This window comes from Nomascus leucogenys, chromosome 13, assembly GCF_006542625.1.
Source record: "Nomascus leucogenys isolate Asia chromosome 13, Asia_NLE_v1, whole genome shotgun sequence".
Lineage (NCBI taxonomy): Eukaryota > Metazoa > Chordata > Mammalia > Primates > Hylobatidae > Nomascus > Nomascus leucogenys.
The window spans coordinates 63,830,274-63,902,362 of NC_044393.1; positions in this window are offsets into that span (position 1 = coordinate 63,830,274).

Below are 72,089 nucleotides of genomic sequence, written 5' to 3' on the forward strand. Positions count from 1 at the left end.
TATCAGCTAGATAACATTATTCCAGTTGTTACAGATGAGAAAAGTAAAGAAGCTTGCTCAAAGTCACAGAGCTGGCAATTGGCCTGGTCCTAAACACTTGCAAACTGCTGCTAGGTCTCTCAGTTATATCATGTGATCACCTCCATAATAACCCTGTGGGGCAAGCAACATCAGCTAAAGGGATTGTAGCTCAGAGAGGCTAAGTGCTGTGCCCAAGGCCACACAGCTTGTTTTCTGTGAAGCAGGAGTCTAAATCCAGATTAGTTGGCTTCCAAGCTCATTACATTATACCAATGAAAATAAAAAAAAATAGTTTAAACTTAGTTCTTATGCAGGGTTTCACAGTTATAACAATAATTTTACAGATGTTAATAAAATGTTTCTAAAAGGGTAGAAACAAATCGAGGGCGTGTTTTTGTTGTTGTTGTTTCAGGTAAGAAAATGGGATGTCGTGGGACTCTGATATTAATCTTCTTGGCCTGCATTTACTCGGTGATGCTCCCAGCAGCTGGAAGACCCTCCCAGTGAGAAGCCCAGAAGATGTAGTGCCTTCAAGGCTTCAGAACAGTTAGGAGGGAAAACTTGTTCCTTTTTAGGTGGTTTCTTTCCTTCGAGCGGCCTTAGAATTTGCCACTCTCCTCTCCCTCTCCCTACAGTCTTTACCTGCTGCTTTCAGTCAGTGAAGAACAGTTCAGCCTTGGAATTGCCCAGGATTTTGGAACTCCCTGGGGGGACAGGACAGAAAACTGCGACTGTGACGTATACATTCATTCAACAAATATTTGTTGAGCCCCTACTATGTGATAGGGATGGGATGGTGAAAAAATAAAGACATGGTCCTTGTTTTACTTTGAGTCTGGGGTTAAATCTCCGCCTCACCAATTGTCTGTGTGAGCTTGGTAAGATACTTCATTTCCAGGGTTTCCCTTTCATCCTCTGTATAAGGTTGTTGAGGAAATTAAATAAGATAATCTACTTGAATGGCTTTTTGCATACTAAATGCTTAATCAGCCCAACACACACACACACACACACACACACACACACACACACACACACGTACTCATCAGCCAGAACCATGGGTGCATAAACAATACATGGTGTAGCACGCTGAAAGGAGGGAGAGGAACTCAGAGAGAACATGTAAATGCAAATGTGTTTCTAAGTGGTCAAATAGACTTGTTATGTTGAGTATGGACTTCCACAAAGGTATGCCTGGTTAACACAGAGGCATGCATCATATTAAACAGGTTCATCAAACTAGTGATTAGTGAAGTTTGAAAATATGAAGTTGCTGAGGCTTCCTTCAAGAATACTCCTCCTGCATTTGACATTTCCACCTCCTATTTATCATCACTATGCAAAGCTGCTAGTGGTTGACCACCTATTTAACCGCAAGGCTTGTCATCTCTACTTACATTGAGTTCAGCTAAATAAAAGATATCTAAGAAGACTGTGCCCCCCTCAGGGATGAAAGGATATTATTAATGCTACCAGGCAAGAACTCCTCAGTGTTTATTGATCCATAAATTGGATTATTAACATGATACTTGCTTATTAAAGTTGGCTCTCGGAAGTATTTTTTTTTTTGCTCTCCAGACCAAAAATGAAGTGGAAAGTTTACAGCATAAATCTCTTTATGTTATTTTTTTTCTCTCCTTTTCTAAACTTCTTGCATCCTGCAGCATCTCCCCAGTGCGTGCTGAATCTTTTATGTTCCAGTATAGCATTAACAAAAGGAGTTCACAAGGATTTTATAGAGAAGTTTCTCTTCTATAAAAAGTGTATTTCTTAGATATTTATTCTCACTCTTCACTTACCAGAGGCAACCACACTGCAAGAAATTATGATTTAAATTTTTATGTATTTTTTCTTACTTAATAGCTGGCTACCTAGGGCAAGTTCTTTAACTTTTCCTAGACCTCACTTGTTAGGATCTTCGGACTTTGAAACCAGCCAAATCAAAGACTGGTAAAGATGCTGAATATACAGCCCCTGTGGGTAGGCTTAATTTATTTAACAATCCAGTACTGCAAAGACAGTATTTTCTAATTCATTCACTTACTCATTAGTTTATTTATTCATTTAAGAAAGAGGCAATCAGCTTGAACTCTGTACCTGACCACTGGTTTGTTTCTGAGTTTATATAGATGCATAATTCACTTTAAATCTTGACATCAAGAAGCTTGACTCTGGGAAGGTGGAAGGAGCCAGACTGGTTAAAAAAAAAAAAAAAAGAACCATAATACAATGTGATAGATGTCAAAACAGAAATGCATATAAACCATTGTGTGGGCATGAGGGATGGAATGTTAACTCTATCTAAGGGAAGGCTGAAATTCAATTCATGAGAAAAGGAATATAGGAACAGAGAGAAAGAATAGCACAGTCAAGGCCACTGAGAAGAAAAAGTATGAGAATATCCAGGGCAATGTTTAGTAGTAGGTTTGCAACAAGAGAGGAGATTGGATATGGAGCTTGGGACCAAATTGTGTCATTTAAGGTTTTTAAGAAATGGAGTGGATTAATTAGATCTTTGCTCTAGGAGGGTAACTCTGGAGGCTGTGTGATGAGGGAAGAGAAAGGGGTTGGAGGGGATAAGATTAATTTAAAGATACTAATGAATGATTTCGATAAATCAGGAGAAAGACTATGAAGACAGAATTAAAGCAGGAACAATGGAAATGGAAAAGTAGAGACCTATAGACAGAAATTTTTAAGGAATAAGAGACAAAATTTGTTTCTTGGGTGTGAAGGGTAAGGGCATGGGGAGTGGAAGATGACTCTCAAACTGTATTTCTGGCCCAGAATCCCAGCCTGAACACTCTGAGTTGCTGTTTTTAGAACCTATGGGGCCTGTGGAGTGAACGCACAGAGTGTGTTGATTAACGAAGAGTTAGAAGGATACTTGAAGAACATCAAAAACTTAATAGACAAAAGAGCAGAGTCAGTTACAGAGGCTGAAAAGGCATTATCAGACAACACAGAAAATGAAGTATGTGAGCATTCATGCCTTGTATGTGTGAGTGTGAGAAAGGGAGAGAAAGAGAGAGAGGGAGGAAGAGGAGGGAGGGAGGGGAAGTATCCTAAGGCTGCCTTCCCATTTAGAGAAAGGAAATTAGGGTCATAGAGATGCGTATTGCTCTAACACTAAAAATGGGAGAGAACAGGGTCCTAGAAGCCTCTTCCTACCATGCTTATTGGCACCTCTTAAGTTCCATCATTTTATTTTCATTTGTTTGTTTTGCTTTGTTTTTGACAAGGATCCTTTTTATTTTGAAAAAAAAAAGTACATTAATTCAGGTTCAAAACTAACATTCCAGCTTTCTGGGGTTGAAAGAGTGGAGCAGCAATGGGAGTGCTGCAGATATTGCTACATGAGTAAAGCATTTGAAAAGGGGTCTTTATTCATGGCAATGGGATGCTGTGATGGTCAGTTTCCTGGGTCAATTTGGCTTGGCTACCTTCCTCAGTCTTTCCATTAAACACTAATATAGGCATTGTTGTGAAGGTATTTTGTAGATGTGATTAAAGTATAATCAGTTGATTTTAAGTAAGGGAGATTATCCTTGATAATCCTGGTGGCCCTGATTCCATCAGCTGAAAGGCTGTAAGAACATTGCTGAGGCTTCCCTCAGCAATGGGATTGTGGCATCAACTTTTGCCGAAGACTTTCAGCCTGCCCTTCCCAATAGCTTGTCCCACAGATTTCATACTTGCCCTGAATCAATTTACCATTTAATTACAATCTCATAAGCCAATTCCTTGCAGTAAATCCTCTAATATTTACCTCTTACTAGCTCTGTTTCTCTGGTTAGACCTTGATTGATGCAGTTGCCATTGCTGACCTTATTCAGGAGAGTTTCAGTGGAGTTATAGGGCAAGTCTGAATTACAGGAGGCATGGGCCTCTCTACTTCACTTTCTTCCAAGTTCTTCTTGCACGAGGATAAGGCACAGGGAGTGGTTTCTTGAGCTGTTATTAGTTTGGGTCCTGGCAGCATCTCTAGTCAACAGGTAAAATTGAGCAAGGCCTACTAGCTAGAGTCTGGAGACAGAGGCCACCTAAGTCAGTTTAGGAAGTTTTCTAAAAGTAAAATACATTTAGAAATCGTCTTTGAAAAAAAAAGTATGTGTTGAGGAATGGGTGTGCTGCATACAAAAACAAGGCAGTGTCATCAACTAAGTCCTCTTAAAGGAAGAGGGAGGAGTAAATTACTGGCTAATGGTTCTGTAAGAAGACACAGTGATTTCTGTCATTCAGTCAATTAAGTCATATTGAGCTACTATCATATGCTAGGCACACAGCCATGCCAGGTGTGGAGCCAAGGCCTGGGGACAGAAAGATGAATGAAATACTTTACAGTCTCAGAGGAGTTTTTGGCCTAATGTGAGAAAGTACACAATTAAAAGCAAAAGTGAATACCAATGCTAGATTTGAAGTACTCTAAGGCCTTTGCCACTCAGAGTGTGGTCTGGGGAACAGCAGCATTGGCATCCCTGGAAGGATATTATGCTAAGAGAAATAAGCCAGGCATAGAAAGATAAATACTGCATGATCTTACATACATGTAAAATCTAAAAAAAAACGTTGAATTCATAGAAGCAGAGAGTAGAATGGTGATTAACAGGGTTAGGGGAGAGCAGGGGAAAAAGGGAGTTGTATATTAAGGAGATGTTGGTCAAAGGATACAAAATTTCAGTTAGGAGATCTATTGTACAACCTAGTAACTATAGTTAATAACAATGTATCATATATAGCCTGCCCTCTGTATCCATGATTGGATACATATAGCCTGCCCTCTGGATCATAGATTGAAAATATTCAGAAAAAAATTGCATTTGTACTGAGCATGTATGGACTTTTTCCTTGTCACTATTCCCTAAACAATACAGTAGAACAATTATTTACATAGCATTGACATTTTATTAGTAATTAAATATTATAAGCAATCTAGAGGTGTTTTAAAGTATAGTGGAGAATCCACATAGGCTACATGCAAACACTACACCATTTTATATCAGACACTTGAACATCCATGATTCTGGCATCTAAGAGAGGTCCTGTAACCAATAACCCATGGGTACCGGAGGACAATTTTACCTGAAAATTGTGCAAGTAGTAGATTTTCAATGTTCTCACAACAAAAAAAGTGATAAATATGTGAGGTAATAGACATGCTAATTGGCCTGATTTAGCCATTCCATAATGCATACAGATATTAAAACATCATGTCATATACCATGAATATATGCAAGTTTTGTCAATTAAAAAAAACCCCACAACAACATCAATAACAAACTCCACAGTACATAAAGCTGCACTCAGATATACAAACCAGAACCTGCTTTTATTTATTTATTTATCTGCATAAATACACTTTATTTTTTAGAACATTTCACAGTAAAATTGAGCAGAATGTGCAGATTTCCCATCTACTCCCATCCCCACACATGCACAACCTCTTACATTATCAAACTTCCCACCAGATTGGTCCATTTGTTGCAAACTATGAACCTAAACAGACACATCTTAATCACCCGAAGTCATAGATTACATTAGGGTGAGTGTTGTACCTTCTATGGGTTTGGACAAATGTATAATGACATGTTTCTAAAATTATAGTATCACACAGCACAGTTTTACTGCCCTAAAAATCTTCTATTTTCCACCTATTTATTCCTCCCTTCCCCCAACTCCTGGCAGCCACTTATTTTACTGTTTCTAGAGCTTTGCCTTTTCCAGAATGTCATTTACTGCATCATACTGTATGCAGCCTTTTCAGATTGGCTTATTTTACTTAATAATATGGTTTTAAGTTTCCTCACGTATCCTTTTATGGCTTAAGAGCTCATTTCTCTTAGTACTGAATATTCCATTGTCCACTGGTGCCATAATGTATTTATCCATTCACCTACTGAAGAACATCTTGGCAGATGCATTTTAATATGATTTCCAGATTATTCATGTGCATATTGAATTTGAGAAGTGTTACCCAGCTTTGGGCTGGGTTGTAGGAAAAGGCCTAGGCTAATCCTCGTGTGTTTATTTTTTTAAGAACCTCTGCTTTTTGTAAAAGTACCTTTGGTATTTCCTGAATGACTATCTATGTGACTTTATTAAATGTTGTCTTCTACTGCAGGAGGCAGTGACCACTTATTGGCAATGTAAGGTTTTCTGATCACCGAGTGATGACTTTGATATGAAGTGGGTCGTTTAACCACAAGCTGATCTCAAACCCTGAGGTTTGAGCCCTATTTTCCAAATATGAACTGAACACTTGGCCAGATGCTGGAGAGGCAAAAATATGATGGCCCCTGTTCTCAAAAGGTAGTTTCCTCACAAGGATTTGTGTTTAGTCTCCCTTTGGTATAAGCAAGAATGTGTGGTCTCTTTCATGATGAATAAATAATTACAAATCCTTCACCACACCTGTAGTATATAGTTAGGGTGAACATACATCCTGGTGTGCCCAGGACAGTCTCAGTTCATTCTTATTGTCCCCAAGTAATTATTAATTGTACTCACTATCATTCTCAAAAGCATCCCATTTGAAAAATACATTTTATGGTCACCCTACCTATAACCAAATGGTGATCACTGATGAACACAACAGTTTCTATTAGAGGATATTTTGAAGCTGACCAAGAGAAGGTAAAGGAGCAAGGTTATTCAACAATGTGGTTGTCACTAGAACAACTGGGGTCAGAGAATAGAAACAAAATAATGCCCTAATTCTAACAGAAAAAAGAAATAGAAATAAAGTAATCTATAATGAAACATGTATTTCAATATGTATATTATCATGTATGATCTCACCAGTCAAAGGCTGCTGACCTTTGTAGAATCTGTGTAAATGGAATAGCTACAAACACAGAATGATAGATGTATGCTATTGGTGACTTAAAACCCATGAATTATATTTTTTCTTGATGTTGTGAATTTCTGAAATTATGACTAATTCTTGGTGAAAATTGGAACAAACCTAAATCAATTTTTCTTTGAATTACAGAGTACTTGTATTCCTAGAAAATCTCTGTATATTAAAACCACACAGAGCTGCTCTGCACTTATGTGTACAACAGATTTTCATCAAAAACAGATTATTCACTTACAGGAGTGTCCGTTAGGACATTTGATAGCTGCACAGGACATGGTATAATTCTTCATGAAGTCTCATGAAATGCGATGTTTTTAGCTTCCTTGGCCCCACTTACTCATCGCCAGTTGGGCTTCTGATCATTTTGACAGGCAAAACCCTCGCCTCTCTTGTTTCTTTGGGGCACTTACCCCATCAGTCTTTTTTTTTCAGATAATTTCAACCTGTCCATTTTTTGACTCTGCCTTGGCATCTAGCTATCATCTCTCTCTCCTTTTCTTATCATTTAACCATCAAGTTCATAAATAGACTGAGTTATATTCTAATTGTAGCTTCATATTTACCTCTCACTGTATGCCCTTCAGACTTTTTGCCACCACATCAACACAACTGCTTTGTCAAAGGCTTCAATGCACTGTCTCCTCCAGCCCCTAACTCCTCACTTGGAAGCATTACTTGACTTCTCTGTGGCATTTGATACTGGGAACTGGCTCTTCAAGTAGTTAGTTACTCCACTGCAGTCTCCTTTACCTATCTCATCCTCTGGGTGTGCTTCAAATCTTTGGTTTAATTGTCTGTTTTTGTCCACATGCTGATGATTCCTGGAACTCTATTTCCAGCTCCGATGTTTCTCCTGAGTTCCTGACTTGCATTCAATTGCTTACAAGTTATTGCCATCTGGATCTCCCAATAATAATTAAAAATCAGCATGTCCACATTTTTGCTCACTACCAGTCTTCTATTTCTCTCATATTCATTATCTTGCTTGTAACTAACACACCACCTACCCCGTCATTCACGGCAGAAACTAAGGCCATCTAGACTTTCCCCTTTGCCACCCACTCTCCACCCTCCCCTGTCTCTCAATATTAAACATGCATTCTTGTTTTTCTTCACCAGCCATTTCCACTGTTACTGATTTTCTTCAGCCATTTTTATTTCTCACTGGAACTGTTGCAATACACTCCTGAAAAAGAGGAGTAGTCTAGAATCAAGAAAACAAATTTGAGAAGAGAAATAATTTAAGGCAGAATATAAATTATAAGTTGAATCTGAATTTTTTATTGTTAATCTCACTCTCTCTAAAACTGGCAAGTTTTGATTTAAAATATTTGCTTTGTTCTTTCCATTCATATACTCTTGCCTACTTTATGAAACTTCTGGGCCTCTTCAGTTTAACCTGTGGTTCAACACACTCAAGACTTCTCCTATAGTTAAGGGTCTAGGTCTGCTCCTTGCATTGTAAAAAGGTCTTAGATTGTCTTTTCTGGATCTCTGATTAGCTTTTGGGTTTTTGTAAAATTTGATTATTTATTTATTTTTGGTGATCGCAAATAGATATTAAAAGAGAAAGATTATGGGTGACTATACTTTTCTAATGGGGTTCTCTAATGACTGTCTTTCCTCTAATTAGGAATTTCTTTTCTGACTCCTTTGTGGCTCAGCTTTTTGTTCTTTGCACATTTTCCCCAGTGAATGCAATGCAAAGTTTTCTCATTTAACAAAAAATTCTGAAGTACTTCAGTAACTTAAAAATATAATATCTAAGATGGATTGTTCTCCTGTCAGAGAATAGTATCTATTTTCAAGGAATGGTATGACATGATAGATAAAAAGACAGATTTTATCAAGTTGACTGCATTTAAATCTTGGTCCTGATACTTGTATATATTTACTTGAGCAATTACTTTTCTCCCTCTGAGCCTCCATTTTCTTATTTGTAAGGTAGCATAATGGTAGGTTCTATCTTGTAGGGTGCTTATTGGGATTAAATTAGTTAATTTGGTGAAGAATAGTGCTTGCAACAAAATAAGTTGCACTAAAAAACTGCATATGTAATGAAACGGTAGAAACAAAGTTTTCTTTCTTTCTTTCTTTTTTTTTTTTCTTTTTTGACACAGGCTCTTGCTCTGTCACCCAGGCTGGAGTGCAGTGATATGATCATGGCTCACTGAAACCTTGACCTCCTGGGATCAAGCCATTTTCTCACCTCAGCTTCCTGAGTAGCTGGGAATACAGGCACACGCTACCATGCCAGGCTAAAATTTTTTAATTTTTTAGAGGTGGGGTTTCACCATGTTGCCCTGGCTGATCTCGAATTCCTAGGCTCAAACGATCTTCCTGCCTCAGCCTCTCAAAATGTTGGGATTACAGGCATGAGTCACCATGCCCGGCCTAGAAACAAAGTTTTCAAATATGGATATAAAATAATTTATATGCTAATATGGAATAAATTCATAATTCTACCAAGAAGTCCACATATTTTAATTTTCCTACTTAGTAATGTTGGCTTACATTTCAATTTACCACCTGCTCACTGATTGTTGTCAGATGAAAGGTAATGCTACAACACTTGTTATTTACAGACTCTTCTCCCAAGTGTCCCCATGACTCCTTGTCCCTTACTTCCTTCAGGTCTCAGCTCCAGTGGCATCTTAGCACAGAGACTTTTCCTCCATCTCTCCTGTACACATTCCTGGTTTATTTTTCTTATCACTGTAACATCCCCTCTCACAACATATACATTTAATGTCTGGCACCCACAACTAAAACATTTATTCCACTAGACAGTGTCTCTTATGTTCACTGCTGTATCCCCGGGCCCTAAAACAGTGCCTGGCACATAGAAATGATCCAGTAAATATTTGTTGAATTAACTTTATCTAATTTGATCCTAGCAAAGCTCAGTGAGTTCTGGAGGGCAGATGTCATTTCCCTGTTTTTACATAAATGAGTAAAAAACCAATCCGACAGGGGCTAATATCCAGAATCTACAAATAACTTACAGAAATTTACAAGAAAAAAACAAACAACCCCATCAAAAAGTGGGAGAAGGATATGAACAGACACTTCTCAAAAGAAGACATTTATGCATCCAACACACTTTTGAAAAAATGCTCACCATCACTGGTCATTAGAGAAATGCAAATCAAAACCACAATGAGATACCATCTCACACCATTTAGAATGGCAATCATTAAAAAGTCAGGAAACAACAGATGCTGGAGAGGATGTGGAGAAATAGGAACGCTTTTACACTATTGGTGGGAGTGTAAATTAGTTCAACCATTGTGGAAGACAGTGTGCCAATTCCTCAAGGATCTAGAACTAGAAATACCACTTGACCCAGCAATCCCATTACTGGGTATATACCCAAAGGATTACAAATCATGCTGCTATAAAGACACGTGTACACGTATGTTTATTGCGGCACTGTTCACAATAGCAAAGTCTTGGAACCAACCCAAATGCCCATCAACGATAGACTGGGTAAAGAAAATGTGGCACATTTGCACCATGGAATACTATATAGCCATAAAAAAAGGTGAGTTCATGTCCTTTTCGGGACATGGATGAAACTGGAAACCATCATTCTCAGCAAAGTAGCACAGGAAGAGAAAACCAAACACCGCATGTTCTCACTTGTAAGTGGAGTTGAACAATGAGAACACATGGACACAGGGAGGGGGAACATCACACATCGGGGCCTGTTGGGAGCTGGGGGCTTGGGGAGGGATAGCACTGGGAGAAATACCTAATGTAAATGATGAGTTTATGGGTGCAGCTAACCAACGTGGCACATGTACACCTACGTAACAAACCTGCACGTTGTGCACATGTACCCCAGAACTTAAAGTATAAAGAAAAAAGCAATTTTGTTTGTTTGTTTGTTTTTTGAGACTGAGTTTCACTCTTGTTGCCCAGGCTGTAGTGCAGTGGTGGGATCTTGGCTCACCGCAACCTCTGCCTCCCAGGTTCAAGCGATTCTCCTGCCTCAGCCTCCCGAGTAGCTGACATTACAGGCATGTGCCACCACGTGTGGCTAATTTTGTATTTTGTTTTTAGTAGAGGTTGGGTTTCTCCATGTTTGTCAGGCTGGTCTCGAACTGCTGACCTCAGGGGATCCGCCCGCCTCGGCCTCCCAAATTGCTGGGATTACAGGCATGAGCCACCGCACCTGGCCGAGGAATGGTTTTTAACTTGTGGTTCACAGATAAAATAAAAGTAGTCCTTGAACTTACATCAGGAAAAAATTACCCCTCAGTTTTGCTAACCCCCAACTGAAATTTAGCATTTACTTATTTAATGAATGTAAGCAATAAATATCAATAATATTATAGGTATCTATAATTTTGTCAATAGATATGATATATTTTTATATCACATTACAGTTGCAGATGTCTCAAAATATTGTTTACCTTCATTATAGTTCAAAATTATGGTATTTATGGGACTCATCCATATCTTGATAATGGTATTTAATATAATAATATAATAATAAATAATGGTATTTAATATAATAATATAATAATAAAGAAACACATTTATTACTACATTAGAAAAAATAATAATTGGATTCTTCAACATTCTGTATTATTTTATGCAATTAAAAACCTCATTCTGAGGAAGCATCTATAACTTTCATCAGATTGGCAAAGAGCTCCACAGCACACAGAATAAATTAAGAAACCTTAGAGTTCTTAGAGTTCAGGAAGGTGAGATGATTTGTTCCAGTTCATATAACTGGTAAGTGGCAGTGGTAGAACCAGAATCCAAGTCAGTCCTCCTTATATAGCCTTGTTGCTCTTCATGGCCAAATTTAAGGAAGAAGGAGATACACACACACACACACACACACACACACAATAGTAGAAATAGTGTTTCCCATAGTTGTGTAGCATGATGGTCTTGACCAATACCCATGTTTATCTTTTTTTTCTACATACCTGCTGCATAAATCTCCAAATACCCATCCACACAGAAAGAATAGTAATTACTCCACAACTACCCCCATCACACTAGTATGTGAGTCAGTAAGCATTGCTCACTCTAGCCACATGGGTTGAGTCATGACAGAATATGAGGATTAAAAAATTATCACACTTGGTGAAAGCATCTCTCTCTCTGGATGAAAGTTATAGCTCTTGGTTGCAATTTCTTAACTGTTTGGGTCACTGAAGATTTCATGGTCCATGCTCTTGTTGATGTCCTGTCCAAATTTCCCGTGTGTAATTAATTTCTGTTGATCTCTGTTCCTGCAGTTGTTTCACTTAGATACAACTTTCTTAATTTAGGCTTCTAAATTATTTTATGACATTTATTTGCATAGTTAAACAGTTGGCATGCTTCAGTGTAGATTTCTATTTTAGCATGTAGCCAGTTTTGAAAATATGAACTCTTATTTGCTACAACTCTTGTAGGAAACTACAACAGTTGAGTCTATAATAATGTATATACATTATTATATACTCAACCAATATAAATATTATATATAACAGTATATAATAATATACTCAACTGTTGTAGGAAATGCACATGAGTTCATATTTTCTAAAAATACTATACATGTAGAAAAGCAAATTAATAACTAGGGGACAGTTACAAAATATTGAGTAAACATATGTATGTTTACATATGTGCATATATTTATTTCTGAATAGTAAATGATAAAACTGAGGCTTGGACCTGAACTATTCAATTCCAAGATATAATACCTGCATCACCCTCCAACACACATATATGATGGCATAAGCACTAAGCCATATCCAAATAGATGTGTGTGTGAGAAGGTGGGAAAGAACAAGCTTGCACATCAGAAAATAATTTAAAAGATTATCTTAATTATAACTGTGAATGCATATTTTCCCCTAATAGTAATGCATTCACTTATTCCTTGAAGAACGTTTCAGCATAGAAGGGCTAGACCCTTTGGTAGACAAATGACTAGCAAATCTGCCAGCGGCCTCTGTCTATAATCACAACAGTCTGATTTTAAAAGGGAAAACTCTTTCACTATATAGCTAACAAGAAATAGAAAAGCTAAAGAAGCCAGTTGGACATCTGGCCAGGCAAGGACAGATACTATTCCTGGCATATAGTATAAAGGGTGTCTTGAGAGGATGAGTCTTCTAATGACTTGGCATAAATGAAGTTCCTTAGCCTATTTCCAGCTTTTTTCTTGCACAACCTCAGTATGTGTTTGTGCATTCCTGGTGTTAAAGTCAGTCTTTCCTTCTAGGGTAGCGCCCTTTTCCTACCTTACAGACTAATATAGCTCACTAAAGGGCACCAAAATGGTTGGTTGGCTGCAACTCTACCTGTTACACAGTAGATATTTCTCCCTTTGTACCTCTTAACTGCTATTCTTTCCACATGCCATTTCTTCAGCCGGGAGTAATTACTGTAGATCATTACATTCTCCCTGTACATACTACAATTACATAGTTCCTCTTCCCTCCTCCTCCAGCCTTCTGTCCTGGGGTTGCTTTTAGCCAAAGAAACCCTAACTAGGATAGGGAATCATTCTCTACATGTTTTGATATCCTTTTCATTCACTCCAGCCATCCCCACTCCTAGGTTAGAGGGCTGACTCAGCCATCCCCAGATATGCTGACAGAGAATATCTGTCAGCACATTCTCACGGAGTGTTCTTCAAGTGTAAGTTATGGTGACACCTCAAATTCCCTCAGGTCTCTGTCCTCAGGGCACTTACAATTTAACTAGGTAGCTAGCACACATGTCCACAAAAAGTTAGCTAGCAACACCACAAGATCATTTCAAATAAATATGAAAAGAGTGGTGGCAGCCTGGCGTGCTGGCTCACGCCTGTAATCCCTGCACTTTGGGAGGCCGAAGCGGGTGGATCACTAAAGGTCAGGAGTTCGAGACCAGCCTGGCCAACGTGGTGAAACCCTGTCTCTACTAAACAAAAATTAGCCAGGCGTGGTGGTGGGCGCCTGTAATCCCAGCTACTAGGGGGGCCGAGGGAGGAGAATCGCTTAAACTCGGGAGGTGGAGGTTGCAGCAAGCCGAGAAGATTGTGCCACTCCGCTCATGCCTGGGCAACAGTGCGACTCCGTCTCAAAAAAAAAAAAAAAAAAGAAAAGTGGTGGCAAAAATAGATGCCACATGAGTTGAAAGGATCACTGTGAGTTGGAGTTAATTGGGAAGTAGTCACGAAAAATTTGAAATTATTTGCAGCTAGAAATTCTAGGTCTACATAGGATAGAATAACCTCACCAGTATTAAAAGACACTAAACATATCTAATACTGACACAAATATGGACACTGTGTTTATAAGGTATTAAAAAGATGTCACTAAACATTATAAAAAAAGAATATCATCAGCTATTGAAGAACCATTTTATTTGGGAAGAGGAAAGTTATGTTTGTTTAGAACTGGACTAACTTTGTCTCAGAAGCCTTTCCTTGGCTGGAACCTGCCACTTTGGGATACACTCTGTGTGTTGTTCTGTACTCAGGAACTTTTACCCTATACATACAGTCAGCTTCAAAGATGAGGAAGATGTAAACTAAGAGAATGTTAAAAATAGTCTTCATAAGAATGTCTTCTCTGTCTAATGCCTTAGGTTTGCTGAGTTTGCCTTTTTTTCTTATAAGGAAAGGAGAAGCAAAGAAGTAGAGAAAAGGAGAAGAAATGAACTTTTAAGTAGGTGGTGAGAAAAACCACACCGATAAAAATTATAAACAATACTGCATGGCCTCTTATGGAATGGGCTCTTTGAATACCCAGTGAGGCATGTTTACCAGAAGAAGAAAGATCGAGTTGGCTGGCGCCTCTTAAATGTGCATACTCAAGAGTTCAGGACACACATATGCTTTTGTGTGTGTTTTCTCACAGAACACTTTCAGCCGCCAGTCTTTTTCTAATCTCACTTGTCTTTTCAAACTGAGGAAGGTATGGGATTTCTGTAGAGGACATAGATATGTAAAGGTCCATTAGGAAGTTATCTGATATTTAAATGCAAAAAAATGCAATTAAAGTCCTACTACCCTTTTTATAGTTTGTTTTCTTTATTTGAAGCAGTCAGGAATTAAAAACAACTGAAACCATTTTTTAAAACCTTTCAAGAAGTTCATTTTTGGACTAAGCCCAAACATACAGTCAGTAAGCCAAAAATGGACTATTTTCACAAAGAGTTGAGTGATGGAAAGCAGAAGCTGTCATGGAAAGTGTTATGTGAATATTCTCATTAAATTAAAAAAAAAGCTGGCTCTGGGCTGGAAGTAGTCATTTCTTTACCTTTTAAAAACTGTAGCAAATTATTTCCCTTTGGAGGATGATCATTTGAGCTAATTTGCCTGCATTCCAAATATTATGGGCCTTGTGACAGTACACATTATTATTATTTTTTTTTGACAAGTTCCTCCCTTGGTCTGTGGGCAGATTCTGGGCATGTCTCAACAAAAAGTCAAGGCTGTTCAAATTCTGAATGTAGTGACTGTCTCATTGATTTTGATTGACAGGATTTTGTACTGCATAATTTAGTTAGTAATGTAAATTGTGAATATAGTTCATATATGCTTCCTTTGGCTCCCACTAAAATATTGTAGTAAGATATATTTTAACATGGACTATCCACACATTATTTCAACAATTGTTGAAAACTATAAAGCAGAGGTTCTGAAAGTGTAGATTCTCAGCTAGCAGCTGTAGCCTCAACCTGGGAACTTGTTAGCAATGCAAATTCTCAGTCCCCATCCCAGGTTTACCTAATCAGAAGCTCTGAGAGCGGTGCCCAGCAATTTGTGATTTAACAAGCTATCCGGGTGACTTGGATGAGCTAAACTTTGAACACCAATGCTATAGAGTGTAAGAGTTGCAGGTACAATGGACCAAAGGTAGAAATATTTGCTACTCTAGAAAGAAGCCCAAAAATCTTAATTTTTTTTATTCTTCAAATCTGTTAGAACACAATTTTATAACATGTCATCCTATAACATGATGGACTTAGCCTTTGTTCATGCATGCAACATAATCTAAGTAGTTGCAGATTTCTTAATGCTCCTTATCTGAAATATTTAATATAGGGATGACTCTGATATGCCATATATTAGTAATCTTCCAGATGATAATTTTGGATGCAATGAAATCCAGATAAAAATTTAGTTCTGCCCGTAAAGCTCTAAGAAGATCCCTGTTAACTTTAGCATTTGATAAATATTCCAAAAGTGAATATTAGTAGTAATATCACAATGATTGAAAATTACGGGATTATTTAACACTTGAAAATAGTCTTCATTCTGTCATTCACAATTCTCTCCACATAACTTAGAAAAAAAGTATTTGAGAAATACTATCAGATAATATTTATTTTCTGACTACAATGAATATATATAAAGCCCTTACAATCATTATTGACACATGTCATTTATTATACTGAAACTCCAATTTTCTTGGCAAACTTCCTTTGATCTCTGTTACGAAAAGGAAGACAAAGACAAGTTGTATTGCACAATATAAAGTTTTGGCTAAAGAGATGGGTAATATAATCTCCAAACCTGTTTCTGCCATTGACAACGTGTAAATGTGAACAAGGTACTTAGCTGCTCTGGGCCTCTGTTGTCTTAGTTATAAAATGAACAGGTTGGATTAGATCTCCAAATCCTGCTTCAATTAGCTATTATAGTATAACAAACAATTATAAACGTAATGGCTTAAAGCAGTAATAATTTATTATTTCTCAATTTATTACTTCTACAAGTAATGTGGGTGGTTCTGCACCTTGGGTCAGGCTTGGGCAATGTCAGCAGGACTAACTGTAGTAAGATAGCCGGGTGGCTGGAAGCTGACCAGTCTTGGATAGGCTCCATGTGGTCTCCCATCCTCCATAGCCTGGGCTTGTTTTCATGCTCATGGCAGGGTTCCAAGAGAACAAGTAGAAGCATGCAGTCTCTGAAAGCAGAACAGGCATAACAATATGGCTGCCACATTCCGTTGGCCAAAACAAGTCACAAGCCAGATTAAAAAGGTGGGGAAGCAAGACTCCACCTTTGATGGGAGGCACTGCAAAGTCACATTGCAAGAGGTATAGCTACAGGAAGAATTGGGCTGCTTTGGCAATCAATCAACCCTTCTAGCTTAAAATACTGCGAAATAGCAGGAAATACGTTCAATATAATTTTACCGAACGATCACTATGGAGTGTTCCAGGAATACAGGGATATTTAGGAAAATTGAAGAAGCAGAAAGGATATAACGTATTTGTGAAAATAGAATGCTCACTATGGTGTGTTTCAGGTATACAGAGATATTTAGGAAAATGGAAGATGCAGAAAGGATATAACGTATTTGTGAAAACTGAAGTAAGCATATTTTAAGCAAGGCTTCTCTTTAATTATTGTCTGAGTTTCACATAAAGTCTGCTTCATCAACTGGATAAATATTTGACTGCTGTTCAGTAAATTGCATTAGTTTACTTTAACTGTGTGCTCAGCCTTATTCAGGCATCCTACATTAGGCAATGTAGTGTGTAATGCATCTCTGCAGGTGACCAGAGCTATTCTCCGTATGAGGTAAATTAAAACTCATATTTTAAAAATTAAACATTCTTGCACTTCATGATTTCAATATTTAATTATAACCTGTGTCAAGGCCTAATCTCTGACTGAGTCAGGCATGAAATTAATCAAAAAAAGAGGCAAAAGCTTAGCAATTCTTCTACACTGTAAAAATAATGTGGTTTCTTTAGTCACACAGTGATGTTCATGATGTTCCTATCTATTTTATGAGGAAGACTCTGATATGCAGTAAGTTAGTAGGTATATGATGACAGTGACCTGTTCAGAAAAAATCAGTAAGATGAAAGAATATTTATTAATTTTAGTAGGAAACAAACCTCTTTTTTTAAAAAAAGATTAAATGATCAATTACTGACCTTATTGAAAGAGCTAATAGGATATAAAGTTAATGTATTAATATCTTGTGTGGAACAAAAATAAAATATATCCAATAGTGTATTTGTTATAACTGTCATGTTTGTTCCCATTTATACTTTATATCAGTTTTTCAAAAACTGCTTGTATGAAAGAATTAACACATTTTTCCTAGGAAGATGTGCTTATAAAAATAATAAAATATTGTTGCAAGTTTTATTCCTACAAGAATTTGCATAGATTATAGGATTATATTGATCAAAAGAGGAAAGTATCACATTAGAGAAAGGAAATAAATGTATCAAGGTTAGTTAGTAGAATTAGATAGCTTTAAGCCAGTGATTTCACAGCAACATGTACAGGTTACCAAGTCATTGTGATGAAATAGGGAAGTTAAGGGAGATGATCACATTATTTTCCTCATCACAAGAGCAAGGTAAACTGAAATACTATTAAAGTTTTACAACATGGAGCAGAAAACATAATTGATCCTTGTTGGTTTAATTCTTCCCATGGTTAAATGAGTTGATTACTTATGCAGTGAAAATGAAGAAGTCACAGGTAAATTAAATAAATAGTAAGCAGACCTGGAGGAATACGTATCTTCATTTGGTCTACCTTGAGGAAGTCTGGGATCAGTTGACGGAGTAGGCAGAGAAAATGAACATGAAGGGATGAACTTATATCTAAACAGGTTGTTCTGACCCTGTGAGCTCTGGAGCACCTTGGATTTTGCAGTTCTAGTGCTTGTCCCACTAGTTTTTGTTGTAGTGTTCTGAAGCATTGGCTCTACTTGTAACACAGATAAATAAAAAAAAATAATAAAGCTGTATCAGTCCATTCTCACACTGCTAAAAAATACTACCTGAGACTGGGTAATTTATAAAGGAAAGAGGTTTAATTGACTCACAGTTACGCATGACTAGGGAGGTGTCAGGAAACTTACAATCATGGTGAAAGGCAAAGGAGAAGCAAGCACCTCCTTCACTAGGTGGCAGGAGAGAGAGAGCACAGGGGAAACTGTCACTTTTAAACCATCAGATCTCGTGAGAACTCCCTCACTATCACGAGAACAGCATGGTGAAAACCACCCCCATGATCCAATCACCTCCCACCACATCCTTCCTTTGACATGTGGGGATTACAATTCAAGATGAGATTTGGGTGGAGACACAGAGCCAAACCACATCAAAAGCCTAACATACAGAACTAGACTAAAAATGAAATAAAGTTCTTCAAGGTTTGGAAAGAGATTAGAAGCACTAAGCAGTGAATAAAGCTGACACCACAGTCCTGCTGAGTTAGAAGTGGGCAGTGGCAGCCTGGAAGTACACGGATTGGCAGTCCATATGAGATGAGGTCTTAAGCCAGGCTTTCTGTTGCCAAGGTGAGGCTCTTCTGCATTTGAAAGGAGCTCAAGAAAACTGTTGCCATTATCTTCCTGGGGCTTCACCTTACCGAATGTCACACATGCAGGGTTGAAAGAGGAGGGGCCATAGGGTGAAACATTCCTATAGGCTCATGTTTAGAAAATAAACTCAGTTGTTTCATAGCTTGGTGGCTGGACCTGTTATAGTTACTGCTTCTTAACAAGGAAATAGTCACAAATTTCCACTGTAAACCCAATTGTGAACTGAGGATGAGGTGAAGAAAGACTAGGGGAAATTGCAAAATTCCTACGCTGGATAGGGTGAAGAAAGATGGAGAGAGAAAGAGAAAGAGAGAGAGAGAGAGAGAGAGAAAATCAAACTAAATCCAACCAATTTTTTTCCATTCAAATCAACCAAAATAAAATTCCAAAACAGACAAAGAAAGCTACACTAAAAAAGAGTAAAACAAACACGGCTGGGTGTGGTGGTTCACACCTGTAATCCCAGCACTTTGGGAGGCCGAGGTGGGTGGATCACCTGAGGTCAGGAGTTCAAGACCAGCCTGGCCAACATGGTGAAACCTTGTCTCTACTAAAAATACAAAAAATTAGCTGGGGGTGGTGGCAGGCACCCGTAATCCCAGCTACTGGGGAGACTGAAACAGGAGAATCACTTGAACCTGGGAGGCAGAGGTTGCAGTGAGCTGAGATCATGTCATTGCACTCCAGCCTGGGCAACAAGAGTGAAACTCCATCAAAAAAAAAAAAAATTGAAGGACAAATTCACTTCATATGAAGAGAATATAATGAAAAATCTCACAAAGTCTTTTAAGTTGATTATATAGGCAGTGGACAAAGAAACAAAAGAAGCTTTAATACTATATAAACAGTAGTAGAAATTAAGAAAGGGAAAGAAATAGAAATGAAACAGAAACAGATACTTATGAGAAAAACAAATCTTGGAAATAAAAAATACAACTATTGAAATAAAAAGTAAATGAATAAGGTAAACTGTAGGCTGGATACAATCAAGGGGGAATTGATAAATTGAAATGCATTAATAATAAATTCATGACCAAACAAGACAGAGAGGAAAATAACATGAAATCTCACTTCAGGGCCATGGAGAATAGAAAAAAAAGGTATGACAGGCAATTCAGAGGAAAAGAATGAAAAGACCAATAGTTAAGTCATATTTGAAGATAAATAGATAAAAAATTTCAGATATGAAAAAAACTGAAACCTGAGATCAAAATTTCACCTCACATGTTAATCAGAAGAAGAAACAAAAAAAACCCAAAACACATCTATACCTAGACATGTTGTGGTTAAACAACATAATATCAAAAATAAAGAGAAAAACTTTAAGATGATAAGAAAAAAAAACAGATGATTTACAAAATATAACAATTAAACTGACAGCAACAATGGCAAAAATAGGACCAGAAATAGTAAAATAGTATTTTCAAGATAGCTGTTAATTAGAATTTTATACCCAACTCAACTATTATTTAAAACTGAGGGATAAATAAAATTCTTTTGTGTCTTTAAATAGTTTACCTCCACAAACATTCTCCAAATCAGCTGCTAAAAATATACTTATAGGAAAAACATTACATACAAAAAACAACAATGAAGTGGATCGTAGACCTGATGTAAAGTGCAAAACTGTAACAGTCCAGAAATAACACAGGAGAAAATCCAGGCTACCTTGAGCTTTGTGATAACTCTTTAGATACAACACCAAAGGCATGGTCCATAAAAGAAATAATTGAGAAGTTGGACATCATTACAATGAGAAACTTCTCCTTGGAAAAAGACTCTGTCAAGGGAATGAGAAGGCAAGCCACAAACTAAGAGAAAATCTTAGCAAAAGACATATCTAATAAAGGATTGTTATGCAAAATGTGAAAAGAATTCTTAAAGTTCAACGTTAAGAAAATGAACAAACCAATAAAAGATGAGCAAAAGGTCTGAAAAGAAACCTCACCGAGCAGATATATAGATGACAAATAAGTATATGAAAAGATGCTCCATGTCATATGTCACTAGGGAGATGCAAATTAAGCACACATATTAGAATGGCCAAAATCCGAAATGCTGTGAACACTCAATGCTAGAATATGGAGCAACAGGAGCTCCCCTTCATTGCTGGTGGGAATGCAAAATGGTACAGCCAATTTGTAGTACATTTTGATAGTTTGTTATGAAACTACACATACTCTTACCCTAGGATCTAGCAATCATACTTCTTTGGAATTTACCCAAATAAATTGAAAATTTATGTCTGTATGGGAACTTGGACACAGATGTTTCAAGAAGCCTTATCATAATTGCCAAAACTCACAAGCAACCAAGATGTCCTCCCAATGGTGAATGAATAAAGTGTTACATCCAGAAAATAGGGTATTATTCAGCACTAAAAAGAAATGAGTTATCAAGCCGTGGAAAAAAAAGAAGGAAACTTCAATGCATATTACGAAAGGATTGAAGCCAATCTGAATGGTTACATACAGTATGGTTCCAGTTATATGACATTCCACTAAAGGCAAAACTATGGAGACAGTAAAAAGGATTAGTGGTTTTCAGGGTTTAGAGTAAGGAAAGGATAAATAGAGCATGGTGAATTTTTGGAGCAGTGAAACTGTTGTGTATGATACTATAATGTCATACATTTGTCAAAACTATAGCATGTGTAACACCAAGGGTAAATCCTAGTGTAAACTGTGAATTTGGGGTGATAATGATGTGTCAATTTAGGTTCATAGATTGTAACAAATGTACCATTTTGCTGTGGAAAGTTGATAATGGGGGAGGCTGCATGTGTGGGGGCAGAACGTACACATGAAATCTACTTTCTGCTCAAATTTACTATGCACATAAAATTGCTCTAAAAAATAAAGTCTATTAAAAAAGTATAAACATTGCAAAAATAGGTAACAAAATTTAATTAACTTGTGGCTATTAAATAATCATCAATTTTTGCATTAAAAATGATAAAAATAAATACAAATGTACACTGCAAAAACAAACAGAAAGTGTTTATTGCACTGTTAATGCAAGCTAAATTTCTTGTTATGTTCAGGAAGAGGACTGAAATTCTGAAGAACATTAAGAAGTTTTAGGAAAATTCAGAGTTAAGCATGTTTTAGTACTTAAGCATTTTTGTTTAAATTTTATAGATACTACCTAAATGTGATACATTTCTTCTAAATCTGTACAGGGAAAAAGTGAAAAACTCTATCAATACAACAGCAAAGAAGAAAAGCAAAAGCAAAGAAAAATAATGATTGCTAGAAAACACAAAATAAATTGATAAAAAAGTGTCAAATATATGTTATCATACTATACATAAATATATTGAACTTATGTAATATAATACAGAGAATATCATATTAAATATAGAGACTATAGAGACTTGTTTAGAATAAAGTGAGAGAAAAGGGAGAGGGAAGAAAAAAGATATATTAGTCAAATACAAACTAAAAGAAAGCAAATATAACAATATTAACATTTGACAAAATGGAATTTAAGACAAAAAGCATTAGTAGGGACACTACATCATAATAAAGAATCCATCCATCAAAAATATAATATTCATAAGCCTCTATGCTTTCAACTACATAGTGTTACAAAAGTTGTAAATAAAAACTATTAAAATCACGAAGATAAAATTAACATACCCATAATCATAAAAGAAATGTTTTTTTTTTAAGTAAGCATGTGTCAAAGACATAGAATGTAGAACACTAAGAGTAAATCCTAACATAAACTGTGAATTTTAGGTGATAATGATGGGTCAATGTAGGTTAATAGATTGTAACAAATGTACCACTTTTCTGTGGAAAGTTAATAATGGGGAAGCCTGCATGTGTGGGGGCAGGAAGTACACAGGAACTCTCTACTCCCTTTCTATATATAGAATGTAGAAGATATAGCTAACAAAATTACAAGCTTTAACTAATATATCTAATTAGAAGTCTGTACTAAACAAACAAATATGTTTTTCATAAAGGAGATGTCAACATATTTCAAAGGATTGATAATAGACTATATTCTTAAATTAGAAAATCAGAGTGAAAGATAATAAAAATTTTAAAAGATTCCCATATGTTGGAGAACTTAAAAAAACTCCCTAATAATTTATACTGTAACTAACTTGAGTAGTTGAGAAAACATCATCAAAAACATCAAAATAAAATATAAAATTATAAAAATCATGCTCACAAAAATATCACTGTATTGCCATATTCCTCAAATTAATCTGTTATCTGTAATAAAATCCAATTAGCATTTTTAATGGAACTTGAAAAGCTGATCCTAAAATTCACATGGAAGAAAAAAGGTACAAAGTAATTTTGAAGAAAACAAGAAGGGCAATTACCTTTTGAGGCATCATGAGGCATCATTATCTACAATAATTAAAAGAGGATAGTATTGGCTCATGGATATTAAAACAGACCAGTGTCTATAGAGAGTTCAGAAATAGACCCAGAATATATATCACATATGAAGGAAGTGACATTATATATAATTGTTGGTAAATGAGTTATTCAATAAAAGATGATCAGATTCACACTGGAAAAAAAGAGATTTCCTACCTTGTACCGCAAAGTAAGTTTCCTCTATTGAAAAATTTACTGTGAAATTCTCAAGAGAAAATAAACTATATTATTGAAATCGGAGTAAGTAAAACATTTCTTGTACCAGGCACACAGAATCATAAACCATACAGAAAATTATTGATAAAATCTATTCATTGATAAGTAAAATTTCTATATAACAAAAGACATGAAAACAAAGTTAAAATTCAAAACTGGAAAAAAGATATTTGAAGATAAAACTGGGAGATATGTATGTGTGTATGTGTGTGTGTGTGTGTTTATGTTGTGTGTATCTGAAAACATGAATATCTACAATATTTAAAATATTTACATAATATAAAGCAAAAGACAACTGAAAAAAAAATAAACAGAACTTAACCATTCTAAAGGTCATTACAGAAACACAAATTTAAAACAACTGTGAAATATAATTTCATACCCAACAGGTAGAAAACAATAGAAAATCTGACAATATTGAATGTTGTTCAAGATGAGGACTGAACTCTGACCTTTTTCTTCTGGTCCAAATTCCTGTCTAAGGGTCCTAGGGAGTCACTTCCTACAAACCATAAAATTTCATCAGATAAGTTTTATTTAACCCTATATTACATGGCTTACTTTCCAACCTGACTCTGGTGTCATATCACATGACAGATAAAGAAGGTAATCAAAATATTTCACCACCAAATATGTTTTTTTGTCTTCTTTTAAAGTGTCCTGCAAAACTGTTCTTGTCTGGAAAAATTGCTTCTGTGAAGAATCCCTACTAGCATAACTAAATCTCTCCTCCTTTTAGGCCCTCCAAATTCTGAAGAGATTAACTGGGAGTCTAGCCCCTTTTAGAGGTAGAATAGGAAATATTTGCCATCTGTTGCCTCTAATGGCTGCCACTGATAAGGCTTCATGTACATAGTAAGAACCCTGGTCTCCACAACCCCTTATCTTGACCCAGACACTCATTTCTATTGATTCCAGGCCTTTAGATAATAACTTTCAAATAACTGCCAATTGGAAAATCTTTGAATCCACGTATGAACCTATGACCTGTAAACTCCCTATCCCTTTCTAGTTGTCCACCTTTCTGAACCAATGCATACCCCACATATATTATTTGATGTCTTATGACTCTCTTAAATGTATAAAACCAGGCTGTAGCCTGAACACCTTGGGCACATGTTCCCAGGACCTCCTGGGTGCTGTGTTACAGGTCATAGTCCTCACATTTGGCTCAGAATAAATCCCTTCAAATATTTTACATAGTTCAACTCTTTTCATCAACAAAGATATGGAGAAATAAAAATTCTCAAACCATTTTGGAGAGTAATTTGGCAATAGCTAGTAAAGGTGAAGCTACACATATCCTCTGATCCTGCATTTCTGTATCTTGTTCTAGTTGTTTGTCATTACATTTATTTTAATAGTGAAAATTTGGCAATAACCTAAATATGTTTAACAGCATTAATATGTGAACCCCAAAGTATCTGAGGTCTCAATCGATTTAGAAAGTTTATTTCACCAAAGTTAAGGATGCACCCGAGACCCAGCCTCAGGAGGTCCTGATGACATCTGCCCAAGATGGTTGGGATACAGCTTGCTTTTGTACATTTTAGGGAGACATAATACATTAATCAATACATGTACAATGTACATTGGTTCAACCTGGAAGGGTGGGACAACTAGAATTGAGATGGGCTTCCAGGTCATAGGTAGATTTAAAATGTTTCTGATTGGTAATTGGTTGAAAGAGTTATCATCAAGATAGGAATGTCTGGGTTATAATAAAGAGTTGTAGAGACCAAGGTTTTATCATGCATATGAAGCCTACAAGTAGAAGGCTTTAGAGATAATACATTGTACATGTTTCTTATCAAATTTAAGGTCTATGTTGATATTAATGCTGGAGGTTATAATGAGGCATGTCTGATCCCTCTTCCATCGTAGCCTGAATTATTTTATCAGGTTAACTCTAGAATGCCCTTGGACGAGAGGAGGGGTCCATTCAGATGGCTGAAGGAGAGGGGATGGCTTAGAATTTTATTTTTGGTTTACAATATATTGTGGCAATTCATATGTGAAATAATATATAATGGTTAAATTTGTAAGTTAGAGCTACATATATGAAGTTGTTGATAAAATATTGAAAAATGTTCAGCAAACATGAAAATATATTGTAGAATGATGCGTGTAGTAAGGTATCATTAATAAAGCTTTAAAACATGCAATATTGTAGACTTCATGGATTCATCCTTGAATAAAATTACAATGTTCACATAATTGCAAAAACAAAGGCAAATGGGATTGAATTGAGACACATAGAAGGATTCACGTGCAGCTGTAATGTTTTTAAAAAATATCTGAAGCAAATATGGCTAAATGTTAAGTTTTGGTAAACATAGGTGTGAATAGAGTTTATTATCTTATTTGCCATATATTTCACATTTGAATAAAGAAAAGAGATCATCTCTACTTTTTCAGATGTGACTATTAGCCCATGTTGATGACTCTTCTTTAATGCTTGTAGGTTTTCCCCTCTTTCATTTCCAGATCAGGAATCTGACTTATATCTAAACCCAGTGTAAGACCCGAAGAAGCACATGTGGTAAACCTGTTTCAATGCAGAAAGCATGTAGGGCAAATGATAGCATTACTACTTATCACATAATGTTGGAAATTTATAGTGCCAAATCCTAGGACAAACAGTTTATGAAAGGAAAGGAAAAAAGTGCATGAGAGAAAATAATAAAACAAAGGAGCCAACTCTTTATCAATGTAATAATAAAGGCACAACCTTTCCACACCTTTGCCATTTCCCCTCAAAGGACACATTGCTCAGATCATAATTTCATAAGTTGTTTCAGACATTCACGTTCACTTTCAAGAAGGCCTGCATACACAGACGAGTTTTTGCAGTTGTTTTATTTCTAATTAACAGTAAATTTCAAAGTTGTAAGTAGCCATAACATAGCTTCCTACATAGAGTTTCAGGTTTTGCCTATGTAAGTCAGACATCCCCAGATGAGAACACTAAGTTCTGTTATACTCCAACTTACTGATTCATCTCTTTTCTTTGGTGATTCGCAAACTGGGATGATGAAACTTTCTTTCTTTCTTTCTTTCTTTCTCTCTCTCTCTCTCTTTCTTTCTTTCTTTCTTTCTTTTCTTTCTTTCTTTCTTTCCTTTCTTTCTCTCTCTCTCTCTTTCTTTCTCTTTCTTTCTTTCTTTCTTTCTCTCTCTCTCTCTTCTTTCTTTCTTTCTTTCTTTCCTTTCTTTCTCTCTCTCTCTCTTTCTTTCTCTTTCTTTCTTTCTTTCTTTCTTTCTTTCTTTCTTTCTTTGCTTTCTCTCACTTTCTTTCTCTATCTTTCTTTCTTTCTCTCTCTTTCTTTACCTCTTTCTTTCTTTCTCTCTTTCTCTCTTTCTTTCTTTCTTTCTTTCTTTTCTTTCTCTCTCTCTTTCTCTCTTTATTTTTCTTTTGACAAGATGTCACTCTGGACTGCAGTGGCAGGAGCACAGCTCATTGCAGCTTTGGCTTTCCAGGCTCAAGTAATCATTCTGCCTCAGTATCCTGAGTAGCTGGGGCCACAGGCATGCACCAACATACCCAGCTAATTTTTAGTTTTAGTATAGATGAGGTCTCACTATGTTGCTCAGGCTGGTCTTGAACTCTTGGGCTCAAGCCATCCTCCTGCCTCAACCTCCCAAAGTGTTAGGATTACAGGTGTGAGCCACATTGCCTGGACTCTCTGGTTTATTTTTAATCCAAACCAGTCATTTTGAGATTCACAATTTGTGAGAAGGTGAAAATACTAACTTCTGATGCATATGTTAGGTCAGTGCTTCTCAAATTTTAGGCTGCAACCCATTAGTGGTTTGGGACAAATTAGTAGTTGTGAAAGAAATTAGTGGATTGCAACCAGAATTTCTAAAAATAAAAAAAAGAAAAGAAAATAGAAAATATCCAAATGCATAATACATTATAAGGATACATAATGGTATTATTCCAGATACATATGTAGCTGAAATACAATGTAAAATGTATTCCTTAGTGTGGTCACAGTCAAATTTTAAAAGTCAATATAGTGGGTGGATTAACTGGATCTAGTTGGGACACCAGACTCTCTTTCAAACTGATAAAATCAAGAGCACACCCTCAGATCAAAGAATTGTTATTCTTTGAAAATACTAAAATTGTCATTGACTCATGAGAAATCTCAATAGGGAACTGGCGGAGATTTTTTATCTGTTAGAATTTCTACCTCCTCTCCTATCGCCAAATAGAAACTGTCCTCAAATGGCTGTCCTAATTGCTGACAGTGTAATAATCTTTTTCGGAAGCTTAAATTGTTATTATTTTTCCCTCTCAATTTTAGTCTATTGAATGGAGAAAAATTGGTCAAGTCAGTTGTTTGTAGAATATGATGAAAAGAACACTCGAATGGGTTTTTATTTTTTTATTAACTATTTTGATTTCCTGGAGACCTCGTTTAAATGTTTACCATAACCACAAAAATAAAAATCCAAAATATTCATAATAAATAACACTTTTGACTACTTATGTACCAAGAGCTGTATTATTTCCCATTCTAGCTAGATCGCTAATTATCATTCCAGGAAGGCATTCAAAATATGATTCCCAGCCCTCTCCCTGGACCCTATTATCCAGATCCATGTCTGGTATGGGGCCCAGAAACTTATTATTTGGAAAGCATGCTAGGTGATTGTCATTCTCAGACAAGTTTGTGGGAAAACTACCTTGTATCTTTTTACCCTCACAAAAAAGCTCTCGGAAGTAGATTTTATTATCCTCATTTCACAGGTGAGGAAAACGGAACTTTGCATAGATTAGGCAACCTGCCTCAAGTTACCCGGATAGAAAGTGTTGAAGCAGGAATTTACATTCAGGAATCTCATAGAGACTCCAACTCTCACCACAGACTGCAACCAGGTAAGTAGTTTGACCACGTTTGGGCAATTTGCACTGTTCAATGATTATGCAAGTCCCTTTTCCCAGTCTAACTTTCCTAAAACCCCAACCCCTGCCCCCTGGACAAGAATGCTGTGTCCCCATCAGTCTCTCTTCCTTCTCTTTTCCTCAGCTCTTCTTGTGATGTAAGAGCTTGTTTTGAAGCAGAGGATTCCACCTACTCCTTAAAAAGTAGGATGACTCCTTTAAAGTCCTCAAAATGGTGCTGCTGCAGGTAATCTTTTTGCAATCTAAAGGGATGCCTGTAACTATGGCTCCAGAAATACATCATCTTTCAGAGAAAGCAACCTCCCTACAGTGTGGCTTTACAGCTGTAAACAGCAGCTATGCTTTGACTGTTAAAGTTTCTTAGATATTATTGACAGCCGGTGCTTCTCAAGGCATTAAAACCTGGAGATAAGAAGGAAACACTGAAGGTAAGTGACCATCTTTGTTATCATTATTGAAGAATTGTTGCCATAAAACATACAACATGTGAAATGCAAGGTTTCAAACCTGTATAGTGTTTAGGATATTCACAATGTTATGCAAACTTAACCTCTATCTAGTTCTAAAACATTTTCATCAACTCCACAGGAAACTCTCTGCTTATTAAGCGGTTGTTCCCTCTCCTCCCAGTACCTGACAATTCTAATGGGTTTGCCTATTCTGAATATTTCATATGAATGGAATCATATAATATATGACCTTCTATGTCTGGCTTCTTCACTTAGCATAATGTTTTCAAGTTTCATACACATCATAGTATGTATCAGAACTTCATTCCTTCTAATGGCTGAATACTCTTTCATTGTGTGGTTATGCTACAATTTGTTTATCCATGTCCATTCATCTGTTGATGGAAATTTGGATTGTTTCCAACTTTTGGCTATTGTGAATAGTGCTACTGTGAACGTTTGTGTACAAATATTTGTTTGAATACCTGTTTTTAATTCTTTTGGATATATACTTAACAGTGGAATTGCTGGGTCAAATGGAAATTCTATAATTAACTTCTTAAGGAATCACCAAACTGTTTTCTATAGCCACTGCTCCATTTTACATTCATACCAGCAGCGTATGAGGGGTTCCAATTTCTCCACATTTTTGCTAACATAATATTTTTCTTCCCTTCTTTTTTATGTTCTCTTTTTCCCTCCCTCTCTCTTTCCTTCTTTTCTTTCTCCTTCCCTCTCTCCCTCCTGATTCTAGCTTTTCTAGTGGATATGAAAGGGTATCTCATTGTGCTTTGGTTCACATTTCCCTAATGGCTAATAACGTACATTTTTTCATGTTATTGTTGGCCATTTGTATATATTTTCTTTGAAGAAATGTTACTTCGGGTCTTCAGTGTAACTCTTGGATCCTCTTTTCGCACTGAGGCCTCTCTTTCCCTGTCTTCCCCATATGCAGTAAAGATGGTGATGATGATAGCTGCCAAAAGCCAGGCACAAGGCTAAATACTTTCAATATGTTATCTCATTTAATTCTATCATGCTTATCTCCATTTTAAAGATAAGGAAACTGAGGCACAGAGAGGTTAAGTTGAACATGGGTCATTAAAAATAAGAGGTGGAGACTGATTTCAAAGCCTGCTCTTTCTGATTTGAAAGTTCTGTGCTCTTAACCTCTGCCTGAGGGGTCTGTAGACTAGTTTGTACTGCATACATGGACCAGAAAATTGTGTTTTTACTGTGTACCATCTTATACATTTTTAATAATAAGTTTAAGTGGCTGAGAAGAATGTAATTTTCTACATATTGTAAATATTATAATTTAAAAATGTAACTGTTAGATTATGCTTTTAAATGTTTCCAAGGGAATCTAAATGCCATGGTGATATGTTACCCAGAACCATTAATTTAAAAAAACTCATGAACAATCCCCTCTTTTTTTTGCTCAAAATTGTACTTTTGTTATACTACTACCCTAGAATATTATCATAATATAACATTTTTCATGCTTGAAAGTCTTTTATTGATCATCCTCTCATACTTTCTGTATCAAAAATGTGAATATAAATTAAAATTGAACTTTAAATAATTTCTTTCAAATATAAAGCTCTGAGGGTTAAACATTCCTTTTGATTGAGTTGTTATATTATTAATAGTCAATTGATAAAATAAAAAAATTACAGTTTGATAAATTATCACTAACTGTAACAAGTAGATTTGTATTGGAAATGTACCTTTTTAGTAGAATGGATGGAGTGTTATGCTACCTTGATTAAAGGGGACTCTATACATAACAATTTTTCAACTTGTCCCTTGCTTGACAGCCTAGATCATTATTGCAATAGGGAAATGCAACATAGCAAATTTGTGATAGGTAAAAGGAATGCCTTTCTTTTTTTTTTTTTTTGGATAACTTGGAGGAGTTAATTTTTTTAAAGTTAGTAGGAAAGGAAATTTTGCTAGTGTGCAGCCTTCACCACACACAGAAATGTTCTTAAGACCTGTTTAAACAGGTCAAGTTTAGAATAGATTACATCGAGAAATAATGGATCTGGACATTGATTCTCTTAAGAGGATTCATACCTCTGACTCCTTGGAGGAGCTTTCTGTATTCCCAGGGTTTTGCATATCCCACTGGAAGATCACTACCTTGTACTATTCTAGTAAGTGGGTGGCCAAGACTCTAGCCCCTTCCCACCAGGGTACTCCATTAAAAAAATGGCCACTTAATGCATGACCACAGCCTGCTAAGTATTTTGCGTATGTGATCTTGTTTAATTATTGGAACAACTCTACAAGGTAGGATTATGCTCACTATACAGAAAAAGTAATTTGTTTGGGTCACAGAAATTATAAGTGGTTGAGCAAAATTTTGAATTTATTCTGTTTCTTCTCTTTTCCTCCCTTCTTTATTGGGCTTGTATCAATTAGAAGCAATGCAATTCAGGCCGGGCGCGGTGGCTCACGCCTATAATCCCAGCACTTTGGGAGGCCGAGGCGGGCGGATCACGAGGTCAGGAGATCGAGACCATCCTGGCTAACTCGGTGAAACCCCGTCTCTACTAAAAATACAAAAAAATTAGCCGGGCGTGGTGGCGGGCGCCTCTAGTCCCAGCTACTTGGAGAGGCTGAGGCAGGAGAATGGCGTGAACCTGGGAGGCGGAGCTTGCAGTGAGCCGAGATCGCGCCACTGCACTCCAGTCTGGGCGACAGAGCGAGACTCCGTCTCAAAAAAAAAAAAAAAAAAAAAAAAAGAAGCAATGCAATTCAATTCAATTAATTCTTGTCTGAATTTGTCTTCCTTTTCCAAACTTTTACAATATTATTACTTTGCATTTTTTTAACTCTAAGGATAACAAAGAGCTCAACTTACACCTATTTGTAATTAGTAGACTATGAAGAGGACAATTTTTTGAGTGGAGAAGATTTCTCACATTCACCTTTTACCTCCTTGAACAACAGCAGAACAAGGGTGGACAAAGTCGCACCCAGTTTTAAGAGTTCAGAACTGGGAACCCTGAGCTCAGATCTTTCTGTTGTAAGGTTGTTACTCAGATTTTACAGAGATAGTTGTCTATGGTTAGGGCTATAGCATAGTTTGATTTCTCACACTATCAAGAAATCAGATTTCAAAAAATATAAGACTATATAATTTATTCATGGGTTATAAGGTAATGTTAGGTTTAGCCATTATTCTATAAATAGAGCAATAAAAGCACAGACCAACACCTTTCAGTTACCCTGCAAGTAACTTCATGGTCAGCTTTATCTGGTGTACTGAGCAGAAAGCCATTTTCTATCACATAATGAAAATATTTGGAAAACCACTAGAGCAATGAGAGTTATAGAACTCCTAAAACTGTAATTGTCTTATTCCATTATTAGAGTGGAAACTATTTGGAAATGTTTTAGTTTCCAAGTAAATGACATAGTATCATTATCATTTTGAGATTACTAATTGATTGTCCTACGCCTTTTCTTTGAAGAGTAGGGCATGATGACAAAAAAAAAAGGTTAAAAAAAAGAGGAAAGTCAGAAACAAAAAGAAGTTTTAAAGGGAAGATTTTGCTTTCAGTATTAGTATTTTTTTTAGGTTACATGATCATAAATGAAACGTGTTTAAATTACATAGAATGACAAAATCTTTATAGTAGAAAGATACTTGAATGTTTCCCTTCAAAAAAAAGTTAGATGAATTTTTTAAAAGAAACAAACAGAGAATGAGCCCCTCAGCCTGGTAAAAACAAAACCCAAATCGAAAAAACTTTAGAGGAAACTTTTGAGTTTTTTAAACTTCATTTTTTCAGACATTTCTGGCATTTCTTCCTCCTCTCTTCTGTTTTTTGCCTCTTAGGTAATTTCACTGCTTGTTAGAGGCTTTATTACAAAGCAGATAGACTTAAAACAATGAGGATATGAAACCAACTGTCCTACTATTTAGCATATTCTAGGAAGAGGATCAAGGGAAAGGTAGAGAATGAGGGCAATGGGTTTGAGTAGATTTTCATATCTGAATTATCTGGATGCTCTTTTTCCAGATAATACAAATTTAATTATGGCTCACTAAGTATTCAACAATAAGTATGGAAAAGCTCAGGAAAAAGATTGAGGCATATTCATGAGCCAAGAAAACTCAGTTGAACACACAAAAAGAGAATAAAATAGCTCAGCATTAGCTTTTATTCAGGAAAAATCCACTTAGTAGATTGAAAGAAGGAAAAACATTGGCAGACAAATTGGTCCATCTTAGGAGCAGTTTTACAAGATAAATGAATGCTTGTTTCTTTGAATCCAAGAACTATGCTGCAACCTGACAAATCCTAGGCACAGTGTATCAAACAGCCACAACAGGTTCCTTGGAGATCTCACAAATGACATTTCTTCACATGCAACTTGATAAGTATAATTCCCAATTTCCAACTTTTCCTGTATTGCTTCATATCTAATCTAATTCTTTTTTCAAGAATTGTTTTATGCCTCTTAATGTATTGTTGGGAATTTGCTTTTAGGCTCTTGGGTAACAGGGGGAAAATGAATTGCAATCTAGTGGAATCTTGACAATATAACCATTACATTGTGAATGCCACAGCCAACAAGGAAAGTAAAGATGAAGAGAGCAGTGTTTGATTCTGGTAAATTGTTCCCTTCACAATTTTGCTTTTGTAAAATAAATACAATACATGAAATAGCAGTCTAAGGATAATCTGCTAGTTGTTTTATTCAATGAAAAACAGAAGTAAATCATTCAATTTTGGAAGAGCTTGACATTGCCGTGAGCATCATTTGCAAGAAGAGGCAATTATTGTTATTTTGCAAACAATTATTTGATACATTTAATAAATTATACTTACCAGACAACACTTATAAAATGTAGCCCTGTCATTAGGCAAAATACACAACTCTTATGGTTAGGAAATGACTGCTTTCTCATTTCTAAATTCGGAACAATTACCAACAAAAAATTAATTTTAGCTTTTGAAATGATGACTTGTTATGGTTGTCAAGCCTTAATTATGTGCATATTACCTAGAAAGATGTGTAGGTACAGTTCAACAAAAAAGGAAGTAATCTTGACATGAACACACAGCCCAGTGAATATTACAAAATAGTTCGCTATTTGTCCTATGAAGCTACAAACTCTGGATAGGCCTCCTGAAGCCCATTTTCTTTCCAATATACCTTCTCCTAGCCTTCTCTGACATTTTACTTCATCTTTTCATGTTGTCTGCCCTTAGCTTTACGTCCTAAGTATCCAGAAAGGCATATAGCAAGGTCTTGCATCATTCTTTCAGCTCCATATTGGAAGTACTGCAGTAGATAGTACTTATTCTTTGCAGGAGAAGGTTTAAGTCTTTCCAATTATTAAAAGGAAACAACTCTGAAACATTTAGAGAGTTTTCTTGCTAAAATTGACCAACTCTCAGAGCACAATCTCTGAGTTCACACATAAGTCTGTCTCTTTACTGATTTAATCACATGTAGTAAGGTCAAAGAAAGAAAACGGGAGAAGGAAGAAAATCTCATCTTGCCACATTACCCATACACAACATAATATTTTGAGTATTTATTTAACAGCACATTTGCAAACTGAACTGCTACCTTAAAATACCTTTTAAAATTTCACACATATGTAAGAAGAGAACCTATAAAGAGTATATAAAGTAATAAGAGTTCAAGATGAACGTGGAGCTAAAAATAGTGTCATTTGAGTTACAGTGTATTGATGAAGCAAAAGTCTGTTCAAAATGTATGGTTAACTCAAAGATCGCCTATCTGTTACAATATGTTCCTGTTCCAGTAATAATACATAGTGTAAGGGTCAACGGGAAAGTTTCCCTTTGGTCTCTGAAGGTTCACTGAAAAATGAACTCATAAAAAGCAGATTCACTAAAGAAAAGGCATACAAATTCATGTAACATGTACACATGAGAGTCATTAGAATGAAGACCCAAAGATAAAGGGAAACTTGTTCATATTTATGCTTAGATTCAACAAAGTATGAGCAGCCCGGTAAAAGTATGATTGGACAAAACAGTTATGATCTAATGCTAGTAGACAGAGTAGGGAAACAAGGCAGAGCCTGTTTGTCTGGATTCTTCTTGGGCTCTCTGAGCATGTATTCCTTCCTTCTGGGTGTGGGGTAGGGTCTTCTCTGGAATGAGTGTCTTATGAACTGCAGTTAAACAAGGTAGATCTTATAATTTTTTTTTTTTTTGAGATGGAGTTTCATTCTGTCACCAGGCTGGAGTGCAGTGGTGCGATCTCTGCTCATTGCAACCTCCACCTCCCGGGTTCAAGCGATTCTCCTGCCTCAGCCTCCCAAGTAGCTGGAACTACAGGGGCACGCCACCACACCCAGCTAATTTTTTTTTTTTTTGTATTTTTAGTAGAGATGGGGCTTCACCATGTTGCCCAGGATGGTCTCGATCTCCTGACCTCGTGATCCGCCCACCTCAGCCTCCAAAGTGCTGGGATTATAGGTGTGAGCCACCGCACCCAGCCTGATCTTGTAATTTCTTTACATCTAGTTTTTGCACAGAAAAGTAGAGGGAAAATTAGAGTAATATTTTTAGATTTTATGGCTGGCTTTGGGGAAAAGGGATTCTAGTTTCTATGGCTATCCCCAAGAGATAATGGGACTGAGAATAAGAGAGCAGGAGATGGTCAGAAAAACTTTTGCTTCTGAGGCCTTCATTTCAGAGTATTGTTTTCTGAGACCCAACAATAGCTTATATTATTGACCAGTTACTATGTGCCAGGTATCATTTTTTATACTTTATAGATATTATTTTAAAATGACAAATTAAGTAAATAACTATCATCCTAAAATACTGGATACAGAAGGCTTTAAAATGATATATCATGTATTTTTCTGCTGGTGGCTCAATTTAGAATCTGATGACTGGAGCCCAAAAGGCAAAAGGTCAGTTCGTGAAACTCCTGGGCTTATCATTCTATCTTTTTAACGAGCTTTTTCAGAATCTGAAGTCTAGACAAAGAAGCCCTGCTGCTAGTCCTCAATTCCTCATATACATCTTTTACATTCTTGAACACATTGTTATGCCAGAGATGAAGCAAAAGGTATTTTTTTTTTTTTGTAAGGTAACCGTGCTAACTGGGTAAGCGTGGCCTGTAGAGGAATGTGGCAGGATTCACCCTGGAATGCATGTTGTCTATGCTAGTTTAACCAGATCTTTCTATCCGTGGTCTGGACTGCATCTCTTTTCCCATACAATCCAATTATCAGGACACATGTGTGTCTTAGGCTGAACACTGGTTCCTGTGATTTGCTACATGATGGCCTTGAAATGATTATACTTGCTGTATTTTCCTGGATGGCTTGCATGGCCAGGAGATTTTTCTGCTATTCCAGAAAAATCACTCTCTACTCTTGCAGACTGAATTCCAAATCTAAGGCTTCTTTTATTAGGTCCACACTAAACCTATTCTTTCATCTACTGCATTGAAAAATTAGGCGAAAGAAAAATCCTGGCCAACAATTTCACCCTACATTTAAACTCTCTTTCCAAGCAGAGTTTGTGTAGGACTCCAGGCTTGCCCTGGGTAAGCCCTTTGTAAGCATTTTGGGGCCCACTTTCTGTTTCAGAAGCAACTGCCTTGCTTTGCATATTAACATTGCTCAGCATAGTTTATCCAATCTCTTTTAGAAGCCACTGGCCTGAGGTTTGATTTGCACCAAGTTCAACTACTTAAGCGTATTTATAGTTTTGAACGACTGATCTTGAATTTTTTGCATTTATTACTCTAATACTTTGAAGTTGGTTTATGTAGTTAAAACTACTGTGAACATTGTTTCTTAATTAATAAGGATTAATTGGGTTTGACTTGCTTACACTTTAATTCTCTTTCATATAGAACAAAAGTGAGGTAGTTTCTCTTTGGGTTCTTAGATACCACCTTCTGGGTTCTGTCTCAGTTTTACCTGTTCCTCGTTGGAGCAAACTTACCTTTGGTGTCCTATTGACTTCCTGATTATGTTGTTTTCTCCCTTCAAAAATAAACTTTCAGGAGAATTTACACAAATGGAAATTATTAAGAATGTTTAGCATTACCATATTACCTCTCTTTTCACATACTCTCTTTTACATGGTTAGAAGATGTGTGTTTTTGCATGTTGAAGAAATTGATGCTATTTTCCAATGCCAATTGATGCTAATATTTATAACATATATAAATTATAAATATTACAAAACTAGTGGAGGAGCTTTTGGGGGCTGGAGGAATATCTCTGGTGCCCGGAAATCACACAATTTAACCTCTACTTTTAACTCTTAAGCATTATACTGGTGAAATAAAATAGTCTCCTACTGAATCATTACAAATATTCTCAAATATAAATAGGAAAAAGTCTGGCTTTAAATGCTTCCAAAGTACTAAAGAAACTAACGCTATTTTGCTTCTCCTTTTGAGTGCTTTATAGGTCACTGAAAATCTCTCCTACCAATTTATTGAGTAACTTTCCTGTAATAAGATCTCACCTTATCTCAATTTTTCCTTCTGTAAAATGAAAATACTACTACCTGTTCCTATTTATAGGATAATCAAGGTAAAGAAGCTTTGGGAAAAAGAAATGTATAATTTTTTAGCTGTAGTTCCCTTCTAGGAGGAGCTTGTAGTTCTTATGTGAAGAAAAGAAAACAGGGCTTTGCTTTTAGCTTGTACCGTAATAACCGATGGTACCTGTGTACTAGGCAGGCTTGATGCATTCTAATTTATTTACAGAAACTGTGGGTTCACTGGCCACTCAGCAGTTGGAACACTTGGTCTTGAAGTCGAGGATTCTGGTTTTGATAACTTCATAGACAACCTGTTTGTGATGTGTCTTCAGGGTTCAATGAATATTGTGATACAGTTACTGGATCACCAACAAACATCAAATGAAATAATCAATTATCAGGTACACAACCTAACTGAGGTCATTACTGGAGGAGCAGCATAGTACGAATGGTTCGGTCACAGGGTTGAGATTCACATCCCATAAACTCCATTTGCTAGCTATGTGACCTTAACGCTAGTCACCCAACCACTCTGTGCTCCAGTTTTACTCACATAAACAGAAAATAAGAGCATGCATCTTACGTAGTTTCCATGAGGAGTAAGTTAGTATATGAAGTATTAATACTTAGTATATAGTGAGCACAATATAAACATTCGTTAAATACTAATAATCGAGAAAAATGACAACTGACCATGGGTAAAAGAAAGAGAAGTTTTAAGTATGAACCAGAGTGCTAAAGAAACATGCTTATAAAATCATATATATTTTTTAAAATCACAACATTATCAACATTTATTGATGCTTGTAATACAACATAATTCCTGCTTTCTTGAAGTTCGTAAAGACAGAAAAAATGTATTAGAGACATTTAATCTATAGTTCTGAATGTAATAAAAAAACATAAAATGTTTTAAATTTGTTGATAATTCTCATATTACTCTCATCTTTTATCTGAATGAGATATAATATTCAATTTTATATACCTATTATTGTGCCACATAGACTACAAATGCCTGGTAAATTCATAGATATTCATGGCCACTCATGCAGAAATGAAATATTTAACTACAAAAATATCTTATATTTGGGAAGTTATTTGCTGACATTTCTTCCTCTGATATTTGGAGAGCATGCAAAGTGATTTATGCACAGAAACTTGAAGGAAATGCTCCCATAGTGACTTTTGGAATATTGCTAATACATATTTTAAAAGTGCTTCCTACTATAAAGTTTTCCAAATATTTGAAAAAAAATTTTATCATGTAAAAGCACATTGGGAAAACTCATCCCCTGGAGGAATTTCTTAGTTCATATCATCAAAAACAATAAGAGAATATGGGTGTCCATTTTTTTATAATAAAGCAGCCAAAATGTGATGTGTATTAATTATGGTTGTTAATTTAACTTTTGTCAAAGTAAAGATTAATTATAATGCTTTTCTTGTAGGACAGCCCTTCATTACTTTTAACTAACAGTAAACATTTGCATAGTAGAAAACTATTTTGGTTTAATAAGAGCAGTTATTACAGAAAGTTAAGCATTTGTGTTGTACATGAAACAAATTAGAGGTATTCCTCTTTGTAAGAAAACCTGATATATAAAAATTCAGGCTGGATGTGGTGGCTCACGCCTGTAATCCCAGCACTTTGGGAGGCTGAGGCAGGTGGATCATGAGGTCAAGAGATCGAGACCGTCCTGGCCAACATGGTGAAACCCCGTTGTCTCTACTAAAAATACAAAAATTAGCTGGGCGTGGTGGCAGGTGCTTGTAATCCCAGCTACTCCGGAGGCTGAAGCAGAAGAATCGCTTGAATCCGGGAGGCAGAGGTTGTAGTGACCCAAGATCACAGCCACTGCACTCCAGCCTGGGTGACAGAGTGAGACTCCGTCTCAAAAAAAAAAAAAAAAAAAAAAAAAAAAAAAAAAAAATCAAACTTGCAGGAGATGAAATGGGGTGACTTCTGGTGTTTCAAGTGATTTTTTTTACTTTCAAAAGGGTTTCTTTAAATAGTGGCTCCCTAATTATATGTCAGCATTAGTTGCAGACCAATCTACTTAACAAAATTTAGTTGTTAAAGAAACCAAAACTTAAAAGTGTGAGATGCCACTGCTAAATAAAGTCTAAAATTGTGATGTAAGTGAATGGGAAATTTTGACTTATAAAAACATAATTTGTGTATTACATGCATGAATTAAAATGAAAAAAATTCACTGCGTGTGCCTTTAAAATAGAATGTTAGGGACAGGAAGAATGTCAGGATATGATTGAAGAATTTACAGTTAATGGAGGAAAAGCTATGTGTTGGCATTTATGCCTTCAGTCACAATTAGTATTACAGTGTAAGAAATTTCCGTAAATTTCAATGTCCAGAGGTGAGTATTTTTATATACTTAGAACATGTATGTGTGTTTTGCATGTTGAAAAATCGATGCCAGCTGTGTGCTGTGGCTCACGCCTGTAATCCCAGCACTTTGGGAGGCCGAGGTGGGTGGATCACGAGGTCAGGAGATCGAGACCATCCTGTGAATGGTCTCTACTAAAAACCCAAAAAATTAGCTGGGCATGGTGGTGGGCGCCTGTAGTCCCAGCTACTCGGCAGGCTGAGGCGGGAGAATGACGTGAACGGGGGAGGCGGAGCTTGCAGTGAGCCGAGATGCCGCCACTGCACTCCAGCTTGGGCAACAGAGCCAGACTCCATCTCAGAAAAAGAAAAAAAAAAAAAAAAAAAGAAAAAGAAAAAGAAAAATTGATGCCAATGTTTTTGTAAAATTGGTCATTTTGACAGATTGCATGATGAAAACAATTTCTTACCTGGCTGATAGAGATATTAGATAGAAAAATAGTATTTGGGTGAAGTACCACATAAAAGCAATTTTTCAAACTAATATATATTAGCTAGCCTGGCTTATGTGGACACTCAATTGTATAAAAGTTAGAATTAGTTTTATGAAAGCTGTGAAAACTAGAACCCAAGAACATGAGTGGAATTAATATTATTAATTAGAGCTGAACCAAACTACATAGCTGAGGGCTTGAACAGTTAAATTTTGTTTTGTCAAGTGATAAGTCACTGCATTCCATATGGTTGTAAAACTTATAATTTTTCTTGTGCTTCATTCCAATGTTAGCACAGAACTCCTCCTACACTCACAAGACCACCCCAACTCTTACAGAAATTTGAATCAGCAAACCTAAACAAGGACGGTAGAGCTATATTATCTGGCAAAAGATACTAGAAATCAGTGTTATTTTGTGTTTAGTGTAAGTCTTATTCTTTTCAGACATATAGGCTTATGATCATCACAGTTCTGCAACTCCATATCAGAATATATGGTCTTAAAATATGATTATCACATTGTTTCCATGCACAATTATAAATATAAAAAATCTAGTTTGGATGCTAAAAATAATATTTCTGGGCATAGTATTAAGCATAATAATTTTGTCATTGTATTATCTCAGAGAATGGACACATTCTACATGTCAGGACTAAAGGTCATTAATTATTATAGTATCAATTAAATTTTTAGTAATGTTGAATTATTAGAAAAATAATAAGTAAAAAATTTTAAGATTTGATTCTAATCTTTTTCCACAATTGATACCTAACAATCTTTCCAGATAGTTTATAAAACATTCTTAGATTGTTCTCAGAGTGTGTTTTTCTATATACTCTTTTTAGAATGTCATTTGAATGCAATTGGATCAGATTTATACTTCATTTATAAAGTAGAATAAATGTAATTTTAAAGTAGAATAAAAAATGAAATCACTGATTTGGTAATCATTATATTATCCAAAGTATTCCACTGAAACATGACTAAAAATGAGAAAGCAATTAAAAGCCTCGAAAAGTAGAAATGATTTGACAGTTTTCTTCTTTTATAGACTGAAGCCAGAATTATAAATGTGGCTATGTGCACCCAGCTGAACTGCCCTTTTTAAATAGAATTTATTATTATATGACTGCTTTGTGCATACTAGATATTTGTGGTAGATTTTATTATTGATCCTAATTATTCATTCTTCTGAAATATGATATATATCCCCATGATTACCATGATACTAGCAGTGCCTGTCTATTAGAGGAATGTATTTTCATACTCCATTGTTATCTGGTTTGGCCGTATGACTTGCTTTGGTCAGTGAAATGTAGGCAGAAGTGATGTATACCATATCTAAGTAAACAATTGAGGGCCATTGTGTGCTATGGTTCTTGCTCTTATTTCCCTCTGTCACCAGAATAGCATATTCCAGATGGAGGTTGCTATTCAAGCCTGGATCCTTGAATGAAGAAGGTGCATGAGACAGGAGCAGAATTGCAACCAACACTAGAAGCACAACTTTGTGGTTATTTTGTAATGATTCATTACTGCAGCAAAACAACTTCTTAAATTTCTCTATCTATATGAAGAATTTTATTTTAAATACAATTTTGTTTTAGATAGACCTTACTGATAATGATTTCTGTTCCCTGGTATTTGTTTTCTCTGTATCCTTTTCTACTTTTAATAAGACTGATCTGTGTAACTAATAGGATATTGCAGAAAGGAAAGAGTGTAATTTCTAAGGCTCAGTCATAGAAGACATGCATACTTCCATTTTTCCTGTTCTTGCTTCCCTATTGTGGGGAAGTCACCTGCCATGTCATGAAAATACTCGTAACAGGCCTGTGTGAAAATGGACAGACTTCCTTACAATAGCCAGCACCTACTTGGCAGTCATGAGGGTGAACTCTTTTGGAAGCTCATTCTCAAGCCCGAGGCAACATTTGGCTACAATCTCATGAGAGATTCTTTGCCAGAACCATCTGCTACGCTGCTCCTATCCCACAGAATTCTGATGCACAGAAAATGTGAGATAATAAATTCTTATTGTTTCTTTAAGTCACTAAGTTTCCATGTAATTTGTTACATGGCAATAAATAACTAATAAAGATGATGTCTCAAGAGACTTCTACTTCTGCATATGTGGCAGTATTTTCCAGCAGACCAAGGCCTCAGCCAAGAACAAGCCTAATAGAAGCAGAAGACATCTGTTTAAAGGCATTGGAGAGCTGCTAGGGCAACCAAAACTAGAAATGCCAAGATTCCAGAAAGGGGAAGACAAGTGAGTTAACACTATTTGGCCAGTTTTTCCCTGCAAAAGAAAAACTGGCTTGATTTTGGACCTAGAGCTAATGTCTGAGAACCTGGTCTTCTCTAGGCAGAGGAGATAGAGAAACCAGGAAAGCTTTTGGTGTCTTGTAGTGGTGGAAAGACTTGAGGGGTAAGGATCTACTGAGCAGGGAAGACTGATCCTGACCCATCATCAGTTTCTCTTTCAAGACATTTGTCAAATTCTCGAGTTATGTGGGGGCTGGAGGACAAGTAGTTAGTAGACATCTTCTGCAAAGCATATAGGAGTTATTGACAGTCTGTGATGTGGAAGTGACAAAGATGAGAGTCAGCATCTGGAAGAGGAGGAGCCCTGGTAGGCTACTGACAGGTTCTCAGCTGGAATTCCTAGAGGGCTATGCCGGAAGAGCTGGAGAAAAACAAAGGTGGAGAACCATTACCACAACACGAACACAGCTTCAACTCAGCTCAGCTTCTAAATGGATTAAGGTGATTAAGCCTCTATTCTATTAATATTTTCCTTGCTAAGGAAGACAAAATTATCAGAGGCCTCTGCCATTTTTAATACAAAGTGTTTGTTATTCAAGTAAAAATGTTACCATACATATTTGTAAATCCAAGAGAAAAAGCACACAATGAAAGCAGACTCCAGTTGATCCAGTGATATGGTTTGGCTCTGTGTCCCCATCAAAATCAATCTTGAATTGTAATCCCCATGTGTGGGAAGAGAGGCCTGGTAGGGGGTGATTGGATAATGGGGATGGATTTCTCCCTTGTTGTTCTCTTGATAGTGAGTAAGTTCTCTTGAGATCTGATGGTTTAAAAACGTAGCACTGCCCCCTCACTCTCTCTGTCTCCTACCACCATAATGTTAAGTGGTGCCTTGCCTCCCCTTCACCTTCCACCATGATTGTAACTTTCATGAGGCCTCCCAGCCATGTGGGACTGTGAGTCAACTAAACCTCTTTTCTTTATAAATTACCCAGTCTCAGGTAGTTCTTTATAGCAGTGTGAAAATGGACTAATACATCCAGATATTTGAGTTAGATAAGAGATAGGCATCAGGAGAGAGCTCTGCTGAGGGACCTGGCCTTAGGACTCTGAGAAGATCTTTTTCTTCTTCTTGTACTTTGTAAAACTCTTCTGGTGCCACCCTTTATAAAGTGCACCTCTTTCTCCAGGCAAATTATCATACTAGTCAGTTTGATTTTCTCCAGAGCACTAACCTACATTCAAAGTCCTCACATTTATATGTTTGTTTATTTTATTATTATTTACATCCACAACTAATGTGAATACCAAGAAATCAGGAATCCTAATTGTCTTGCTTAGGTGCATATGATTCAAGAAGAGATGGACACAAAACAAATATGGCAACAACAACAGCAAGAACAATTACATATCTTAGAAGTAAAAATGCCCCAGTACTAGTTTCTAATTCATTAATTCTCTCCTTAACAGGTTAAGTCTAAATTTTATCCTATTAGAAAATTAAAAAAAAATTTAGTGATTATAGTTTTATTTTTAGGATATGTAAATGTTGTTGCTTTATGTCCACCTGTTCTTGATGCATGTGTGCCTGCAAGGTCAGGTAAACCTGCATGTGGGGTATTTACATTTTGTTTGGAGGAGAAAACAAAAAATTAAGTAAACAAATACATAAACGTGAACATTTCAAATGGTAATTAATGGTCTGAAAAACAATCAAACTGTCTAGTGTAATGATCTGTCGAGAGGAAGGAATATACTTTATGTAGCATCACAACAGATGAGTTTTACTAAGCAGAAGATGAAAAAATCCTTTCAGAGCCTTAGGTGAGGTCCTTTCCAAAGGGTTTCTCCTGCTTGCCTCTCTCCTCAGGCCTGGTTCACTGCTGTTAGAAGAGTCAGCTTACTTTTCTCCAGTGGGGATGTACTTCAACAAGTCTATCTTGTCCATAATCCAAGCCCCCATTCTTCTCAGAGCTATGAAAAGGAAAATAAACCAACCATTTTCAAATGAGGAAATAATCTGCAGAAACTCTGCCCTTAAAACTGATCACCCTTTATGCGGAGAAATTCATCAACTGACAGAGGGGATGGTCTTCATGGCAGAATGGGAAAAACTTGCATAATCAAAAATCCCAATAAAGAACTTTTACTCCTTTTCACCCAAAGAAAAGGCAAATTCAAGCCTAAACTACTAGGGCAGCATTTTTGAGAGTGCTTTCCTCATCCATAGGGACTGAGGTACAGTACTAGTTAAAAATGTAGATTCCTGGTCCCCACGCAAGACCTAATGGCTCTAGGGATGGAACCTAGGAATCTACGTTTTTGGCAGTCAGCCAAAGTGAATCTTATGCAAGTGTAGTTTAATAACCTCTGTCAAATGGCAACTCTTCTTCTTTCAAGGAGTCTATTTTTTAAATTTGTTTTTGATGAACCAGATTTTATGTGGTCTAGATAACAAAGTTTGAGTAATAAAATGATTAAGATTAACACAAAAAATGCAGAAGTTTAACTTGCAATGAATTATAAAATAGCAGGCCATTCCATTTCTCACTAGAGCTTTAAAATGCTATGTTTTAGAAAGGGAGACCACAAGTAATAAAAGTAAAGAGATTATTTATATAGTACTGCCTTCTGATGATGCATGATACTTGTTACTTCTCTTGTAGAATATTTTCATAGCGTGTTCAAGTTTCACTTCGAGATGACAGATGAGAGTGTGTTAGAAGTTCCAACTGTTAAATCTAATTCTCAAACAACTATCAGTAATGTAAAACAGAAGATTCATATTTTTTCCTTACTGAGATTTGTATTTATTTTTTGTTTCAGTTTACTGAGAAATTACTATATGGAGGTACTAGGTAAACCTCAATGAATAAAGCCAGATTTATCAGTGCTCTGAAAGAGTTTACATTCTTATGGAGAGACAGACAATCAATAAAATCACAAATAAAAATACAGTTATAACTTGACTGCATCTACAGTGAATTTTCTACATTTTTTATGAACTCCATCTGACAAAAACAAATCTAAAACAATCAAGACCTTCCCTTACAATAGCAAATGACTATAAGGATTGTCAGCTTCATATTTTGTTTTGACTTAGTTTAATATTTATCTCCTAAAAGTGTCATGTTTCTCTCTCTGTCACATAATTTATCTGTAGGAACATCTGTTGTGTGTGTGTATAATGTCTACGGAAAGATTAATGTGACAAAGGTTTTGGAAATAGCTAAAAACAGCAATGAGCCTGTAGGGCATAATCACCTAGAGATTTGGTTGGAAATGATTATATGTATTCCTCAAGGATCTCACGGATTGGGGATGTTATCATATTGGAGAGTATATATAAGTTGTTTTTTTCTGTTCCAGGTATTGACAAGATCCTATCAACTTTTCCAAATAGGGAATTTCCTCAGTCGATTTTACTAGGTCTTCTGAAAACAAGGTGATCAAATTCTTTTATGGGTAACAAGGCCATTGTTTGTGTCTGAGGGACTGAGACAAGTAGACAAGAGAAAGCTTACAGCCTTCTAGAAACTTCAGTGACAAATCTATGGAATTTCAGCTTAGGCAGACACATTAACTCATTTAAATTTTGTCCACTCGGTGATTTGTATTTTTAAAAATTTCACTGGGTGAGGTGGCTCATGCCTATAATCCTCACACTTTAGGATGCCAAGGTGGGAGGATCACTTGAGCCGAGGAGTTCGAGACCAGTCTGGGCAACATAGCAAAACATTGTCTCTATGTTTTAAAATATCATCTATTTGTTTATCGAATGTGAAACTTGGGGGGCTTGGGCTTGTTTATGTCTTCTTTCTTTCCTTAATGACAAACCTCCTAACCAAAGGAAGTAGATACACCATGTGCAATTAAGAATTAATAAGCATGCTGTGGTGATGATCTATCTCAGAACAAATCACCTCGTGACCATTCTGACCCCATTTCACATCCACCCACAGTGTTTACTGTGAGATGCACTGTTTCACTTAACTTGCTCAGCACACAACCCCCACATGTCAAGTTATGGATATCCAAGAAAAGCACTAGGAGGGTGTCTGATATTTCTGTGTCAGCTGAGACAAAAGCATTTGACACTTCCCGTCAGCTGGCATTGACTAAGGTATTCTAGGCTGCCTTAAATAATGTGATGTGAAGGCAACAGTAGAAGCTGGGGGTGGGTTAGTGGGGAGAAGTAGAGTTTTACAAATCCACAATTAAAAAAGAATTTGAGCCTGTCAAAACACCTTTCAAACTTTCTCATATCCTACTTCCCAAGTTACAATCCCAGAGGAAAATCAGCTGAAGAGAAAATGTTCTGCTGCCCCTGGTTCATAGTGGGGTGCAGGTAATCAGGACTTGGCAATTTGTATCTCTCCCTCTGACGTACAGTGCAGCATTTGTATAATTTATCTCATCATACATATTTCATTATTATTAATCATCATAAATAAGTAAATCGCATCTTTTAATGACATAGGGGTTGAAGAGATACACAGTCAGGGTGTGACAGTGCTGCACAGTCATCATTAGGGGGATTTATTGTTTTTGAAAAAAGCAAGTTAAAAGACTCAGCTCAGTAGTCAAAACTGCAATTTGGGTTTTATTGCACAAAAACCTAAAGTGGAAACACTTCTTCTGAAACTGTTTAACATACATGTAATTCAAACAACCTTCTTTACAACGCCTTCAGTGCATTCATGCTAATACAACAAAGTTCTCTGCCCAAGTTATTCCTTTCAAGCTTCATAGTTTAAGCACAACATGAATACCTTGGCCATAGGAACTCACTGAAGCAGCAAACACTGAGTGCAGTATCTCTCCTTCAAATAACAGGATTCTGGGGGAAGCCTCATTTTGCTCCCTTCAGAGGCAATTAATGGTTTTGAATACACCTGGAGATTATTCATTCTAGGAGACATCTCAAAGCTGCAGGTCACATTTCACTTTGGTCTGGTAAAAATCCAAATAAAAGAGAAATTTAAAAATGTAGGCAATTTTATTTTAATATTTTTGCCTGCAAACTGTTCTTGCTTCCTTTGGCAAAGAAATAAAAATTTCCATTCGAGGGAGCTTCAATGTATCACATGAATATTACATTTTTACCTCAATTTAACCATTTCAAACAGGAGGGGAAAAAAAAAAAAAGCTTAAAGAAGAGCCAGTGCCAGGCAGGGTGGTTTGGTTCTCCAGAGCTTACCTGGAGAGATGGCCACCGTGGAAAGAGGGTCAGCACACATCAAGGAACTGCCTCTTTTAAAGGCTGCTGTATGATCACTGACTCATAATCCCACAGGCTCAGCATGCTCTTAGGTGCTTTTGATTTCTGGTTTGGGTCATCGTTGAAAAATGGACAGAATATATCATGAGTTTTGTAAGGTGACTTCAAACTCTTATAAAAAATGGCCCTCTCACTTAAAATTTAAATATATATTTCTTACTGCACTGTATAATAGGGTTTACTCTAAATCAATGCTCTCAACCCCAGCGGACATTAGAATCCTTAAGGGAGCTTTAAAAACAGTAGGAATGCCCAGTCCCACCCAGTATCTGATTTTAATTGATCAGAGGTGTGGCTCAGAAATTTTTTAAAAGCTTTCCAGATGATTCTATTGTGCAGCCAGGGTTGAGAACAACTGCTCTAAATGCTTAGAATATGGATGGAAATTATCTTGATTACTTTTCTAAGCATGCTTCATGTTTTAGTTTATGAGATGGAGGAAGGACATTTATCATTGATATGTCATATCGCAGGATCTTGAAGCTTAGTCTGAAAAGTTTTAAGAAAATGATTTGTTTCCATATTCTTTTTCTTTATCTTTTAGCATTTGTTTTATTTCTGGTTTTTCTAAAAGACACACACACATGTAAAAACAAAAATACACAAAAAAATTCTGAAGTCATCTTTGAACCTTTTTTTTTTAAAAAAAAAGTTATTACTGGAAATATATTATCTGTGAAGGTGCTTCATACTTCTTTTGGGATAACTTAAAATTTTATTCTTTTTTTACTCCTCCCTTTTTTTCTTCCTTCCTTCACCAAACAAACATATGTAAAGCATCAAATGATTCATCAAGAGATTGAAAAACAAATTCTTATCACATGACAAAGTAGATGGAGATTCTCACTTTTTAAAATCAGTACCACACACAATATCAATATTCCTCTCTAGAGTGGAGTAAGGAATTGAAGTAAATATCAAAACAAAACAAATATGTATATACAAAGTAATGCTACTGATTATAATGACCATGGGTACTCTTTTGCCTGAATTATTTGGTAATTCAATATATTTTTTGAGCAAGTTAAATGACCATGAATAATATTAGGAGCCAAAATAAAAGGAAGGGTGCAGTAGTGTGTGGCTCGTATTAAAAGAAAAAAATGAACTTTCCAGAATTGTAGAGAAGAAAAGTCTTTTGGAAATCATTACGTCCATTTGCCTTCAATTTATAAATAAGAAAATTTAGGCTAAGAAAACTACCAGTTTTTCTCTTGTCATTTCTAGTTTATATTAAGAGCAAAAGAAACTGACTTCTCTCACAGACAGAAGTACAGTTTAAAAGTTAGAAAAGTGTTTACAAGTAAGTGATTTTTAAAAATTATGAGTCCAAATTAAAGGATATCCAAATAGCTCTTTTACTAAATTTTGTTTATCTGATGGATTTTATACTGAAGAAGGAAAAGTGAATATAGATATTTGAGGATGTTGATGTCAACAAAATTAAAAGTATTTGAAAATATCTTGCAAAGCATGATGTATGAATGTGTTACCATGTAATTATCTAGAGCTCTGCACCTTGCAACAGAGTGAAAGTAAGTGCCAGTGATTAAGTCCCATTATACGTACTGAACCTATTAAGACACATCTGATCTCAAAATGGATTTACACTAATAAATACTTTTATCAAAAAATATACTAAAAGTAAATATTTGATTTAAAAACTATAATGGTAAAGCATATTTAATCACAAATATGTTAAATAATAGATTCTTTCTTCTAATAAACACTAAAATAGAAATGAGAGATGCCCGTTACATGCTGATTTTTTTTGTTTCATTAATACTAACTGTGGTTTTGATTTGCATTTCTCTGATGGCCAGTGATGATGAGCATTTCTTCATGTGTTTTTTGGCTGCATAAATGTCTTCTTTTGAGAAGTGTCTGTTCATGTCCTTTGCCCACTTTTTGATGGGGTTGTTTGTTTTTTTCTTGTAAATTTGTTTGAGTTCATTGTAGATTCTGGATATTAGCCCTTTGTCAGATGAGTAGGTTGCAAAAATTTTCTCCCATTCTGTAGGTTGCCTGTTCACTGTGATGGTAGTTTCTTTTGCTGTGCAGAAGCTCTTTAGTTTAATTAGATCCCATTTGTCAATTTTGGCTTTTGTTGCCATTGCTTTTGGTGTTTTAGACATGAAGTCCTTGCTCACGCCTATGTCCTGAATGGTATTGCCTAGGTTTTCTTGTAGGATTTTAATGGTTTTAGGTCTATCATTTAAGTCTTTAATCCATTTTGAATTAATTTTTGTATAAGGTGTAAGGAAGGGATCCAGTTTCAGCTTTCTACATATGGCTAGCCAGTTTTCCCAGCACCATTTATTAAATAGGGAATCCTTTCCCCATTTCTTGTTTTTGTCAGGTTTGTCAAAGATCAGATAGTTGTAGATATGCGGCATCATTTCTGAGGGCTCTGTTCTGTTCCATTGATCTATATCTCTGTTGTGGTACCAGTACCATGCTGTTTTGGTTACTGTAGCCTTGTAGTATAGTTTGAAGTCAGGTAGCATGATGCCTCCAGCTTTGTTCTTTTGGCTTAGGATTGACTTGGCGATGCGGGCTCTTTTTTGGTTCCCTATGAACTTTAAAGTAGTTTTTTCCAATTCTGTGAAGAAAGTCATTGGTAGCTTGATGGGGATGGCATTGAATCTATAAATTACTTTGGGCAGTATGGCCATTTTCACGATATTGATTCTTCCAACCCATGAGCATGGAATGTTCTTCCATTTGTTTGTATCCTCTTTTATTTCATTGAGCAGTGGTTTGTAGTTCTCCTTGAAGAGGTCCTTCACATCCCTTGTAAGTTGGATTCCTAGGTATTTTATTCTCTTTGAAGCAATTGTGAATGGGAGTTCACTCATGATTTGGCTCTCTGTTTGTCTGTGGTTGGTGTACAAGAATGCTTGTGATTTTTGCACATTGATTTTGTATCCTGAGACTTCGCTGAAGTTGCTAATCAGCTTAAGGAGATTTTGGGCTGAGACAATGGGATTTTCTAGATATACAATCATGTCATCTGCAAACAGGGACAGTTTGACTTCCTCTTTTCCTAATTGAATACCCTTTATTTCCTTCTCCTGCCTGATTGCTCTGGCCAGAACTTCCAGCACTATGTTGAACAGGAGCGGTGAGAGAGGGCATCCCTGTCTTGTGCCAGTTTTCAGAGGGAATGCTTCCAGTTTTTGCCCATTCAGTATGATATTGGCTCTGGGTTTGTCGTATATAGCTCTTATTATTTTGAGATACGTCCCATCAATACCTAACTTATTGAGAGTTTTTAGCATGATGGGTTGTTGAATTTTATCAAAGGCCTTTTCTGCATCTATTGAGATAATCATGTGGTTTTTGTCTTTGGTTCTGTTTATATGTTGGATTACATTTATTGATTTGCATATGTTGAACCAGCCTTGCATCCCAGGGATGAAGCCGACTTGATCATGGTGTATAAGCTTTTTGATGTGCTGCTGGATTCGGTTTGCCAGTATTTTATTGAGGATTTTTGCCTCAATGTTCATCAAGGATATTGGTCTAAAATTCCCTTTTTTGGTTGTGTCTCTGCCTGGCTTTGGTATCAGGATGATGCTGGCTTCATAAAATGTGAAATGCAAATCAAAACCACAGTGAGATACCATCTCACACCAGTTAGAATGGCCATCATTAAAAAAACAGGAAACAACAGGTGCTGGAGAGTATGTGGAGAAATAGGAACACTTTTACACTGTTGGTGGGATTGTAAACTAGTTCAACCATTGTGGAAGTCAGTGTGGCGATTCCTCAGGGATCTAGAACTAGAAATACCATTTGACCCAGCCATCCCATTACTGGGTATATACCCAAAGGACTATAAATCATGCTGCTATAAAGACACATGCACACGTATGTTTATTGCGGCACCATTCACAATAGCAAAGAGTTGGAACCAACCCAAATGTCCAACAACGATAGACTGGATTAAGAAAATGTGGCACATATACACCATGGAATACTATGCAGCCGTAAAAAATGATGAGTTCGTGTCCTTTGTAAGGACATGGATGAAACTGGAAAACATCATTCTCAGTAAACTATCGCAAGGACAAAAAACCAAACACCGCATGTCCTCACTCATAGGTGGGAATTGAACAATGAGAACTCATGGACACAGGAAGGGGAACATCACATTCCAGGGACTGTTGTGGGGTGGGGGGAGGGGGGAGGGACAGCATTAGGAGATATACCTAATGCTAAATGACGAGTTGATGGGTGCAGGAAATCAACATGGCACATGGATACATATGTAACAAACCTGCACATTGTGCACATGTACCCTAAAACCTAAAGTATAAAAAAAAAAATACTAACTGTTCAAGGGTATAGTACTATATTTCACCCTCTAACTGAACAATTTGATGTCCAGATAATAGAAGCTCCAAATATATTGTTACCATAGTGAACATTATTTAAAATATCTTAAACACCACGCATGTCCAAGCAGAGGCTTTTATTCAACACCATGAATAAAAGATGTACTCATATTTGCCAGTGAGATTTGGGAAAAGAAGATTAAAACTGCTGAGAGACATTGTTTCTTAGTGTTCTAGAATATAGCTAGAAATAACTACACGATTTTAACGTAGACCAGGGAAATTGTCTTCATCTTGGAGGGCTAAATAAGATGTCAAAATTAGACTGAAAGTTTTCCCAGTCTCTGAGACACAAATTCCTGAAATACTCCAGGAAATTCTGGAATTAGTTGGCGTTCAGCACCTACCTAATCATGAATTATTTACATTGATTCATGTGATAATCTGGATGGGGACACAGGACTAGGGTCTTTTTAGAGTTCTTTGTATTAAGGTAGAAATGGGTCAGATTCTTGGTTCATTCTGGTTTGCAGTAGAACCTTGGACCCACTGTGGAATACTCCCAGCAGTCGAAGGGAAGGCTGGAATGAGACTGGCTTCTGGGAAGAATTACAGCAAAGCCATCAAGAAACTGCACTTTGGGGTCCTATAAAACTGAATACTAGTTTGAACTCTAGTTTCATTACTAATAATCTTTAAGATATTGCCTAAATTATTTAATCTTTCTAAGCCTTAATTTTCTTATCTGTTAAACAGTAACATCTATTTTGAAAGGTTATTTTGAGGATAAAAAGAGATTATCTATGTAAAGAGTTTAATACAATGCCAGCACATAGTAAATGCACAAAACTTTTACTCATTCAGTAAGTACTTCTATGAATCAGTGGAGTGGATGCCGTAATTTTTGGGGTCCAGTGGAAAATAAAAATGTGGGCTTCCTTGTTCAAAAGGCAGGAAAAATTGTTATAAAGGTATTAAAATATAAAGCTTTTTCTTTCTTCAGCAATCCCTTTGATGTATCATGGGTTTTTAAAAACATTTTTATTTTTTAAAAAATATAATTTTAAATTATTAATATCACTTTTACCAATTATTTTTATATTGTGGCATGCCAGTTTTGAATGAAAATATAAGTGCATTTAACATGTATCCAGATTCGCACAAATGATGCAATTTGTATTTTACAGTTCGTATAAACATCTATTTCATTCCTATAAAACAGTAAAACACTGCATAAAACTAACTCAGTTGGTTCGTTTTTGCTTCTTAATGTGTGCACATTCTACCAATACTCATTATGTTTGTCTTGAGTAAGGAATGACTGAAAGGAAAAGGAACTGTGGGTTGCCCTATCTGCCATTCTCTTGTACGTCATCATTTTCTATGTCTGTGGTAAGCTAGTGAAGTAGCAGAAAGAAAGACTATAAAAGGGTGACTCGCTCATTATTGTTTCTTAGCACACCATTGCCTTCTAATTGGTTGGTTAGAACACCAACACCTTGTGCTTTTGAAGCTAGTTCTGGTTTGAGTAGAAAGCCTGGACTCTTGGGTCTGTCAGCACCTCACTTATGCAGACGTGAATGTAACACACTTACCTTGTACTTGCTTTGAGTGTTGTTGCATGCCCACACTTGTGGGTCCATTGGAATTCTGAGCTGATGGGGCACTGTGAATGAAACATGAAAATGATGCAGCAAAGAAGAGAGGACATATATTTTGAGTGTATTTCCTCTGCTCACATGCATATTTCAGTGTCCCATTGGACTTCACATACAAAACACAAGTTCAAAGATAAAATTATGAATCTCCAGATGGCAACAGCAGATTAATTAATTAATTAAGCCAAGCAGAGACCTCAGTATAATTGCATAAGTTATGCACCCATGAAGCCAGCCCTTTGCATTAGGCAATGCTTTACGTGTTGAGAAACAGAGCTGAAGAGTAATGTCTGTGCCATTGCTTCACAGAGCTTACAAGTATATGAATAGATAAGTAAAGAAACTTCAGAGGATGTTAAGTGTAATTAAAATAAAGAAAATTGTTGATGCGTTACAGATAAGTGATTGGATAGGCCATTTTATATATGGTCATTAAGAAAAGCTTTTCTGGAGAGCTGACATTTGAGCTGAGATTTACATATGAAAAGGTGTTAGACATACAAAGATCTAAGGAAAACAAGTTCCTGGCAGAAGAAACAACATACATCATGATTTCAAGGAGGGAATGAGTTTGGTGAGCTGCACTGCTACCAACTACAGGGTAGCTTGATGGTGTCTGGAATGAACACAGGTCCTCTGGCACATTGCTACTCAAAGTGTGGTCCCAGGACTAGTGCCATCAGCATCACCTTAGAGCTTATTACAAATGCAAGAATTTTGTTTCCCACCCAAGACCTTTGGAATAAGAATCTGCATTTTTAGCATTTTAGCATGACCCCAAGGTGATCTGATGCACATTGAAGTTTGAAAGGCACTGAGTTAGAAGACGAGTGTGTTTGAAGTCTAATGAATAAGTGGGATGAGCTTGGAGAGGAAGGTGGGGCCAGATATTTTAAGCTTTATCAACCAAAAAAAGAATTTAGATATTCTTCTAAGTGCAAAGAAATCTATTATATAATTTTAAAAGGGGAATGCAGTTGGGAATAATAGAGATTTTCATGGTTGAGAACCACTAGAAAGGGTAGAGAGATGCCAAAATAGATATGAGAACAATTTACAATTTTCCAAATTGCTCTAAGCCTTCTCTCTGATGACAATACCACAGAACAGCCATAGAGTTCACCCAAGGGTGTTGATCCTACATATAGACCTTTGTCATAGTGTGTTATATCACTGTATTTTTTGCAATTGCATTTGTTTTTTTCTACTAACCAAAAATTTTTCTACAGCATAAATCACACTTTGATCTTCTTTGTACTTTTAAGATCGCTTTAAGATTGCTTGGTGCATAGTTTTCTTGTAAGTGTAATAAAAATGTGTTGATTTGTGTTGATTGAAAAAATGTAGTTAAGAACAGGAGAGCTATGCATTTTTATAGGACACTAGCCTGTCCTCAACTCTTCTTCATTTTCTCATGCTTTGAGCACATCAAATTTTAAAATGCAGTAGTAGGAGAAAAATACTGAAATGTTTGAATGCATGACTCTTTAGCTGAATAAGAGTAATTTTTATATTTGTTAAAACTTCTAAAATGATACTTGTTATAATTCTTTGACACTGTGTTGGCACCAAGCATTTGTTCTATGAGATATATTATAAAAGCCCAGGAGGGCAGTGTTGCAGAGTGGCACATTGAGAAACCATGCAAATGGCACACACTGTCTTCCATGACATATCTCTGGCCTCAGACCTGTTGTCAGAGCTCTTTGAACTCTTAGCTCCTGAATTCGTAATTTACCTTTGTCCGGAAAAATTCAGGAGGTTCTGTAATGGGGCTACTCCCTAACTCTATACTATGGGAAACTCCTTCGGAGTAGGAAGAGAAGCACAACCTCATTTGCTGCTTTCCAGGTATTTCTGTTAACAGGTAAAAGTTGACAACAGCCAAAGTCAAAATTCGGTGTAAGAGAACATTTAAGAAGAACTAGTTGCTATTATTTTCTTCAGGAACTATACCAATCGTTATATTTCTTATTACTTGATTGACATATTAAACGTTTCTGGCCTCCCTGCTTACCACATCTAAAATAGGATTAAGACTTTTTTTGAATTAGTGAATTACAGTTCAGTTAGATAGACTGTATCATATTATACTGAAAGCTTTTATGAAATCTAATTTGATTTCACTGCTTCCAGCATAAAAAGAGCAAAAAAGAATTGTTATCAATTCAGTTATTGAGTTTCAGTGCTGAAAGTTCCCTATCTTTTTAATCAATATACACTATACTTACTTGAAAGCCTAAATCTAAGTTTGAATCACTCTTTTGAATAACAGGCTCCCTTTCCATCAGCGAAAGGTTGGTTTGTCAGCATGGATTCACTCTTGAGTACATAATCATTTTAGTAACCTGTGAGTATCTGTCAAACATTATGTGCTGGAACATGGTGTCAACTATGACTAGTTTAATAGATATTTCTCCCTGCTCTGGCCATTCATCATGTCTATAGCTATATCTTCACCAATGGACTAGATACAATAAACATACTTCTCATGGAGATTTTTATCAATGTCAGATTATAAACACAAAATTCCTCAGGCAGAAGATAATCTTTCAGGTGGTTAAGAATTTTATTTATTTATTTTGCACATAAGTAAATGCAAAGAAGATTCAGACTTCTTGCCGTTCCAGCTATCAGGAGTGTTACCTTTGTTTTTTGATGCTAATCCAGCTCCTTAGATTTTATACATCAATTTTTAAAATTAGAGAATTAGGAACTGAACCTGTGAGCCAGAAATTACAAGAAAAAAATAATAGACATCAGAAAACTTAGAAAATTAACACACCTGACCTTGCTGTGTGTATCATCTTTATAAAATCCTGAATGACTGAAAGTCACTGTACCCCATTTCATTATACAACAGCCATTCTAGGTGTTTTAATATCTTGTATCTCATGTTTCTATATCTTGTGTACCATGATACTTGCTATGGATTGAATGTTTGTCCCTTCCAAAATTCATGTTAAAACTTGATCCCAATGTGGCAGTATTGAGAGGTGGGGCCTTCAAAAGGTGATTGGGAAATTAGGGCTTTGCCCTCATGAAGGAATTAAACCATTCACAGATCAATGGATTAATGAATTGTCATGGGAGTAGGACTGGTGGCTTTTCAAGAAGAGGAGGAGAGATCAGCGCTAGCAAGCTCAACCCCTCCTCATGTGCTGCTGTGCACTACTCAGGGACTCTGCGAGGGTCTCCGCCAGCAAGAAGGCCCTCATCAGATGAAGCCTCTTGATCTTGGACTTCTCAGCCTCTATAACTTTATGAAAGAAATTCTTTTCCTTTATAAATTACCCAGTTTCAAGTATTCTGTTATAAGCAAGAGAAAAAGGACTGAGATAGTAAACTACTGGGCCCCCACCCCTTCAATGAGAATTTCACTGCTGAGGCCATTTAACTGCATACTAGATTCTGGAACAGGTCATATTCTATGGAATAAAAGATAAGTGGTTACAAGATGAACTCTGAATCTAGGCTTACCTAATTCTCTGATTTGCAGCCTGGATCCCTGCCTTGATGCCTGAATCCCTGCAATGACTGGGACTGCTTTACCCAGGCTTGGTTCTTTCTGTTGGAGCCTTCCTATGCTCATTTCCAAGTCAAGCCAATCCCAATCCACCCATCTGCCTCACTCTCTGGCCAAATGCTGCCATTCTCCTTGAGAGATCAGGTGCCCCTCAAGGTTAAGATGATCTGGTTTTTTTGTACACAATTTTATCTCTTTAGCCAACAGTACTGACATCATTCTGTCTCTTAGAATTCAAGACAGATCTTTAATTTCAGATTCCCATTTTCTCATATTAAAACCCCCCACCCTTGGCCTTTCTTTCATGATTAGCCTTCTAGCTTCTATATGTTTATGAATTCATATAAATATGATTTTTTTGTGTGATTGAACTCCGTTGAGCTGCGTGAGCTTGAATTATGAGTGGAAGGGATTCTAAGAAATCTGGTGGTTGATATATTATAATTCTTGGCAAAATTATTAATCTTGGAATATTCATTTTGCTCTGATAGTGTATGGTAACACATAAACTATTCTATTACACAGATATTAAATCTGAATAATAATTTCTATTTTGGGTACTTGCTATGTATCAGGTATTTTGTTCATTGTTTATAAACATTGCTTGATGTTTATAATGTCTTCAGTCTCAAAAGAATTTTATAAAGTAGGTGTTATTTCTCACATTGTACAGATGTGACCCAGAGAGATTGAAACATGCACCCAAGTGACAGCCAGTAAGTGCAGGAAACAGTTTTTGACCTTCAATGTGTCTAAGTCTAAAGTCATATTCTTAATCACTACATTAAATATGTGTTTAAAGATAGTGTATATTTCAAATTTCTTAATGGTTCATATTGCCTTCTGCTTCAATAAGATTGCATCAATAAGGTTTTATTGTAGATTATGTGCTTTAAAACACCCAAATATCTGACGCTAAAGTAACAGAGTGGTTTAAAGTGATTTTATCTAACAACATTTTGCCTCTATCTTATCCAAGATATTGGTTGCCTATGTGGAAAAGCACAATACTAGCATGATTTTTCCACTTCGAACATCAATTCCTTCCTCTAAATACCAGAAACAAAAATAACAGCAGTGGGTGAACATTTTTCAAAAAAAAACATTTATTTCCTATCCAGATATAGAAAAACATGAGACAGCTTATGACATTGAGACAACAATAGAAATGATTAGAAATAAAGACACAATAAGAAATAGAAGCTACAGGCAAAAATCAAGCACCATATTTAGTACTAAAAGCTAAAAGAAGAGGGAAGTCTGTGGAGTTATAACATTTTTATTCTCAAAAAAACAAAGCATCCATTCTTTAGACATCTAACGGGACCAAGATGTTCTGATTTTAAGAACTAATCACGATGATTCAATTGGCTTTTTTCTTTTGATTAAAGGAGAAGGGCATCATGTTAAATCTTAAAGAGAGAAAAGAAGGCTAACATTTGGTGAATACCTATTTGCACATAACATTACATGAGGCATTTTTACATTGCTTAAGCACATCTTCCCCCCAAAATCTCTAAATGCATACCTCTACTGTAGCAATACTGAAAGTGTGCTGATGCCCCTCTTCCCCATGCTAGACTGTAAACTCCTTGAATAGAGATGTCTTATTTATCCTTTCTTAAAATCCATTTATCTGTCAAATGGAATGTGATCTTTCCAATAATTTCTAAAGTAGCCATATTCCCACAAAATCACTGTTCATTCTGTTTTATTTTCTTCATAGTTTCCCTTACTTATCTGAGTTTATAGTGAATTACTTCTTTATTGCCTTTTTGTTTTCTGAATATTTTACTAACATGCAAGCTATGAGGACATGGAATTTGGCAGCCTTGTTCAAAGATTTAACCTTAGCCCTTAAGACAGTGTTAGTGTATGGTCAAAATTCATATTGGCCAATAAATGAATAAACCTTTGTACAGATAACTGCAGCACAAAATATGATTCCTAACAGGTACTCTAAATTTGTTTGCTGAACCAGCCTGAATTTCTAAAATTCTCTTACTGGTGAGGAGACTGGGCTTGAGGAGAGTAATTTTTTCCAGGTTACACATTTAACATTTGGAGAGGCTGGAATATGACCTCAGGTCTATACATACCCTATGCTCAACCAACACTGCCTCAGGGAAATGCAAGAATAGTGTGCAGCCATGTTGATTTCTGGTGATGCATCTTATTAGAGAGATAAATCTTAGACAATCTAGAGAGATGAATGGATAGTTAATTTCAAATAAGCTTTGGCAATTGAAATCAATTCATGGATGATTTCTTTGTCTTATTAACTTAAAAGAGATCCATAAGCTTTACCAGTCAGATAAGGGTGATGCAGAATTATTACTCTGTTGTAAAAGGTGAAGAACTTAAAATGTATTTTCTTTTAAAGGGTCAGCCCACTTATAGATGGAAGTGGGCAAAGAGGGTACCTTTCGAAAGGATCAAATTTTTCCTTAAAGGGAACTTTAAATCTACTCCAGCCCTTGAAAAAAAAACTTGTTACAGCATGTGTCATTGCTTTATTATATAACATGAAAAAGCATTTAGTCTTGAAAAAATGTTAATGGCATGTATTAGTAATGGAAGTGAGTTGGCCAGAAATAAGTTTATATATGTCCTATGAAATGTTTAGTTTTCTGAAAAATACTTTATCATGGTAGCTGATCAAGATGAGTGAGATACAAAATGCAGCCAAAGTAGCTGAATGAATTGGCCTGTTGAATTAGGTTTTTGGTATTGTTTACCTGAATAATAATGTTTACCAAATATAGATGGAAATAATTTTTACTAAGCTGCTATTTTTGACAATAATTAATAGCTACCGTCAGCTGCTTCTGAAAATCTGCTCCTAGTTAAACGTAATAAAAAACATACGTAGCAGAGAAAACTCATGACTTGCCCATGCAGTAGAAATAACATATGCCACAGAGTCCATCACACCCAGCTTCAAATTTTGATTATGCCACTTAATAGAGGAGAGAGACTGAGGATGTTACCTCTCTCATCTTAATAAAGTTGTTTTGAAAGTGATATGGAGTAATATATGTGAAGTACTTTCCCAATCCGGTGCTTGCCCAAAGCATTTGGAACTCAGTGAGTCTTCTACAACCTAGATACATACTCTAAAATTGTGTCTTACATTTGACCCAAGCACTAGTAGAGAATTCAGATCTTCATTGTATCTGTTCAAGAAAATTAAATGCACTCTAATTCGTAACTAACTGCAATGTTTCCTAAATTCCTTCTTTTTTCCTCCAATATTTTTATGCCTTCACAGCTTCTCTGATGCCTCACGCTTAGTGAGAGGATAAATAAGCCTCTCACTTATTTATCCCTTAAATAACAATTACAACTCATTTTTTTCTAAACCCAGTTTACGTCATTAATGAATTAATTTTATTTATGGTTGGTGTCTGCAGAATTCCGGAAGCAATTAGATAGTTACATACAGAGAATTTCATTACAATTTATTTATGCAAGATAAAAGTCAATTAGGGCATTCAGTCTTCAATCTAAAGCTGGGACGGCTCTAAGGTTAGGGGAATTCTATTTGAAGATTGGAGAATCAGCTTGTACAAAGCTGCTAGAGACTGGAACACCCTTCCAACCTGCCCAATGCTTCCCAATGTCTTGGCCCTGAGCTCCATCATTCAAACTTGGTTTTGGTGTATGACTAAGGTTGACACAGAAAGAATTGGAGAGATTTCTTTAGGTTACACAAATGTCCAGCATTGCTTAATAAATCTTGACTACAATTTGTTTCTTCAACTTTGATATAGAACAAGACTTGTTCTTTAAGCTGTGTTCTAAGCCTGCCAATGAAAGGCTTATAGTGAACACAGACGTGGAGTACTTTTACCTCTTTATTGATTTGCAGCTATAAATGCCCATTCCTATCCACTTTGCTATACACTTGGTTCTAAATGAAGTCTTCCAAGGAAATTAAGTCACAATCACTTTAGGTTGGAAATCCTTCTAATAGACTTTCACTTAAGCCCATGCTTTCTCAACATTCAGGGCCTAACACGATTTCAACATGTGGATTCCATGAACTACCCAGAAATTTAAGTCTCTGCTCCTATTCCAGGCACAATATTGCCTAAAATTCTTTGGTTTCTGGCAGAGCGAAGCCACTGTGAGTGGTTCCAAAGCTTGCTTAATTGCAAGCCACAAGAGGGCAGCCATGTCCCAGGGCTTCCATTTCTGTGGATGTATGGGGCAGCATCCCTAAACCAATTTGAGTAGCTCCAACACTGACATCTCTCTATCCAAACTAGATGTCCAGAGAGGTTGAGGTTAAAATTAGTTTTGATTTTACAACTTTACAACTGAATTTTGAAAATTATACATAACATTACATAAATCTGGTTTTATTCCCCCAAATTCCAACATCAGTGTTGAGATTTATGTGTCTCTAAGTTGAAGTTGTATTCTCAGAACCATAACTTTCATGTTTGGACAATAGGCACCCATTTCCCACAAAATCCTAATAGTGACATGAGAATTTATCTGGATCAAATATAGAAAGTTACCTTTTAATCTGAGGTGTGGTCAAACATATTACCAAAGAGTTAAAATCTATAAAGGACCCCCAAAATGTAAAAGCTGGGACCCAACAAGACATCGCCTTTAAAAGTGTTGTATTCAAGTGGCCAACTAACAAATGAAAAAATGCTCAACATCACTAATTGTCAGGGAAATGCAAATTAAAGATGAGATGTCATCTTACACCAGTCAGAATGGCTATCATTAGAAAGTTAAAAAGCAACAGATGTTGGCGTGAATGTGGAGAAAGGGGAACACTTACACACTGCTGGTGGGAAGGTAAGTTAGTTCAACTTCTATGGAAAACAGTATGGAAAATTTTCAAATGGCTAAAATAGAACTTCCAGCAATCCCGCTACTGGTTATCTATACAAAGGAAAAGATATCATTATATAAAAAAGACACCTGCATGTATACGTTCATTGCAGCCCTTCTCACAATAGCAAAGTCATGGAACCAACCTAAGTGTCCATCAGCAGTTAAACCAGATAAAGAAAATTTGGTATATACCCACTGTGGAATACTATGCAGCCATTAAAAGAATGAAATCATGTCCTTTGCAGCAACATGGATAGAGCTGGAGGCCATTTTTCTTTTTTTGAGATGTAGTCTGGCTCTGTTACCCAGGCTGGAGTGATTGGTGTGATCTCAGCTTACTGCAATCTCTGCCTCCTTGGTTCAAGCAATCCTAGTAGCAGGGATTACAGGTGCCTGCCACCATGCCCGGCTAATTTTTGTGGCTTTTAGTAGAGACAGGGTTTCTTCATGTTGGCCAGGCTGGTCTCGAACTCCTGATCTCAGGTGATCTGCCCATCTTGGCCTCCGAAAGTGCTGGAATTACAGGTGTGAGCCACCACGCCTGGCCTAGAGGCCATTATTTTAAGTGACCTAACTCAAAAACAGAAAATAAAATACTGTATATTCTCACTTATAGGTGGAAGCTACACAATGGGTGCACATGAACATAAAGATGGAAATCATAGACACTGGGGACTCCAAACTAACTAACTCCTATGGCCATTTAAGTTTGAAGTTTCTTGTCTTAAACTATTCAACTCCCAAGTTGATCATTATTTTATTCTTCCTGCAGTTTCCCTATACTTCCACTTCTCTCAATATTTTTAGCTAAAGGCCAGGAGTTTGTCATAACTTTCAGATAAAAGAGAGTTCTGTTTCTCCTCAGCCTATGATCGATTCACAGCATACCTCTTTTCCTGTTCCCCCTCCATACAATGCCATTTGTCTCATTACACACACACACACACGCATGCACACTCACAGTCATGCACACACACGTGCATCACACACACGCACTGGCAGCTCTGCTGCATTTTCATGGTGCCCTCCTTCTTCTCTTTTGTCATCTATCCTTTGTTTCCTTCCTTTTCCTTGGGTTAGTCAGTGGTTTCTCTAGCTTTGTTTTCTTCATTGATTTTTTTGCAAAATAGATGGGAGCTTGAAGGTTTACTATGAAAGTCTAGGTTATGAATCAGTGATTTCCAAACCCAGTTCATTATTAGACTTCCAGTGAAATGTTAAAGAATACATATTGGCAGTTCTGCTCGCATAGAGTAGTAGGTCTTGTATGAAGTCAAGATACCTGTGATTCTGGAAAAAAAAAAAAGACACCATACATAATTCAGATAGCTAAACCCTGTGACTTTTAGCCTTAAATCCTCAGTATTTAGGACTAGCAGCTGTTAATATGTATATTGGTTATCTATATTAATTAATTGATATTATAGCCAACAGACTAATAATTGGAGATGCTTACTCCTATGTGGTTGAGCAGAAAGTTAAACATTCCTTAAGGAAGCATCTCCTTATTACAAAAGATTTTGGAGAAATCTGAATTCACCAGAAATAAACAAATTTGGCCAGGTGCGGTGGCTCATGCCTGTGATCCCAGCACTTTGGGAGGCTGAGGTGGGTGGTCAGCCTGAGACTAGCCTGGCCAACATGGTGAAACCCTGTCTCCATTAAAAATACAAAAATTGGCTGGGCATGGTGGCACGCACCTGTAATCCCAGCTACTCAGAAGGCTGAGGCAGGGGAATCAATTAAACCTGGGAGGTGGAGGTTGCAGTGAGCGGAGATTGTGTCACTGTACTCCAGCCTGCCTGAGTGACAGAGCGAGACTCTATCTAAAAAAAAAAAAAAAATAAATAAATAAATAAACAAATTTATTTAAGGTAGGACTTAGATCTTTTAATTGCTATTTTGCTATTGTGAAAAATGAATCTCTAAGACATATACACAACATCAAGTTTAGTTGACTGTGCATCTGTCCATGTTAAGTTACTTCTTATTTATTTATTTATTTTTAGGAAACAACTTGCTGCAATAGTGTTACGTAGAATGTAGTTTGGAGAAATGACTGGCTCAGATGCTGACAGAGGGGTGCAGGGCTACACGTCTGCATGGGAATATTTGGACCAGATCTTTCCAACTCTGGCTGCATGTTATGATTACCTGGGGAACTCTTGTAACTCACTGGACACTAATTTAATCAAAACCTCTAGGGGTAAGACCAGATATTATAATTTTAAAAAAAGCTAACCCAGATGATTCCAAAAAACCTAACCCAGATGAGATTGAGAGTCATTGTTTCAAGACTACAAGGAAAATGTTAAATGTATTCTAAATTATTGGCTATCGATAATAGCTAACATTTATTGTTATTTTCATGCTAAGCATCTTCCTCATATATTCTCTAACTAAATCCTTATGGTTATTTTATGGAGAAGGTACTGTTATTATTCCCTACCTTAGTCTGTTTGTGTTGCTATAACCAAATACCTAAGACTGGGTAATGTATAATAATAGATATTTATTTCTAATGGTTCTGGAGGCTGGAAAGTCCAAGATCAAACTGCCAGTAGATTTGGCATCTCCTTCATAGATGGTGCCTCGTTGCTCTGTCCTTACCTGGAGGCAGTAATGTAAGGGCAAAAGAGACTCTAGCGTTGCCTTCATTCTCTTTTATGAGGGTACTAATCCCATTTTTGAGGGCTCTGCCCTCATGACTTCATCACCTCCTAAAGCCCCACCTCTTAACACTATCACATTGGTGATCAATTTCAACATAAATATTGGAGGGACATAAACATTTAAACTGCAGCATTCCATTCCCATTTATAGATGATAAAACTAGGGCATTAGAGAGAAAAAATACATCATTGAAGGACATACTTTTATGTTAGGGGGTTCATATCTAGGCACATTAATGCCAGGACTTGAGCATTTAACCATTATAGTACCCTGTTTCCCTGAACTCTTCATTTTTGGCAGGTGTTCTACGTGCTTAAAAGTGACATATTATCTACATTTACTACTGTAAAATGCTAGTAAGAAATGTAACTCCAGTGCTAAGTTCTACCCATAAAATAAAATAATACTTTGACCAACGTAAGATATTTTTGTATTTTTTAATCTACTGAATCAGAGACTTCTGTTAATAGTTTTACACATAGAACATAACTAAAGTTATCTCTACTCCCGTCTCTCATTTTTCAAAGTGAAATAGGGAATTGATTTAGGCCAAATCTTCCTGCCAGTAAAAAGACATGAACGTTAATTCAGGTAGTCAGATAACTCGCCCTTCTTTGTCTTGGGTGGTAAAAATGTTGTCACTGAATTCAAAATCAAACCTCTTTAATCTAATTATTATTTTCTTATTATAGCAAAACCTTATTTGAATGAACCCCAAATAATGGAACTTTTAAATTATTATGGAAACCATTCTATTTCTCCCTCATTGGGAAGCAAGGGAAGAGCAAGCAATTTGAAATCTGAGGCCTTCAAAAGGTACATCACTATTGTTCCATCCCCTGAAATTCTATTCTACTAATTATCTGCATATTTAAATAATGTTAGTTTTCTCTTGGAATCCTTTAGAAATCAACACAGAGCTGGCTGATATGACCTCAGAATTAGAAAGACAGATAATCTTCCATTTGGAATTTAGGACATGCAAAATTGTATTGTTATTTATTCTTCCTTCTCTTTTAAACATCCATACTGTTGCTGCAATTAGATATTAAGTCTCTAGGGTCTGAACATTCTTTCTGCTTTGATTCTCAGCTCCTAGCAATAAATGACGGATTTCTTCTAGCAAATAAAGGTAGCTGGGTGATGATGGGAACAGAACAGAACCAACCTCCTGTGCAAATGGCTTTTATAACAGTTGTAACTTATAAACAAATTAATATTCCTCAGGCATTTTAAGATAATGAATCAATAAAATCATTAAATTATTGTTGATATCTGTTTCCAATGCTATTCTTAATATTTATTATAAAGTATTTATATTTATAGATTTGTTTATATATTTATATGTATTTCATTTATATTTATATAAAACATATAATATGCATTTAATTTGGCCTATTATAGTTTTATAGAAAATCTTGCTATTCAAGGTAAAATAATAATTCTTACATTCCTTTAGTGCTTTTTATTATTCAACACCCGATTTTGCTGTTTCTTTGGATTTTCAGAATCTCTGGACTGAAAGCAAAGTAGATCTTTATTTCCATGGGTCTCTTTGCTTGGAACAAAATTTGCCCCAAAAATGAAGAAAGCAAATGGTGCTCATTCTAATAACCAGCTGTGATTTTACATAAAAATGAGTTTTCATTTGGGATGATTTAAAAACAGTCTTTCTGGTTTGAAAGAAAAAAAAAGATTATTCTCAAAATATACATAGCAAAAAATAAACGACTATGTAAGAGGTGAGCATGAGTATCATCACTGTTAAATTGTGAGGTAACCTTTGGAGGGCCCTGGGACAAGCTCCCAGTGGTGCCTGGCTCTTCCAGTGGTGGACATTACAGATGAATGCTCTGGGCTCCTGGGTTTTGAAGACTAATGATTGGAATCTTCTGTGAATTATCTGAAAACTTTTACCAAATACCAAACATGGTTTCTAAAATTGTCCTTTAAATATGTTGTTGTAAAGGAATTTCACACCTGGTATCAACAAATACCAATAACCATTTAATATAACTTAATACCTTGAAAGTGCCCAGTCTTATGGTGCAACAGATAATTTCTATATGTAAGTATTTATCTTCTTTTCCTTCAGCATAGAATTTCTCTTAATTTTGTCCTCTTTTTGGACAAACTTCACATCTAACCCCTGCTCAGTAACTTCACCTCTTTAATTTCACAACTTGTAAAATGGGTAGACGAATAAGACTTGCTTCATAAATATTGCATTAGTTACATAAGATGAAACATGTCAAGTAATTAATAGATTAATTTTCACATTCTGGGATCTTAAATAATTGTAGGGATTATTAATAATAATTAAAATATATTTCAAAAGGGCTTTCTTTATATAGCTATTTGTAAAGTCACATAAAGATAAGTTATCATTTGGGGTAGTTATGAAACAATTTTCAGTATACTTGAAAACATCTTCCAACTATATTTAAAGGATTTTTCAGATAATATAAAGAAAAGTTTATTTCAGATAATGCAGAGAAACAATTTTTATGCAAAATAATTTGCCTGATCTTTACATAAACCTTCCAAATTGCTATTACCGACCCCTTTTTACAAATGTGAATCTGAGCCTCCATAGGATCGTCTGTAACCTGCCCAGCAAAATTGTACTGTTAAAAGTTAGCTGAGCTGGAACTCAAACTCAGGCTTTGACTCCCCGTCCAGTGCTCTTTCCACTCCGCCGTAGTTTAATATCCAAGACCTTTTGTAACTTTGGCCACTCCTGCTTGTTAAGCACAACATTAAAGCCTTGCATACCATACTGTTTATTTTATTACCTTCTGTTTTTCAATAAGTAACAAACTATAGTGATCTTGGGGCTATCCATCTTTACTGGCTAGGAGTTATATTGGTAGTTTGAAACCCAATTCTCTCTCACTCCTGAGAGTCCTCTCACATTATGCCATCTGCCTTGAAGAGGGACGTCATTAGATACAATGGTGGAAGCTCCTCGCTATGTCACCTGTAATGATGGGAACTTGCCGTTCATTTTAAAATAAAGATTCCCGTCTCTTCCTCTCAGATTGCAAATCAAAATTTGACGGACTTCTGCACTAGTGCTTCATTTTTTCCTCGTGGATACTGTCAACCACATAATTAAATATGATTTCCCTTGATGTTACAAGCTTAGAGAACATTTTGAGTTCATCTTTAACAAGTGGACTCCACGTCATGCATCTGTGTCTTGCCCTTATTTCTGGCACCTCCTTCCTTTCCTGCTTTATGTTCTTTTTCTCTCATTCTTTCTGTAAGTTTGAAATTATTTTTATTTTGCTACACCGTATGCATATTTTTAAATACCTAAAATCTTTCTGGAACAAATCAATCATGCAACTCCTGCTTTTGTATGTAGTTAATCATTTGATTCCTGGATACCTGGCTGTTCCAAAAAAAAAAATCTAGAGATACCATACATTTTATCTTGCTTTGCTTCAGCTAGCCAATTTATGGTATAACATTGTTAGGATCTGTAAGAGGTTTAGGACTGCTTCTGAGCAGTGACTGTGACATAGAAAGATTAGCTACCCCTGCAGAAAGTTGTAAACAGGTTTCTCTATGTGAGAATTATTAGATCACAGAAGATTTTGCTGAGAAAATTGTAGGAAAAAAATACAACCTTTCTTATTAGTCATTTTTTTTAAAGAGACAAGGCATTAAAAACTATACCATGGAAGAGAATGCTCAGCTGAAGACTGGATTGACTGGAAGCCCCAAGACTCTAAGTGAAATCTCTCATTCATAAATCAAATGATTGGATAAAGATTCTGCTTAGAAAAAAAAATTTCATTCCTTTACATAATACTTTAGTCTCTTACAAAACATTTATTTAAAATATTTCAAATAGTGCCATCCAACTGCCTTCCCTTTCCACTGACCTCCTACCCAGCACGTTTAAATTGGGCAGCAGGAGATGTTGTACTGAACATATTATCTTTATAATTTCTCAGGCCCCTCAGCTGGAGTTCAGGATCAATTCTCACACTTTAATCCTATCTGCCAAAGAATTTTAAAACTACATAACTGACAAATAACCTCAGCTGTAATTTATGGATCTTTCCTCCATGGGAAATAGATAGTTATATCTGGTTTTTCATAAAAATTGCCTTATAACATTGTAAAAGCTGAGAGATCTTATTAAGACCACTGACTACACACACACACACACACACACACACACACACACACACACACACACACACACACAACAGAGAAACATCAAAACAGCAGCCAGGTTTTGTATCTTTAATGAAGGATACATTCTGTATTTAGCCCCATTAGATTTCTCACTCTCAGTCTAATGTTATTGTATTCCTTTTTTAAAATGTTTAAATTTCATTGATACTCTTCCAATTCCCTCTCCCAAAAGGGTATTCTGGTCACATCATTATCTGCCTTCCTAATTAGAATATTATTACTTTAGTAAAAGCATGATATGTAATGTATTTAGACGGTGGTGTTTATTGAGTTGCATACGTATATATGTAAAAGATAGCAATTTAAAAAAATCTCATGTATATGTCAAGACTCCATAATGCTTCCTTATGTATCCAATTGCTTATCTGACATCCACATCCAGGCTTTTTAAGAGAAGGTCAGTATGTATAAAACTATATCATTATTCCTCCTTATACGTAGTCCTCTTTCCATGTTCATATTTCAGTGAATGCCATGACCATCTTGTTTTTTCTCAATGAGCATTTTAATACGCTATCTCCTAAATAGCCCTTAAGCCTATCTACTCCCCTTCTTCCCCAGTGTTATTTTAACCACTCCCCTGAATTCACATCACAGGCCCCCAACCCAATTCTTCTCCTGGATTTTGTGGTCTTATGCTATTTCCACTCATTCTCCAAATGTAACCAGAAAGACCATCCCAAAGTGTAATACAAACATATTAAACCCCCATTTAAAACCCTTTGGGGTGGTTGTTGGTCTACTTTATTTTTTATTCTTTTAGAAGAAATGTTAAACTATTTAACATGGCTACAGATTTCTTCCAGATTTCCTTCCTTCTTTAGCCTCACGATTCTCCTTCTGAATAATCCATTGCTTTAGTTGTAGGAAGCTGTCTTTATTTTTACAATGGGTTTTGTATTTCTATTGACTCATTGTCATTCCTTTTTAGATAAGAAATCTTGCCCAGTGACCCTTTCCTCTACCAGAACTCACTTAGGTATCCCTGCTGCTAGATAATCGGATATGATTTCCCCAGTTTTACTACTTGTCCACTGTATTTTAATTGTTTACCTTATTTCTGTATCTCCCCACCAGATTGTAAGCAATCTGTGTCCTGTTCATCTTCTAATACACACCACCTAACACCCAATGTTACTCAATTCATACATTTTCAGTGCATTTTTTCTCTTGTTCTCCAGCTTTCTTTTCATATCCCTTCAGTAGCAATTTATGTTATAGCCTTATTGTTTAAATTATGCTAGAAAGTACTCATATTAAAGATTCAATTACATATAAAAATAAAAATAACTAAATGACTACTAAATTCTGTCAAAAAATTAAAGATACTTATTATGGGGACATAAAAATAAGACTTAATTTGCTAAAAATATTTTTTGTATTACTGAAAACAAGATATTTCAAACCTTAGCTTATTTCTAGGTTGTATCATTCCTCTTATTTTGTCTTTTTCTCATAGGCAATATTTTTTTTCCTATTGGACATATGATATAGCTATTATTATCTTGATTTATATGCTGGAAATAATGAAGTTGGAAAAAGGCTTTAAGAAGTAATTCTTATGCCCCTTGATAAGGCCGGACTTAAAACTTCTGAAAGATAAACCTGTTTAATTTCAAAACAACCTCAGAATGTATGCTTCAGGAACAATGTAGCAGGGGCTTCAGTTATAACCAATTTTATATAAAGATTGAATGCAATTCGTTCAAAAATTTTATTTTGACAATGGGTAATAATGCTTGACATTACAAAATACTGCAAAACATTTTACAGTGGACTTCTAAGTAACTTTTAAATACTGAAATATTTATGTATACATTAGCAAAAATAAAATATTGGTCATATTTTCCCATTTGGAAAACTTTAGTGTTTCTTTGAGCAACATGATAAAAATCTAAGTTTAACAAATAGAGTAAGTTTGTAGTTCATTCCCAGCTCTGTGACCCCTTGCTTGTCTTTTCCTGTTTAGTTTTTAGCTTACTTGGTTACATAACCATTGCTTTTGCTTAAAGGTCAGCCAAGAGTAAAGTTATATCTTGCTGGAGGTGAGATGTAAACAATGTCTGATCTTGCCCTGCCATTTTTCTTAAATCTTCCACAGAGCTGGGTGAAAATGTGCCAGTATTCATAAAAGAAGATTATGTTTTAGAATCTGTATTGTATTATTCAATAAATATTTCAAGGTGTCTGCAAACAGGGATTAATGGGTATTATATTTCAGGAAACCAGAAAAGTATCAACCCAAAGAATTAAATAAAACACTCATGTTTGATGCTCATATAAACTGTAACTTAAAATAAAATGTGTGTAAACTTCCCTTTCCTTTTGTTTCATTTTCTTGTCATAAGATAATACAGAATAAAATGAAATGAGACAAAAATCAAAAGAGATTTTAAAAATCTAAAATTGACCTTCACACTGAAAAGCAATGCCTTTCTTCAATCATCAGTGCTAATAGTGAGCAATGGTGTCTGTGTGCAATTAAAACATCTGGATGAAAAATGCATGTGTTAACATCTCAGCGTTATCTTTCAGTAACACTGCACTGTACACTAGTGCAATTGGAGGCATCTGGACATGAGGAGACAGTACTGTAAAATATTTCAACACAAATTTTGGGTGTAGTAGGTATTCAAACATCCAATTTTGTTAAAATGACTGAATTCTATGGAAAATTATTGGCTTTTAAAAAAGTATTCTATTTATGTCACTATTAGAAAAGAGTTTGTACATTATGAGTTGGATCTTCA